At 40.5% G+C, this 72,089-nt stretch overlaps 2 protein-coding genes across 2 annotated transcripts; both read right to left on the bottom strand.

Annotated features, from left to right (window-relative positions):
• Positions 1 to 28,881: 28,881 nt before the first annotated feature.
• Positions 28,882 to 40,595, bottom strand: pnn (pinin, desmosome associated protein). Its single transcript, XM_060933782.1, has 9 exons — positions 40,425 to 40,595; positions 39,590 to 39,661; positions 38,524 to 38,592; positions 38,363 to 38,438; positions 32,533 to 32,627; positions 31,921 to 31,996; positions 31,556 to 31,711; positions 31,055 to 31,193; positions 28,882 to 30,670 (listed from the first exon to the last, which is right to left on the bottom strand). The coding sequence occupies exons 1-9, from the start codon at positions 40,535 to 40,537 to the stop codon at positions 29,505 to 29,507; spliced, it is 1,962 nt and encodes a 653-aa protein (XP_060789765.1). The 5' UTR covers positions 40,538 to 40,595; the 3' UTR covers positions 28,882 to 29,504.
• Positions 40,596 to 41,121: 526 nt separating this feature from the next.
• On the bottom strand, positions 41,122 to 53,969 carry gemin2 (gem (nuclear organelle) associated protein 2). Its single transcript, XM_060932963.1, has 10 exons — positions 53,688 to 53,969; positions 52,271 to 52,355; positions 52,095 to 52,184; positions 49,213 to 49,272; positions 47,282 to 47,395; positions 46,922 to 46,966; positions 46,690 to 46,758; positions 44,642 to 44,752; positions 44,460 to 44,518; positions 41,122 to 41,404 (listed from the first exon to the last, which is right to left on the bottom strand). The coding sequence occupies exons 1-10, from the start codon at positions 53,810 to 53,812 to the stop codon at positions 41,368 to 41,370; spliced, it is 795 nt and encodes a 264-aa protein (XP_060788946.1). The 5' UTR covers positions 53,813 to 53,969; the 3' UTR covers positions 41,122 to 41,367.
• Positions 53,970 to 72,089: the final 18,120 nt, after the last annotated feature.

Genomic DNA, 72,089 nt, shown 5'->3' on the forward strand with positions numbered 1-72,089 from the left:
CAAACGTGTTCTGTGTTGCAGCATTTTTTAATTTTTTTTTTACAAGCTGCAAAACTGAGCCAAAGCACAGAGCAGTAGAGCTGCAGAAATGCCATGTGGAGATTGTGGAGCTTTGGATAAATAAAAAGTCTGGATGTAACACACAAAACATTTCAACTAATTTAATTTAATCCTCTAATTATTTACTGAGCACAGACTCAGGTGATTTTTTTTGTGTGTGTGTGTGTGTGTGTGTGTGATTTCTACTCGCACTTGGTGAAGGTTTGTTTACCTTTGTTCCATTGTTGTATTTCTGACCAGTGAATGAAATGATTTGTTTAGTTAACATTTTGAAACCAAGCCAAATACCAAAAAGACCTATTCAGACTAACAGATTCACCATTTTAATGTCTGTTTATTTTGTCTGATTGGTAATTTGAATCCCTAATGGTTTTGATTTAATGTTTTTGGATTGTCAACTTTCTGTTTTGCATCAAAGGAAAAAAATATAACAGAAAAAGGTCCTCAGAGCAGCTATATGCATATCATTCACTGTAGAGACACATAAAGTGTGCCGTCAGTGCTCTAAAATCGGTTTGATTTTTTTTTCCAAGTGACAGCCAAAATCTAAACAAATCTGAGACAATGAAAACACATTTGACACTTGAGGAGTAAATCAAGCCCCTTAAACACATTAGAAACACTACAGGAATGTCATTCACAGCAGGAGTGTCGGTGTTCACTGCGAGCTCTATCCTCCGCCACCACAAACAATTACATTATTGATTTTTAGGAGACACTGATGCTCTGATTGTGCTGACTGCACTATTGTGCAATTCATTTCCAGGTTTATATCAAGTCTTTATGGCAGATATGTTGGATTTCTTTTCCAACTTCAACACCAGAACTGCACCAGTAAACACCTGCGTGTGATCTTTAATAAAAATGTCTGATTTAAGTTTTTTAATCATATATAATAACACAAGGCGGCACGGTGGTGTAGTGGTTAGCGCTGTCGCCTCACAGCAAGAAGGTCCGGGTTCGAGCCCCGTGGCCGGTGAGGGCCTTTCTGTGTGGAGTTTGCATGTTCTCCCCGTGTCCGCGTGGGTTTCCTCCGGGTGCTCCGGTTTCCCCCACAGTCCAAAGACATGCAGGTTAGGTTAACTGGTGACTCTAAATTGACCGTAGGTGTGAATGTGAGTGTGAATGGTTGTCTGTGTCTATGTGTCAGCCCTGTGATGACCTGGCGACTTGTCCAGGGTGTACCCTGCCTTTCGCCCGTAGTCAGCTGGGATAGGCTCCAGCTTGCCTGCGACCCTGTAGGACAGGATAAAGCGGCTAGAGATAATGAGATGAGAATATGGAGGTGATTATTGGAAATCGCGTGCACTAATTGGTCACGAGATTCCGACTGTTTCTCGATAATCACCTTGAGCGACTCGGCAAAATGGCGGCCAATCACTTCGTCACTGTAAGTGAGGAAGAATTACAAATTATGAAAGAAAATGCTGTTCCTAAAAGCACTAAAGATGCTACGAAGGTTTTTTTTTCCTAAAATTATTCAAAGGCAAGGTGGAATTGTGATTTATCTACTGCAGTGGTTCTCAAACTTTTTTCACCAAGTACCACCTCAGAAAATACTTGGCTCTCCAAGTACCACCATAATGACCGACATTAAAATACAGTAGCGTAGTAGGCCTAAGTATTCATTAAAAACAAGGCGGAGGTTTTATTTAACAAGTATATTTAATATTGTTGGCCACTGTAACATTACACACAGTACTTTGAACAGTAACACTGTGTTTAAATATAGGAAAATAAAACACTGTACTTAAATAATGAATCAAATAAATTGGCCAAATCTGCAACATCTGTAGTCTCATCAAGCTGTATGGTAAAATATCTACTGTTCTTAATGCGCTCAATCAGTGTCTTTTTAACATCGTCAGCCATGTCATTTATTCTCCTTGACACGGTGTCATTTGAAAGCGGCACCAAGTTTAACTCTCTGGCAGCTTTCTCTCCACACATGATACGTGTCATCTCTTTGGCTAATGGCAAACACAGCAGTTCCCCGATTGTGTGTGGCTTACCGGCTCTGGCGATCAGGAGGCTGGCACGATATGAAGCTTCCTGTGCTTTGGCTACGGGTGTACCATAGGACAGAATGGTGGACTTGGACTGCTTCAGTTCATCACGTTTTCGTCAAAAAAAAATCCATTGGTTTGTCCTTTAGTGCTGTGTGTTTGGTTGTAAGATGCCGTTTGAGATGCGACGGTTTCATGGACTCATTGCTCAGAACGTCCCCGCATACAACACACTGCGGCCTGGGCAGCTCCTCTGTCCCGCTCCAAATGAATCCCAGTTTTATGTATTTTTCGTCATACTTCCTCCTCACTGGTTTCTGCCGTTTGCTAGCAGTTCTGGGGTTGTTTTTGCCACTGTCGTTAGCATCTGCACTCGGCTCACACACGTCCTCTTCAGTTCTCCCTCTCTCCTGATCCACGCTCGCATTCGCGGATTTAAGCCACGACAGTAATTTTGTCCTACTCGTCATAATTAGTAAAGCCACCTCCACCTTTTCCCATCACAGCCTAGTCTACCAATGGCGGATAACCGTCTGTCAGCGGAACCAGCGGGAATGCATTGCGTACGTACGCTACGTATGGCTACCCAGAAGCACTTGCAAACTTTTTAAAATTATTAACTTAATTTGTATCTCCTTTCATTTTCTTGTCATCGGTTGATAAGATATTTTCATCCATTCGGATATTATGGATAGTATTTCACGTTTTATTTTATTTTTTTTAATTTTATTTATATTTAATTAAGTGATTCTTTGGCGTACCACTAGAATGGAGCCCGCGTACCACAGTTTGAGAATCACTGATCTACTGTATTTCAAAACAAAGTATTTTATGTGAGTTGATGTAGATAAGTGACACAAGTCTAAGTGCATTACATTTGCATGCCAATTTTGAAGATAAAAAAAATTTAATATGATTTTTTTAATAATCACCTGTGTATTTATACTAAAATGATTATCTGCCTCAGGTTCAGTGAATATCAGTGAATAATAACTTCAGCTTCATCTCAGTTATTATTCACCGATATTCACCTCACCTTCAGCAAATAATTGTTAAATAAATCATGAAAGAGTGTAACTTATATGAATTCATTATGAAAGCATCCTTTATCTTTTAAGTAGCATTCGAGCTGAATGCTAACACCGCCGCTCAGTAAATAAGGCATTCTCTCAGTCAGTGGGTGTAACCACAGTAACTTCTCCATATGGTGACATCAGTACAGACCTGGTGATTAGTCACACAGTCTAGATACCATAAACGCTGATAATTCAGCACAATTTAGGGTTGGGTGGTATTACGGTAAGAAGGTATCCCGAGGTATCCAAAAGTACCAACGGTATCGGTCTCATTACCGTCATTTTAAAAAAATATATAATATCTAAATAAATATGGAGTACATGAGGTCATAATATAAAATAATAAATTGAAGATCATCCCGAATAACTGTGTGATCGTATTTTCACTAATTCTATCAATTTCCTAAAGTTGTTCTCATCGCGTGCAGGGTTGTTTATGTCGTTACCATGGCAACCCTGCGTGACATTTGTAGTCTGACAGAAAGCTTCGCAAGAGACTGAGACCGCGGTTGAAAGATGGCAAGTCAAGATAACAAGTTAGTGGCAAAAAAAATACAACATCGGCAGTGTGGCAGTATTTTGGTTTCAAACCAAACGAAAAGGAAGAGCCAGCAATAATGTAAATGACCGCGCAAAATCGAAAAAAATCTAATATGTCCCCTAAGGCACACCATAGCCTGGGGTACTCCACTTCCACGAGATCTCTCCAATGAGTTGTGTTTTGAGTAGGTTACATGAGTAACAATAAGGTAAAATAATATAACGTATGACATTTGGGATGTGGGTAATAAACGTTTGAAATGTCATCTACTGAAGAAACGGAAGAAAACATCGTAGCGTAAACTGTTAGGTTTCTGGTGGGAATTAGCAATGCACTTGCTATCTTTGTTGGGTGTGTTAAACCGTATGGATTTAAGTGGAATAATTGTAAGGAGTTATGTGATCAAGACAACGTTTTAAGCAAGGTAAGGCCATTTGATTATTAATTTCCCCGCCATGGCATGACGTGGGCCCATATGATTTTGCCTTGTGCAGCTATCACGCATTTGAATTAGGTTCGCCTCATTTGCGCTGAAGAATATGGTTTATCGCGCAGTCTAAACGGACTTGGGTGTTGGTTGATTCTTTTTCTTTTCTTTTTTTTTATTTCCCATGCTTGAAAGGGTATGATCCTGGTCATCGTGTACTTTTTTTTGATGGAGTAGGTGAAATAGTGCTGCAAATGGCGTTTCAACGCAGACATGTGTAAACGACAGTTGAATGCTATTTTGAAGATGAAGGAAGAGTTGCGTGATGCTTTGAAATATCTCTTAATCCATTCATCAATGCACAAAATTCGCTTTGCTGCTTAATCCATACCACAATGCACACAATTCGCTATGCTGCTTTTAAATAGTACATTTGAGGCATAGGCGCACGTTACACAGTAGGCCGAAACAAAATATTATTTTTTTCTCGGTAATACCGTATACCCTGGGAAAACACAGAGACAGTTTAAAGGTATCAAAATTTGGATACCGCCCAACCCTAGCACAATTATGAAAATACTACAGCTTGTGTTGGTAAAATAACACCAAACTCTCACACTAACAAATTTTAAAGTTGTGTAAACTCCATGTTTAGAGGTGCAAACATGCCATTTCAGAAACGTAGGAGGTACGTAAATGCTGTCCATGTGCATTTCGCCTCCAGTACAGCCCTGCTTCCATGTTGTCAAGCTGACCTGGAAATACATTGAGCTAAATTAAAAACTGTACGAAAGCTTACATAACATTCATAGAATTTTATTTTGAGATCGGCCTCAAATAAACATGCATTAAATCAGGGCACAGTTTTCGCATAAGTGAGAGAAATCTGAAGAGAATACTTAGTGCAAGGGGACACCCTCATCACCAGTTTGCTGAACCGATCCGGGCGTACACTGACCTAAACAAACAACTTGACGAGATCTCACGAAACATAGGAAACCTTTTTTTTATTATTATTATTATTGGTGTATTTCACAATGCAGGAAAAAAGAAATCAAGTTCAACTTTGACTCGGACACGCCCTTAAGGACATCCATAAATATTGGCACCCCATTGGAATTTCGAACCCCACATTATAACAGCATGACTATTTGAAGTTTCCTTGAGCCTCAGTGAAAAATCAATATATTTTCACACCAATTAATGAGTGTCACACAATAATATTTCCTAAGTTTTGTATTTTATCTTTACTCTGTACAGTTATTTAATAAATATTACATAGTCATCTTAATATACAGGAGATTTTAATGTAACCCTGAGCTCTGGTGGATCTTTAAAGGCAAACAAAACCCAAAAATAAATTCTGTTTGCTGATCACGGCAAGTGCCCTGATGCACAATCCACTGCACAATTAAAAATAAACCTTTATAACAACAATTTATGGGGTGACATGGTGGTGTAGTGGTTAACACTGTAGCCTCACAGCAAGAAGGTCCTGGGTTCGAGCCCAGTGGCCGATGGGGGCCTTTCTGTGTGGAGTTTGCATGTTCTCCCCGTGTCTGTGTGGATTTCCTCCAGGTGCTCCGGTTTCCCCCACAGTCCAAAGACATGCAGGTTAGGCTAATTGGTGGCTCTAAATTGACCGTAGGTGTGAATGGTTGTTTGTATCTATGTGTTAGCCCTGCTAACCTGGTGGCTTGTCCAGGGTGTACCCGCCTCTCACCCATAGTCAGCTGGGATAGGCTCCAGCTTGCCTGCAACCCTGTAGAACAAGATAAGCGGCTACAGATAATGGATGGATAACAATTTATACATTTTAAAAGTTACGATATTGTTAAAAATAGGCTTACCTGGACACAGCCATTTGCACTGAAACCAGATATCCGCCTGCGATGTAATCGTTTCACTAGTACACCATTTGCTTACATTACACAGAGCCATCAAATAAGGGCTTCTAATTCTGAAAAAAGTCCCCAGCTGCCACTGTGCTCTGTGTGTGTGTGTGTGTGTGTGTGTGTGTGTGTGTGTGTGTGTGTGTGTGTGTGTGTGTGTTTTCACTGCCTCAGATGGGTTAAAAGCAAAGGATGAACTTCACTGTGCTGTAATGTATATGTGACAAATAAAGGCTTCTAATTCTAAAAATTGAATCAGAAATTTTCTGTAACCATGTGATTTTTACTGGCGACAAAATCCGTGAATCAACAGACTTCATTTTTATGATATTTAAGTCTCACTCGGCTAGATAACACATACGCAGTACTGACACAGATACCAGTAAACAATGGCGGTTGTCATAGCAATGTGATTCTTGCTGTCTTAAACAATTGCTTTTTCTCAGTGAATAAAAACAAACAAAAGCAGGTCACATAAAAATACAATCGGGCTTACTTTTACAGCCAAACGCTTGACACTCGGGCATTTTTAGGGTTGTTTACAACAATTTAGAAGCGATGTATCCACTAGATCTCAGCTTTTGTAAGTCCTATGGCGTATAAGTCATCATCATCATCATCATCATTTTTTCCCATTAGGTGCGTTTCCAGCCTTAGGGCACTTCTGTCTGGATAGAGTGGAAAATCTTGTGTCCGGCAGTCACATGAAGTCATCATCATTCTTCTAGCCTGTTGGATGTCTTTGCCCAATAGGGATTCTATCCTAGTCCATATTGTCCTCAATGTTCTATTATCAAACAGAATCTGTTTCTGAAGTGCACTGTTTTCCATTCTGCATATGTGTGCAATGTACTTGAGATGTTGTATGTAACAGAAGTCATGGATTGGGAGAGTGTGTTAGTTCACGTAGTCAGGTATTGGAGATCTTGAAGTTCCAGTCTATTTCTCCTTCCACCTGAATTCTTGGGTCAACATTCGATTTAATTTCTTTCCTACTTGGAGCATTACCTCCATGTATCATTTTCCCTAAGAAGCTATGCTATACTACCTCAATCTTCTTGAGTTCATTTTCAGACAATTCCCATGCATGTATGCTGTAAAAAAGGCGCAAGCGGAAACATGTAGTGAGAAATCTCACAATAGTTGTTAAACGTATCCACTGATCTGTTAGGATATGCTTTAACTCATTCCATTTCTGGTAAGCAACACCAATTCTAAAGTAAAGGAATTGTGAGGCATCATCAGAGATTGTGATGATATATCCAAGGTACTTAAAACTACGAATATTTTTCATCTTATTGTTTTCAATGGATAGTATAATTTGCTGGTCCTTGATTTCTTCCTCGGTGTTGAAAGCCATCATTTCAGTTTTATCAGAAGATATCTCCAGTGCAAAATGCATGAAAGTATTATCATAAATCTGTAGAATATTCTGGAGCTCATCAATAGATTCAGCAATTCTAGCTAGATCATCTGCATATAGCAATTCACTGATTCGGTTTTCACCAATTACCAGGGAGTTGCGAAGTTCTCTTGGGGATATGTCACGATCTCAGATTCTCTCGTGTAATTTGTACAAAGAGTGCGATATTTGAACCTCGGAGAGAGTAAGATGTCAGTGTCCAGGGACATTGCTTTTCTCTTAAAATAAAATATGTACACAGTATACAGGTACAAATATGAACAAATGAACACTCGAACATGTCTTGTGTGGATATTATCTGTCAGTATAAAGGAGTTTATTTTTTGGGTTTGGTTTGATTTTAAGGACAAACTGTTTAAGAGGCCCAGCTGACACATATTAGCTCACATCAACAGGAAGGCAGCTTGAACACACACACACACACACACACTCCGGCTGAGAGCTGAGAGCCAGCACTTTCATTAAGCCCTGCACGATCTCTCTGTCTTTGAAACTCATGGGAAAAAAAGTCTGGCTATTGATCTGAGCGCTGGACTTTTCTGCCTTAAATGAGGAAGGGAAAACGCTGACCACTGACAAGGGACGTCTGCACAAAATACATGGAAAATTAGGGACAGTGCCACATTAAAAAGTTCTCCAGGTATCGATTTGTTCTGCTCTCAGTGGTACGACTAAACAAGCCCACTTTCATAAAGTAAAAATAAAGGATCGTTTTATCATCTGCTAACAAACAGGTTCATTTTTCTCATTTTATATAACTGAAGAGCCTTCTCTTATATAGTCTCTGAGATTAACTCGCTGAATCCATACACTATCGATCTACTTGTTTATGAATATATAATGACGTGAAGAGGTTTTTTTTTTAAACACAGGAAGCACTAACTGTACTTCCACAACCAAAGGAGAGGCTGTGGACATGCAGAGAGAGCCACTGAGCCTTCAAGATTTTCGTTTGCATTACAGGATAAGGATGGATCTGTAAGAGCTTCACTCTGCTTGCTAGTTAGCATGGTAGCAAGCCAGCTAGCCATTATGACTCCGCAAAGCGTGTAAATTGAAGAGCAAGTCATTTCAGCAGCGTTGTTTTCATGGTTGAGGTTGTTCTCCAGTGGGGTTTTGTTACAACATCTCCCCATTTACCATTCCAAACTTTTCCTAGTGTTAAGTGAACATCCACAGGGGAGTTTTAAAGTGTCTCTGAATTGAAAATCAGTGTTTCAGAGCTGGTTGAACCTGCCTCTTAGTGTTATGGTCAACAATACGATAGTATATATGGGAAAAAAATGTAGAAAAAAAATAGTTTTCATGATATTCACATTTCAGTTTATACTTCACTTCCAGGAAAATGATTCAAATATTTGTATGACTCATCCTGTACTAATCTTGTGTTTGTCCAATTAAATTCATTTTTTTTTCCTTTGAAAGAGGTGGAGTTTTTTACCAACTGGAGCTGTTCTTTTACAGGAGCATCACTACCTCAAACTGATGGAGGACTCAATTCTGTGTTTATACACCATCTGTATCAGTAAGAGCCAGTAGTATAATTTTATCTACCACTCAGATGCGTTCTATGTCTCTTTATGACCATCAGTGCCGCTGACGCTTGACTTCGAGTCAGACAAGCCCGCCATAACTCCAAAAGACACAGCGTCTTGTCATGTATGATTAAAATTGTCATGGTTAAAGTAACAGGCATGAGTGAAGGTCTCGTCTCGTCTCGTCTTCTTCCGCTTTATCCGGGACCGGGTCGCGGAGGCAGCAGTCTAAGCATGGAAGCCCAAACTTCCCTTTCCCCAGATACCTCGGCCAGCTCCTCGGGAAGAACACCGAGGCATTCCCAGGCCAACCGAGAGACATAGTCCCTCCAGCGTGTCCTGGGTCTTCCCCGGGGCCTCCTCCTGGGGGGACATGCCTGGAACACCTCCCCAGGGAGGCGTCCAGGAGGCATCCGAAAAAGATGCCCGAGCCACCTCAGCTGATTCCTCTCGATGTGGAGGAGCAGCGGCTCTACTCCGAGCTCCTCCCAAGTGACTGTGCTTCTCACCCTATCTCTAAGGGAGCGCCCAGCCACCCTGCGAAGGAAACTCATTTCGGCCGCTTGTATCCGCGATCTTGCTCTTTCTGTCATTACCCAAAGCTCATGACCATAGGTGAGAGTCGGAACGTAGATCGACCGGTAAATTGAGAGCTTCGCCTTTTGGCTCAGCTCCTTCTTCACCACGACGGACCAGTAAAGCGACCGCATCACTGCGGAGGCTGCACCAATCCACCTGTCGATCTCACGCTCCATCCTTCCCTCACTCGTGAACAAGATCCCGAGATACTTAAACTCCTCCACTTGAGGCAGGACTTCTCCACCAACCTGGAGAGGGCAAGCCACCCTTTTCCGGTCGAGAACCATGGCCTCGGACTTGGAGGTGCTGATTCTCATCTCATGAGAATGAGTGAAGGTGGCGGTAAGAAATCCTCCACAGCTGTACAAACACTTGTTACAAAATTTTCATTGTTTCATATTTAGCTAGCTCACTAAGCTAGTCAGGTGTGTTCAGATTGGACAGGGGTGTGGCCTAGCATATTTTGAACAATATTAGCTGACTTTCAACATACCATGACTGATATTTCAAAAGGAAATACTGTAGGTCATCATATCGAAACAAATCAAGATGCTGCTTCATAAGGATTTTAAAGACCACTCTAGAAAAGAATCATTTGGCATGAGAGAGAAAGACAGCGAGCTGAAAACTCCCATCTCCCTCTGAGTGCTGTTTATCCAGAGCTCTTCCTGCAGAGAGGGTCGATAGGAGATCTTCATCATTCTGCTTCATCAAACACACAGCACTAATGAGGCAGAGAAAAGCTGACGGCTCACTTTGCACTCATACACACACACACACACACACACACAACGATCAAAAGTTTGGAATCAATGTTCTTGAAGATAAACTCCATGTTGTTGCAGAGCAATTTATGAAAATCATTTATGATGTTGCGCCGCGAGTTCACCAGTTTCACATCATCATTACCAAGAGACGATTCCACAACCAGAGAAAACAGTACGGTATCGAGAATGAGGATCTTTATAACAATCATATTCAAGCAAAGCTTTTAACTCTGGATTGTGATTGGTCAGAAGGTGCTGATTCATTTTCTTTAGTATAAATATGCAGGTGATTATAGAAAATTGCACACGCTAATTGGTTGAGAAATTCAGACTATTTCTCGATAATCACCTCGAGCGACTCGGCAAAATGGCGGCCAATCACTTCATCACCATAAGTGAGGAAGAATTACAAATTATGAAAGAAAATGCAGTTCCTAAAAGCACTGAAGATGCTACGAAGTTTGGTCTAAAACTATTCAAAGGTATGGTGGAATTGTGATTTATTTTATCGATTTCAAAATAAAGTATTTTATGTGACTCAGCAGAGATAAGTGAGACAAGTCTGTGTGCTGCTTTTGAAGTTTGAAATAAATGGTTTTTTTTAATATGATTTTTTACATTTTTTTAATAATCACCTGTGTATTTAAACTAAAACAATTATCCATCTCAGGCTCATTGAATATCGGTGTCTCAAAGTCTTGGTTATATCAAAGTCTCGGTTATTATTCACTGATATTCACTTCACCTTTGGCAAATAATTGTTAAATAACAGTAGCTCTGACAGTAGTTCTGACCGGTTTATATTACAGTTTTTCTCCATTGGTTTGGCTCATTTCTTGAAACAGAAATTACATTCTCAAAATAACATGGACAAACCTCCAAACCACTTGGCATTTGTTCACAACAGAATTGAATTTCTCATTCATTTCATCAAATTGCAAATGTCTTAGTACATGTCTCAATGTCTCAGTACATCTTTCCAAATGATTAAGTACAGGTAGCCTACAGTTAGCACAGTTAGCCTACATTTAGCACAATTTCCAAGTGAATAGATCTTGTTGATATAAACTGATGTTGGTTCTCAGTCTAATGGTTGTTCTCTCCGAAACATCTCATCTCATTATCTCTAGCCACTTTATCCTGTTCTACAGGGTCGCAGGCAAGCTGGAGCCTATCCCAGCTGACTACAGGCGAAAGGCGGGGTACACCCTGGACAAGTCGCCAGGTCATCACAGGGCTGACACATAGACACAGACAACTATTCACACTCACATTCACACCTACGGTCAATTTAGAGTCACCAGTTAACCTAACCTGCATGTCTTTGGACTGTGGGGGAAACCGGAGCACCCGGAGGAAACCCACGCGGACACGGGGAGAACATGCAAACTCCACACAGAAAGGCCCTCGTCGGCCACGGGGCTCGCATGGTGGTGTAGTGGTTAGCGCTGTCACCTTCTTGCTGTGAGGTGACAGCACTAACCACTACACCACCATGCCGCCCCTCTCCAAAACATGTCAGCATCATTTCATTGTATAAGTTATCACATGCACAATATTCTGTTCAATTGTCAAAATAAGTCAAGAACATAATACCATGAATACCATATATGAATCTCTTGGAACATTTGATAAATTGTATCTGTGAAGATACTCAGTCATCCAGGTACATAGTAATCTGTGGTTGGTAGAAGAGAGCAACTGGACTTGCTTGAAGATTCTTGAAGACGTTTCGCCTCTCATCCGAAAGGCCTCCTCAGTTCTGTCTGTCTAACAGGGAGTATCAAGTATTTATCCTCTCATGGATCATCATAGAATCCGAATCAGAATGCTGATGGCTGCAATGTAGGTGGCTGATAAAAGATGTCTTAGACACCCACCTCTGTTCAGTGATGGTCGTTCCAGGTTGACAAAAATGAGCGATCCTCTCTGGCTAAGATGTCTGCCAGTTTTCTGAAAGTCCTCTCATACTCCCGCACCAGTCGAAGGGATTTTTTTTTTTAAACTTTATTTATTGAGGGTGACATAAAATATCACATGATAATATACATATGGCCCTCAAACAAAATGAATAAGAAACAAAAAAAAGAAAGAAAACTATACGTAACTACATTTAAAATAAATAAAAAACTCACGCAAATTACAAAGATTGGTTGATACGAATGCTCTTTAGCATTCCTCTAAAAGTGCTAAGTGATGAACATTCCTTAAAAGTAGCTGGGAGACTGTTCCAGAGTTTTGCTGCGCTGAAAATTACTGAATTTTGCCCAAAGGTTTTTTTAACTTTAGGTAAAATTAAATTTTTGCTTGAGCTATTCCTTGTATTTCTACTGTGGACAGTTCTAAATTGAACAAATTTATCACTGATGTATGTTGGTAATAAACCATTGATAGCTTTGAAAACAATCTTCACTTTTGATCTAGCTACTCGTTCATCAAATGGAGTGAAGTTTAGATCCTCAAAAAGAGCCTTCAAAGGAGCGTCCCATGGTGCATCTGATATTATTCTGGCTGCTCTTTTTTGCAGACGAAGCATAGTACTAGTATGTGACGCGAAGCTGTCTCCCCATAAGCAAGACCCATAGTCCATTACTGGCTGAACTATACTATTATAATATGCTAGTCTTGCTTTCCGCGTTAGGTATTTCTTGGCGCGCATGAGAAGCCCAAGTCGCTTGTTAATTTTCTTGGAAGTTTTTTCTACGTGTGTCTTCCAGGACAGACAGTTGTCTAGATGAATTCCAAGTAACTTGTAACTGCTAACTGTTTCTATTTTCTTTCCCTCGAAAGAGATTTCAAAAATCTCATCAGATTTTTCCAAAGACTGAGAAAAGGAGGAGTAAGGGTGCGTGGTGGTGGAATAGGGGGAAGAGGCCGAGGAGCACGAAGACACCATGCTGTCCCGAATGAAATTCGGGCCACAATTATAGACCATGTTATCAACCATTGCCTCACAATGGTGGAGGCAGGTCGCCAAGTGCAGCCTAATGTGCCTCGGTCTACAGTCTCCTCCATCATCCAAACCTTTCGCAGGGAAAACAGGTATGTACTCAGTCAATGATGGAATTATATGTCGTATAGGACAGGACACTGTGCATAACGCAAGAAATGTATTTATTTACTCATTTACCTATTCATTTAGTGTGTGTGTGTGTGTGTGTGTGTGTGTGTGTGTGTGTGTGTGTGTTATAGGCCTACAATAATATCTTACCTCAATGGGATGTTATGATACTAAAAATGACAAGAAAAATATTGGAGAAAATAAACTATATAATTATTGATGATACAGTTTACAGTAGTATTCCAGTCACTGTGCAGTGATGCATTAGAATTGTGGTAAAGTTACTGTAAGTAAAACAACAATACAATTACATTGGTAACTCATTCTGTAAGAAATACATAAGGCATACATTACGAATGGTAATACAGTGTTGTCCTTTGAATTCTATGTCTAGGATTGGATGACAACCTCGCACGGGTGGCAGAGGAAAACTTCTCAGTGAACAACAAGAACAAGAGATCTGTAACATGGTGATGGCAAATAATGCCATCACATTGAGACAGATCTGCGCTGCAATCTGACAAGACAATGCCATATTCCAAAATGTCAACTCTATAAGCATCTCCACAATAGACCGGATATTGAACAAGCATCAGATGACCATGAAGCAACTTTACAGGGTACCATTTGAGAGGAACTCTGATAGAGTGAAAGAGCTACGGTACCAGTATGTACATGTAAGTCAGTTACTGGTTGTCTATCATTATAACCTTTTTACAATTAAGCAGTGGTTCCCAAACTTTTTTGGCTTCAGTACCCCCTTTACCTGATTTCTGAATCCAAGTATTTGCTTTATCTGACTTCAACATTTTGCCTAAAAACTGCAACAGCAAACTGTAGCTTACTGTATAATACAATTATCATTATAATCCTTATTTTGAAGAATGTAACATACGATAAGAAAAGGGGTCAAGGAGCTGCAATTAGTGCCTCCCAAGCAGATCTATCTAATACTGTGGGTTTTACTGTAACATTTCAGTAAGTCTAGTCATTGATGATTTCCCCCTCCCCTTTCTGTCAAATACCCCCTGTAGTACCTCTGCGTAGGCCTATCCCTAGGGGTACATGTACCCCAGGTTTGGAACCACTGGAGTAGTGGCCAGTAGTATATTGAACTTGTGGAGGAGAACATAGAACATTCCTATGTAATTGTCTGTTACTGTAGTGTATGACTCTTCTGTATGACTGATTTGATGGGTTTTTTTTTTACTCTATTGTAGAGAATAATGGCATTGGAAGAAAATGAGACCCCTCACATCCTCGTGTTTGTGGATGAAGCTGGCTTCAACCTGGCCAAGGGCCGAAGACGTGGCCGTAATATTATTGGCCACCGGGCCATGGTGGATGTCCCAGGCCAGCGAGGGGGCAATATAACTGTGTGCTGCCATTTCTGAGAATGGTGTGGTCACTCACATCCCCAGTCTTGGCCCATACAATACACAGAAGCGCCTCAGCTTCTTGGACCACCTTTATTCTGATTGGATCCCTGAAAATTAGAGCGGTCTCATAGGGCCTCACCTACCAAATTATGTCATTGTCACTATGTCAATGTGAATTTCCACCATGGCCCACTCATCAGGGCCTGGTTCACTACTCATCCAAGGATGGTCATGGTGTTCCTACCACCTTACTCTCCTTTCCTCAATCCTATTGAGGAGTTTTTCTCCACTTTGAGGTGGAGAGTGTATGAGCATCAGGCTCAAGATCAGAGTTCCCTGCTCCATGCAATGGATGCTGCATGTGAAGATATTACAGGAGATCAGTGTAGGGGATGATTGCGACATGCATGCCATTTCTTCCCTCGTTGTATCGCACGGGAGAATCTACGCTGTGATGTGGATGAGAATATGTGGCCAGACAGACAGCAGCGTGTGGATGGCCAGGAGGGTGAGGAGGATGGCCAGGAGGGGGAGGACGGTGGCCAGGAGAGGAAGGGTGAGGACAGCGACCAGTGAATGTGTTAGTTGTGAAACTCCAGCTTTATTTACAGCACTGTAGGCTTTTTGTTTGTGTTTATATTACAGTATATTATGCTGTATACATTTTCTTTTTACTCTGATGTATGGAAGTTACTTTATGTGTGTGAATAATAATGGTTACAATTTCCTTGGCAGTATGCGTGCAATGTGTAATGTCAAACCTTGGAGGCTACTCTTACCGTAAAATTCTTTTTTTTTTTTCAGTTTTATACACAACTGTATTCTGTTAGTGAGACAAAAAAACTAGTACAGTAACCATTGTCAATGAAGGACTGGGCTATGACTGAGAGGTGGATATGAGGGATATTTCAATGGTCCTCTGCCATAGTGACAAAACATCTAAACATTTTGACTTGCAGTGCTTACACAATGCCAAAGGGACGATGCATTTTGGGGGCACTGACTATTTATATGAGAAAGGAATTTAGTTTTGACACATGAGTGAACTGTTTTGGGAGAGATATGAGCTTTTGCACGTGAACCATGGTGTTGTGCTGAATCATCCAGGTTATTTTGGCAAACACACCAAGAGTGTTGAGAATGTCCGGTCTGTTTCAAGAAATGAGCCAAAGCAATTAAGAAGGATCTTTGCGATTTGGTGGCACTGACTCTTTATATGGGAAAGGAATTTAGTTTTGAAGCACGAGTGAACAGTTTTGGGAGAGATATGAGCTTTTGCAAGTGAGCTATGGTGTTGTGCTGAACTGTAAGACTGTTTTGCCAAATGATCTTAGAGTTTTGAGAATGTAATTTCTTTTTCAAGAAATGAGCCAAACCAATGGAGAAAAACTGTAATACGCTTGCTCTAATACATTGTTGTTTCTATAGTAACAGCTGATTCACAGGGACAGTGTACAGCAGACACTCCACGTAAATGGATTATAAACATCACTGATGTTATGAAGTTTTCTTAAAGTAATGAAACATTAAAGTTAGCATTAATGGAAGGAGTCTCCAGTGTCAGTGCTTTGTAGCACTCAGGTAAAACTGTAGCTTTAATTTTTCCGACATCTTCAGGACAGACAAGTTTATACTTTGCGGTTTCTTGGTAACATGACAAGTTGCAATTTTTATGAGCTTGAAAAGAGAGAAAAAGAGGGGTTGGTGAGGGACCAACTGTTTATAGCTGCTGTAACGTATGTAAGTGGCAACAGGAACTAACCATAAACATTTGAAAAGTATGTGCTGTTTTTCATCTCATTCTCATCTCATTAACTCTAGCTGCTTTATCCTGTTCTACAGGGTCGCAGGCAAGCTGGAGCCTATCCCAGCTGACTACGGGCGAAAGGCGGGGTACACCCTGGACAAGTCGCCAGGTCATCACAGGGCTGACACATAGACAACCATTCACACTCACACCTACGGTCAATTTAGAGCCACCAATTAGCCTAACCTGCATGTCTTTGGACTGTGGGGGAAACCGGAGCACCCGGAGGAAACCCACGTGGACAACATGCAAACTCCACACAGAAAGGCCCTCGCCGGCCACGGGGCTCGAACCCGGACCTTCTTGCTGTGAGCCGACAGCGCTAACCACTACACCACCGTGCCGCCGTGCTGTTTTTTAATAAATAAAATATTTTAATCATTGCCAAATTGCTGTGGTATAAGAGGAATAAAATGGTAACAATACAATAACTCCACTTCATCACACCACTTCATCAGTATTTTACTAGAACAGTAACCCCGCCTCTTTGTCCTGATTGGTTGGATGTCCATGGTCCACATGCTGTTGTTTTTCCTGTTTACAGTTTGAAGCAGCACAGCAAGCAGTTCCTCTTCTGAGCTGAAATCTTATTAAAGCTAACTGAATGTGAGGGGAAAACTTCAACACACATACTCTCTCTCTCTCTCTCTCTCTCTCTTTCTCTCTATGCTGCCCCCTGAAGTGAACACAGGGTGTGGTTTAGCAACCTGCCTGTGAGCATTTAAATTAAAACTGTGTCACAACAGTGTGAAAAAGTTGCCAGGCATATGTGATGAATATTTAGATAGTTTTCAGTTTCACACCACTAAACAACACTAAACAAGTTATATTTCCCTGAATAAGGAAGAATTGAAGACAGTATTGCATCAGTGTTTGGCACTGTGCGGCTGTGTATACTGTATACACACACCTGGGAAGAGTGTAAAAAAAAAAAAAACAATTACCAGAAATGAACTGCCGATAATAAGCCTCTACTCCATGTCTTCAAACGCTTTCCATACTTTTTTTTTTTTTTAATCTGAAGTTCATCAAATTACTTTTTGGGTCTCAGACCAATTGTACACTTTTACTAAAAGTGAACAATACCGAACACGTTTCTCCAGCAGGAAAATGAACATGCTCCAGTCAGTCTCATTTTATTCATTATCCACTTGTTAAGCTGTAACTTAAAGACCATATTTCTGGGGCTAAGCCTCGTCTTTTCAATATGCCACAGTGCTGTGTCTCTCATTGTTCGAATAGATAAGAGTCCCAAAACACTATCCCACTGCCATGAATAAAAACGTTTACTCACTTTTAGTACTTATAAAATATAATATATCTGAAAAGGAAGTTTAAAACAAAGAAGAAGGAGGTAAGAGAGTGGGACAAACAGTGGTGATCAGTGACTGGTCTTGGGACAGGACCATGGTTATCAGTGATTGGTCGTGGGACAGGACTGTGTTATCAGTGAGTGGTCGCAGGACAGGACCATGGTAATCAGTGACTCACATTGTTTGGTTGTTTGTGGATTGGTTATCAGTGATTGGTCTTGGGACAGGACCGTGTTATCAGTGATTGTTCTTGGGACAGGATCATGGTTATCAGTGATTGGTCATGGGACAGGACTGTGTTATCAGTGATTGGTCACGGGACAGGACCATGGTCATCAGTGATTGGTCGTGGGACAGGACCATGGTTATCAGTGATTGGTCGCAAACACAGGTCAGGCGTGACACTGTGAGACAAGCAAACCTGCTTTCTATACTTGTATAACAGTGGCTTGCAAGTGAGCTAGAGAAAAATTACTTTTAATGTCTCTGGCTGGAGAGCTGTATTGAGTTCAAGACAATCACTAATGTGCGCTGAAAAAGTTGCTAAATTTGTCACTAGGCTTTTTTTTTTAATTAAAGACACTAAATGGGTCTAAAAATTGCCAAATCTAGTAACAAAGTCTCTACATTTGGCCCCGGAAATGGCCAGTGATGTCAGACTTAAGAAGCAAATTTATGTTTCATAAAATTTAATTTAGAAATGATGCACAATATGACATCAACAGCAATAACTAATAATAAAAGAAAACAATTACAGCAATATTCTCTAATAAAAGTTATGTGAATTGTCACATCACCACAGCAAGCAGCGCCAGACTTCCAGGCTTCAGTTCCCATCAGCCACTTCACCCAGTCACCCAGCTTTTATTGTTGTGGATAAATTTCACCATATTTTTGCCAGGCGTTTAATCCATCCTCCTGTTTCTCGTTCATATTTCTCATGTTCACATTGTTTGGTTGTTCGTGTTTATATTAATAAAGGAATTTTGCGTTTGCATCCTGCCTCCAAATTGTTTATTGACATTAACATGGTCTGTCTCTCTCTCAAATGAACAAGATTCTGACATTTCCACTTAATATTTTCTGCCCGGGGTAAATTGTGGATATCTGAAACCATGGTCACTGAGTCAGCAGATACAGCAGTCTCACTGTATTTGGAATTAACAGATAATGTGTTTGAAATGGATACTGGTAGGTTTTGATTTGTCTGTATTGAAGAAAGTTTAATTGATAAAGTATGAGTGATCTAGAAATATAAGTCCTCTGCTGCTTAGGAGATTCTGCCTCACGGATCCAGGAGCGGCAGTCCCTGATGCAGGCACAGCTGCTCAGAGATGTTTCTCAGTTTATTGCAAGACAAACATGAGCACTGTATATATCCACATTCAAGAGTGTGGTGTAGCAATATGATTGGAAAATGTCATTTCAGGAAGTCAAGTTGGCTAAGTGTGATAGGATAGTCCTAAGAAAAACAGAAAACAGACGTGCAAGCAAGATAAGTTTCAAGGATTTAACTGAAACTAGCCAAAACAAGTTGCAAACATGCCAAACAAATATCTCTATCAGATACAAATACAGATATGAATAGAAGGCAAGGGTTTTTTGTTTTTGTTTTGTTTTTTAAGAACGCTCCAGGGTTATGAGTTCGATCATGAGCTGGGGTTACTGCCTTTCAGGAGGTTCATATGTTCGTCCTGTGTCTGTGTGGGGTTCCAATGGATTCTCCAGTTTCCTCTCCTCCTAAAACATGCTAAAAGTTGAACTGGCTATGCTAAACTGCATGTGGGTGGGGTGGGGGGGGTTACCTTGCGATGGACTCATGAGAATTCATCCAGATTGAATTCAATAGGCTCTGGACCAACCACCATTCAGATATAAAGCTTGCAGGACAAAGAAAGACCATGTACATCTCATGAGAGTGCGATGCCACGTGAAGTGTTTCCAGCATTCATTTATTCATCAGTCATAACTGCCTGGTCAGGGTTACAGAGGTTTACTAGCCTAGTAAACTAGACCCACCCGCCTAGCGGCCAAAAATATTTTTGCCTAGCGAGTGGGTCTAGCCTCGAAACCATATAAACAAAAACACCCCGGGCATCAAATCGTGCCCGCCAATCACAACGCAAGGTTTTTGTTTGGATTCTTTGGGCGGGCTTTTGCAGGAGTGATGACAAAGCTGCGTGACGCTGGAGAAAGCACACCAGGAAAAATGGCTATGGCTAGTGAACAGCGCGCGTTTGACTCCGCTTTGGAATCAGTTTTAGAAGAATTAGACTTGGAGTTTTCGTTGAAACATGAGCAGGAAGAGGCTCTCCGCTCATTCCTTTTCAAGAAGGACGTTTTCGCTGTTTTGCCGACCGGCTATGGCAAAAGTCTGATCTACCAGCTGGCTCCGCTCGTAGCCAAAAGGATGGGCTAGTTTGTGCAGTACGAAGAATTAATAAACAGCTTTGAAACATTACTTTTTGATTGTTTCTTATTTTCCTGTTATTTTAAATTTAAGGGAAATTATTTCACCAAACACCACTAAATAAAAACTCTCAAAAACAGTTTAGGGCGGCACGGTGGTGTAGTGGTTAGCACTGTCGCCTCACAGCAAGAAGGTCCTGGGTTCGAGCCCCGGGGCCGGCGAGGGCCTTTCTGTGTGGAGTTTGCATGTTCTCCCCACGTCCGCGTGGGTTTCCTCCGGGTGCTCCGGTTTCCCCCACAGTCCAAAGACATGCAGGTTAGGTTAACTGGTGACTCTAAATTGACCGTAGGTGTGAATGTGAGTGTGAATGGTTGTCTGTGTCTATGTGTCAGCCCTGTGATGACCTGGCGACTTGTCCAGGGTGTACCCCGCCTTTCGCCCGTAGTCAGCTGGGATAGGCTCCAGCTTGCCTGCGACCCTGTAGAAGGATAAAGCGGCTAGAGATGATGAGATGAAATGAAAAACAGTTTAAGCAAACACTTGAAAAAAAATGAGTTATGTGGTACAGACTCCAAACTTGTGGTCATTATCTCCAAACTTCTTAATATCTAGAACCTGTTTATTAATTAATACGCATTTTGAAAAATTATTTATTTCAAGGTCTCCCCCACTGCTTTCTGTCGCTCTGACTACGTCACAGTCACTGTTGCGCTGATTGGTCAGAGCGTTGGCCTATACGCACAGAGACAGTTTGAAAGACAGCGGGTTGTTCCTCCCACACCCGTCGGAAATGTCTACGGATCGAGGCCAGACTAAATATTCACATTTAGTCTGCCTTGCCAGGCTAGAGGTTTACAGTTTTTTTACTATCATTTTCACACTTGTCTCAATACCATGTTCACGTTTTCAAAACACTTAACACATTTGAAGAAGCCAAGCCAAGAAGCCTTTATTTGTCACACGTACACTCAAGCACAGACTTAAGCACACAGTGAAATTTAACCTCTGCATTTAACCCATCTGAAGCAGTGAACACACACATGCACACACAAGTGAGCAATGAGCACACACACATACCCAAAGCAGTAAGCAGCTACAGTATACTACAGCACCCAGGGAGCGGTTGGGGGTTAGTTGCCCTTGCTCAAGGACACTTCAGCCCAACCTCAGGCCAAGGCTGCCCCATGTTAGCCTAACCTGCATGTCTTTGGACTGTGGGGGAAATCATTCTGTCTGTCCATCTGTCTGTCACACTTTGAGGGGAACTACTTTGTGAACACCATAACTAGCAAAAGGAACAATGGTACAGCCTAGTGAGTGGTACCAATGGACTTGGGGAACATTGTAGTTGTGCACCTACAGTATATGAGACATTTGACCTTGACCCAATTATGGCCTTGTTTGAAGGTCACGAAAATCAACTTGACGGGTATTATTTTGTGAATACCATACTGTCAGAAGGAACGATGGTGAGTGATGGCAATGGACTCAGGAGACATCGTAGTTGTGCTGCAGAATAACCATTACTTGTTTTGACTGTCGTGTGTAACCTGCCCATATCGTTGCCCTGCGCAATGCGGCTCCTTGTTTTTCTTTCTTTTTCTGTCGCCTTTAACATGATTGATCTGTAGAGGTCAATGAGTGTAAAACAGTGCTGTTAATACAATAACTCCTGAGCCATTGTTCCAATTAACTTTAAATTTCCAGGAAAGATTCTTTCATGGAACCATAAACTCCCTACTGATTTGGGGTACTTATCAATCAGAACTGAATGATCTGTGATTTTCGCAAGTATCGTGCTCTGCACGACTTTTCATTTTTTTGTTCATTGTACTTTGAGGGACAAAGTAGTCTTATAGGAGAGAGCATGTGCTATAGGTATGGCAGCATGAGTCACTTTTGGGTTGAGTATGAAGTGTTTTGGTGGTTTCAATGCATTTTGCACTAAAAGTTAACTGATGTGCTCCGGTGCGTGTTTGTAAAGCACACTGTGTGAAGAGTTTTGAAAAAGTGGACATGGTATTGAGACAGCCGTGAAAATGATTGTTAAAAAAAATTTAAATTACACTAGTATAAACTAGTTTGTTTATATTTTGGGAAATGGAACCAACTGAATGACTTTAAGGCATGTACAAAGAAAAAAACATATGAGCAGGATTATAAAAACACATCGCTTGTTGAGAGTGATTATTAACTAGAGTGATGTAGCTGAGGTTTAGGCCACACCCACTTCAGGTATAAATCTGAATATAGATACATATTTATTCAGCACTATAGCATTCTGAAATGGACAGTTTAGAATTTACAACCCAACTCTGTCGTACTGTAATGATTCAGAACTTATCAGTTTTCCTTTTAATGATTCAGACTTCTGTAATTTTACAATGCAAAAAAAAAAAAAACCAGCCTATTCTCAAAAATGTAAAAGATTCTCTTCTAAATGTCTATTACAGAGACCATGTTCTAGTCAATTTTCAGTTCACAGAAACAAGCCGAAAACATAATCCATCCATCCATTATCCATAGCCGCTTATCCTGTGCAGGGTCGCAGGCCCCAGCTGACTATGGGCGAGAGGCGGGGTACACCCTGGACAAGTTGCCAGGTCATCACAGGGCTGACACATAGACACAACCAACCATTCACACTCACATTCACACCTACGGTCAATTTAGAGTCACCAGTTAACCTAACCTGCATGTCTTTGGACTGTGGGGGAAACCGGAGCACCCGGAGGAAACCCACACGGACACAGGGAGAACATGCAAACTCCGCACAGAAAGGCCCTCGCCGGCTAGCCTGGGCCCACCCATCCTAAGCGTGATGCAACATGAGGGCCTGTTGCGAGCTTAGTCTGGCCAGGCAAGCTATCTACAGCTCTTCCAAGCTCCCGAAAAATCGGGAACCAATCAACTTTGAGCATCTCCAACGGCCCTGGGTAGAGGCGTGTTCAAGGCAGTGACGTAGTAGAACTGCGACCGGAAGCCATAGATTGTTTACAGAATCTATGCCGGAAGCGCTTCATTCACTAGAAACATTACGAACATGGAGCAAGTTCTCATTGAAAACGGAGCAAAGAGCAGCCCTGGAGGTATTTATTGAAAGGAAGGACGTTTTCGCCTTGCTCCCGACCGGCTTCGGTAAGAGTTTAATCTACCAGTTAGCCCCATCGCGTCGCATACGTCAGAGGAAAGAGTGATGTGATTGGTTTAAGCTTCGTCACAGCCTTTTCTGGCTTCGACCAGTAGCAAACTGAGGCATTTCAGGGAGGCGGGTCAACCACAGGCTCTGGGAAACGGTTGGGCTTAATATCTTGGCCAGACCAATAGCTCATAGAGCTTTGCAGTCGCTTTAGCCAGGCTACTCGCCGGCCACTGGGCTCGAACCCAGAACCTTCTTGCTGTGAGGCGACAGTGCTAACCACTACACCACCATGCTGCCTCTACTGGAAATATTAGTGGAGACAAACTTGAAACTTAGAGGGTTTATATGGTGAAATGCATGAACCAATCAGAATTCATTATACTTAATAAATTGTATCAAACTTTGTTAGAACACTAAAAAATGGATGCTTTGCACTTTTGGAGTCATGCAAACTCCACACAGAAAGGCCCTCATCAGCCACTGGGCTCGAACCCAGAACCTTCTTGCTGTGAAGCGACAGTGCTAACCACTATACCACCATGCAGCCCCGAAAGCATAATATTTTCAGTAAATATGAAGCAGGAACATGAAGTCAATGGCGTTCGATTTCCTCAGTCTCACATATTCTGGCACACACCCACCATCCAGAACATTCCTGAGCACAGAACCTGCCTTTAGGGCTTCAATTCAATCAGCACTGTTTATTCAGATCATCACTCACATGAGGATAAGGCAGGTTGTATATTTTTAATAAATCATAGAGTGGTATTGCTATGACTCTTATAGTCAGGGTCAGTGGGACACAACACCGCCGAATCATAATCATTTTCAGCTGCAGCTCTACTGCCACCATATGGACAACAATAGAACTTTATCAACGGAAAATAACCAGAAAATAAATTATCCGACAAATTCAAGGACTTCCGTTCATCTCATTTTACACTTGTGTTAAGCTTTTTTTTTTTGCTACGGTGTAATATGAGGATGCATTTTTCCCTTAACATTTATCAGTATGTATCAACAGTTCTACAAAGCTCTCCTAATCATGTGACATGGGACTGGAACAGAAGAAATAACAGCAAAACTATTAACAGCATACAGTGAGGGGAAGAGCACACAATTCCACAATTCATGACACACATCGAGACCTGCTACCTGACAACACAAGCTAGTTATATATTTGCTTATGTGAGTCAGGATATCTGGGCGGCACGGTGGTGTAGTGGTTAGCGCTGTCGCCTCACAATAAGAAGGTCCGGGTTCGAGCCCCGGGGCCGGCGAGGGCCTTTCTGTGTGGAGTTTGCATGTTCTCCCCGTGTGTTTCCTCCGGGTGCTCCGGTTTCCCCCAAAGACATGCAGGTTAGGTTAACTGGTGGCTCTAAATTGACCGTAGGTGTGAATGGTTGTCTGTGTCTATGTGTCAGCCCTGTGATGACCTGGTGACTTGTCCAGGGTGTACCCCGCCTTTCGCCCGTAGTCAGCTGGGATAGGCTCCAGCTTGCCTGCGACCCTGTAGAAGGATAAAGCGGCTAGAGATAATGAGATGAGAATTAAAAATCACATTAAAAAAATGACTTCAAACTTGAAAAGCAGCATGCAAATGTAATAACGGTGTGGTGCAGACTTGTCACTTATCTACACCAAGTCACATAAAATACTTTGTTTTGAAATCAAAGTCCTTCCCACACCATTCATGCCACGTTTGGCGGCGCCGATCTCTGTTTCTTAGCCTTCGGCCTCTCGCCTATATTACATAGTTAGGGTTATAGTGGGGGCTAGTCCTCTGGTAACCGCGAGAGTTTGACTCCCCACTCGCATCTGTATTGGTGCCTTGCCAGATGGCACCATTTTTATGATGGTCTTTGTTATGACTCGACCATGAGTAGAACTCACAATCTCCCGATCGAGAGGTGGACACGCTAACCACTAGGCCACTCAACAGTTTTGAAATAGATAAAATAAATCACAATTCCACCTTACCCTGCGATGATTTGCCAACTTGTCCAGGGTGTACCCCGCCTCTCGCTATAGTCAGCTGGGATAGGCTCCAGCTTTCCTGTGAGCCTGCACAGGATAAGCAGTTATGGATGGATGGATAATTCCAACTTACCTTTGAATAATTTTAGACCAAATTTCAAAGCATCTTTAGTCGCCTATTACATAGCTAGGGTTACAGTGGGGGGCGAGTCCTCTGGTAACCGTGAAAGTTTGACTCCCCACTAGCATCTGTATTGCAGCGTGTCTTGCCAGATGGCAGTAGGTACCATTTTTATGATGGTCTTTGGTATGACCCAACTGTGAACTCATAATCTCCCAATCAAGAGGCAGACACGCTAACCACTAGGCCAACTCACAGTACATAAGCGTACTTTAGGTGTTATTATTGGTCTTCAGTCCATTCTTAGACTATTGCTGGGTTTCACATGACGTCACATCCACCTCATTAGTTCTTCAAAACTTTAGCTGGTGGTCTACCAAAGCTCAGTTGACAAAACATTTGTACGGAGAAGATGCATTGCTCGCATGAAAAATGCCTTACGCTTGCGTTGTTTTAGGTTGTCTGAATCGATCAACCTATGAAACTGATAAAAGTTTCTTCAGGGTTCCCTGTGAACTAATAAAAAAGGGTGAACGAACACAGGATTTCACAAAAAGACGTCGAGAAAGGTGGCTTTTGAACCTCTCACTGAAATCGAAAGGAGCAGAGTCGAAGCATGCTCGAGTTTGCAGTGATCACTTTATGAAAGCAGAGAGGGATATGCAAACCTATGGCCTTAGTGTTTTCCAAGTATTTTTCTAGCTGTGTCGTTATTTTACGGTACTTTTTTTTTAGTCACAAAGCACTAAAGTCCCCAGCTGTTTCTTTGTTTACTCCTCACAAAGGCCATATGCATGAAGGTCGCAACAAAATTCTTGCCAAGCCATACAGTTACAATGCGCCCTTATCACTTCGACGCCTTGTTTAACTAAGATCCAGGTCTTTAAAGGGGTTTCTGATGATCTTTGCGAATGATTTACCTGAGAGATAAGAGCCAATACAAGTGAGAATCAAGCAAACCGTTGTTTGTTTACACTTCAACTCGCAGTGCTTCGTTGTAAAGACGTGAATGAAAAGCTTAAAAAAAAACATACTTACACGGGCAAAAACAATACAGGATTCATTCAGCAGCAACTTGATACCGAGGTCCTTTACCCAGCCACATACAAAAAGGTTGTAAGCCTCCATACCCTTCCACACTTTCATCTGTTTTGCGGTGTAGAAGGATGTCTGCAACACCAGATAGTTCGAGATGTCGGGGAACTCGACTGAAGGGTAGTTTTCGAGATCGTATGACAAATCTTTCTTTCTCAGACTGTAGGGGTCGATTCCATTGCACATAGCAATCTTCTGAATATATCTAAAGCCAGCAGTGGCTTCTAGATTACGAGCGTACTCTGATAAGTTATCGCTAGTTGTTTGTACTACAGCAGCTGTTTAGACCACCAGCTACTTCACTTCCAGTAAAACCACTAAGAAAAGTCATATGACTGAAACCCAGCAATACAGAAGATTTTAGGTGTTATTACACGCACACCAGCCACTTTAATAGGAACTTGTTCTTGATTCTAAGATTCCTGTTCTTGGCTGGCAGGAGTGGAACCCAATGCGATGATCTGCTGTTGCATACTGAGATGCTTTTCTGCTCACCACAGTTGTAAAGAGTGCTTATATGAGTTGCTCTATCCTTCCTGGCAGCTCGAACCAATCTGGCCATTTTCCTCTGACCTCTCTTATCAACAAGGCGTTTGTTTCCACCCACAGAACTGTCACTCAGTGTTTTTTGTTTTTCGCTCCATTCTGCGTGAACTCTAGCGACTGTTGTGTGTGAAAACGCCAGATCAGCAGTTTCTGAAACACTCAAACCAGTCCATCTGGCTCAAACCAACACCCATACCACAGTGAAAGTCACAGAGATCACAATTTTTCCCATTCTGATGTTCGAAGTGAACATTAACTAAAGCTCTTGATTTCTATCTGCATGATTTTATGCATTGTGCTGCTGTCAAGGGATCGGCTGATTAGAGAACTGCATAAAACAGCAGGTGTATGGGTGTACCTAATAGAGTGGCCAATGATCCAATAGGTCTTTAGTGCATTTTTTTTTTAACCTTTTAATTGTACTTTTGGTGTTAGGCTTTGTGCACATTATTAGGGGCCAATAGACTGGCAGCTTAAAGGAACAGTCCACCGTACTTCCATAATGAAATATGTTCTTCTCTGAATTGAGACGAGCTGATCCGTACCTCTCCGAGCTTTGCGCGACCTCCCAGTCAGTCAGACGCGCTGTCACTCCTGTTAGCAATGTAGCTAGGCTCAGCATGGCCAATGGTATTTTTTGGGGCTGTAGTTAGATGCGACCAAACTCTTCCGCGTTTTTCCTGTTTACATAGGTTTATATGACCAGTGATATGAAACAAAGTTCAGTTACACAAATTGAAACGTGGCGATTTTCTATGCTATGGAAAGTCCGCACTATAATGACAGGCGTACTAACACCTTCTGCGTGCTTCGACAGCGCATTGATACCTTCACTCCTGTTTTCCCCCTCTCCCCCGCCCCCCTGACTAGACTGTGTTCCAAGGAGTGCAGGCTACTTGTCTTGGTGGTCACGTTGGTTGTATTGACGGAAGTTGGGGGGGGCAGGGGAGAGAAAAAAAAAAAAAACAGGAGTGAAGGTATCAATGCGCTGCCGAAGCGCGCAGAAGGTGTTAGTACGCCTGTCATTATAGTGCTGACTTTCCATAGCATAGAAAATCGCCACGTTTCAATTTGTGTAACTGAACTTTGTTTCATGTCACTGGTCATATAAACCTATGTAAACAGGGAAAACGTGGAAGAGTTTGGTCGCATCTAACTACAGCCCCAAAAAATACCATTGGCCATACTGAGCCTAGCTACATTGCTAACAGGAGTGACAGCGCGTCTGACTGCGTCTGACTAACTGGGAGGTCGTGCAAAGCTCGGAGAGGTACGGAGCAGCTCGTCTCAATTCAGAGAAGAACATATTTCATTATGGAAGTACGGTGGACTGTTCCTTTAAGACTGTTACAAGACGTTATTGTTTTCTAGACCCTATAGTATATTAAAGGTGTCGTGTAGGTTTTAGAGATCACATTAGTGCATATTAAAAGCACTGAGAAGGATAAATATAAACTTAGATTATAATTTCAGAAACGTGGATTTTATTACATGGGACAATTTCACATTTTAAATCAATCATAAACCTAGTTCTGTCTAAAACACTTCTGATGTAAAAGAGGTGACTTTGGAGAAAAATTTGTTAATTATCTTCAAAATTTGAGTAATATAGTAAAATGTACTCTGCACGTGTGAGCAAATGTTATTAAATAAAATAATTTAGGACAGCGCTCATTCATGTGTCACAGTAGCAAAATATCAAGAGAAATAAAGACAATCAAGGGTTTTTCGTTTTGCTTGTTTTTTTTTTTTGCATTTTATTCAACTCCCCCTCCCCTCCAACATATTATGCTTGATTTATACAAAAGGTCAGCAGCTTTCTCCAAAAAAAAAAATCAGGGATGTTGCGCTTCACTCGGCACAATGGACGCCTGACATTTACAGAGAAACTGAAAACAGACATCTGCACTGCACAAGTAGCCAAAACAAGATCACTACTCTACCATATGACTGACATGACAACCAACAATACGGAGGTCAAAAATGCTCATGTTCAGTACGGGAAACGCATCATGGACGATTCTTCCAATGTCTAGGAGTCAGATATTAGATAATGGGACAATTTAGAACAAGTGTTAACAGGAGATTTAAAAAAAAAATAAAAATAAATCACCGTGTATAAAAGCTAAAAATTAAGAGAAGCAAGCACAGGAAGTGAGATGAATGTAAGGTCATTATCCCCCCCCAAAAAAGAAGCCACACACACACACACCCAACCCCGGCCAGGTGCGTGATCTTACTTTAAAAAGAGTAGGAAGTTATCTTAAGGCAAGTTCACCTCCTCACCATAGACAGAATTCTCAGACTCGTCTTTTTTTTTTTTTAATACAAAAGATGTTACTTTTCTTCAGCGCCTTTTCTCTTTTCGGTCCGATTTTCGGTCCCGCTCGCTGCGTGATGACCGTTTTCCCGACCTGCTTCCATCCGAGCCCGTTCGCTTCCTGTCCTTTTCTTTGGACCTCTCTTTCCTTTCTCTGTGCCCGCCACTGCTTTTACTAGTCTTCTGACTCCTGTCGCTCTTCCTCCGTTCTGAATTCCTCCTGCGGCGCTCTCTGCTGCGGCTGCGTGAACGAGAGCTCGACGACGATGAAGACGAGGCCGATGAAGAGCTGCTGGAGCTGCTGGAGGATGAGCTTGAGCCGCTGGACGAGGAGCTGGACGAGGAGCTTGAGGAGGAACTGCTGCTACTCTTCTGGCTTCTGCTCTGCGACGTCCTTGTTTTAGCTCGACCTCGTGCCTCGTCCACTTCCTCCTCGGCATTCTTTGTTTCTCGAGTCTCCATGACTACTTCCTGTGGCTGCTTTGAGTCTTCTTCTGGTTGTTCAGTGTGTGTTTGGGGCTCCAGAGCACCCCCTGGCTCCGTGCTGTCTTTAGTTGTAGGTTGTGAGAAAACTTCAACAGGAGGGTCTTTAGATTCATCGACTTGAACGTCTGTGTTGTTTTCAGGGGTTTTCAGGGACTCCGCATCATCTTCCTGATGGCTCTCCTTCTCTTGCTCCTTCTCTTTCTCTTCCTCCCTGTCTTTACCTATCCCTTCTACCTCTGGACTCTTTTCCTGCTCTTCTTGCTGCTGCTGCTGCTCTACCTTCAAATCCCTCACTACCACATCAACCTCCATATTCTCCTCTACCTCTCCATCCTCCACTGCTGCCTTTCCTCCCTCTTCCTCATCTCTCTCATCCTTCTCGCCCTTCCTCTCATCTTTCTCCCTCACTTCCTCCTCCTTCTGTTCCTGCTCTCGCTCTCCCTCCCCCTCTCCCTCCCTGACCTCTGAACTCTCTTCCCTCTCTTCCATTTCCTCCTCTGCTTCCTCCTCGTCCTCCTCCTCCATCTCCACATCATGTCGTTTACCTGTCAACCTTTCCTTCTGCTTACCCTCCTCTTCATCTTCTTTCTTCCGCCCTTCAGTGTTCTCCGTTTCCTTTTTGCCAGCACGCTGAGACTGACGCCTCGGCCGAGCCTCCATCTTGTTCAGGTGCTCGGCAAATGCTTCGCGCCTCTCATCAAACATGGCTGCAAAATCAAATAAACAGTAAAACACCAAACAAACTGCAATTCAGACTAATTTCTCCCAAATCTGAATTTCCTTCTCATTACATCCATGTTTAGAAGCTCTAAAACATAAAGCTTAGAACAAACGCAGTCATCTAAAAGGATCTGAATCAAGAAAAACCTTTACATATGATGAGGGCAAATGCTGTTAAACGTGTTCCTGGAATTTCATCCAATCATGTAGAGAACGCTCAGCTTAAATGTGTTTTTAAAATAGGATGAAATATTAAACATAGCTTGTAATGAGAGATGCTTATCTTCACTAAACTAACTTTGTCCCCACAGTTTTCACATTTAGATTCACCAACTCTTTCAGCTTAGGTCATGAAGTACAGGACACTTTACCGTTCATTTTTTTCTGAGACTCATCCAGGAGCTTCTGCGTGGCTGAACACATGCGACCCGGCAGGTAGAGGAGTGGAGGCTTGGTCTTTGTCCGAATGAACTTGATAATCTTGGCGTTGTGGGCGTTCCACTCCTCTTGCTGGGGGGAGATGAATAAATAAATGCATAGAAGTATGTAGTGCTTTATTTATTTAAGGTGTTCATAAATAAATAAATAAATAAAAGTAAGGCAACTCTGAATTTAAATGCTACAGCCAAAGCATATGACAGGCTATGAGTGCATTTTTTTATTATCATCATTTAGCGGTTCAGATTTACATGAAGTACCATCTGTGTTCAAGCATATTGTTTTAATCCTGATTAATCCATTAAAACATTGTCGCTATAAATCAAACAGAAGTCACCAGTGGCAATGGGACACCACACTAAGCCATGAACATGACAGGAGTGTTTATGAAATGATAATTGAGCTAAACAAAGATGGATAAAGAGGAAGATTACCAGTTGAGCCAGCTCCACTTTATGCTCCAGAAGCCTGAGCTCTGTCTGCTTGGCTCGTCTCTCCTCAAATAGCTCGCGTCTCTCACTCTCTACTTTCTTACGCTCTTGTTCTGCTTGTACTTCCAGCTTCTGCTCAATTTCCTGCCGTCTTTTTAGCTGAAAACAGAGTTTCAAAAAAAAAAAATGATGTTTTCTCGTCCTCATTCAAAGCCATTTTGATTGGACATTATAGCTGAGCTGCAGTCGCAAACTGTACTGAACTAGTTTTCAGAACAAGTGCAATTCAGAAGAGGTAAAAGGAACCATTAAAAAAATAAATAAATAAAAACACGTACACTGATCAAAAATTAATACACTTAAAATACCTTCTCTGTGGACACGGTTGACTCCTGCTTAAATTTCTGTAATGTTCCCATCAACAAACCAAACATGCGGCGATTTCTGCAGGCAAACCAGTAAAGTGGGTTAAATTCAACTTCATTAAAAACACCACAGTGTGGTGTGACAGAGAATTTTATATTATTTTCTTATACATGTGCATGCATTGTAAATGAAATCAGATTTAAAAAAAAGTGACTATATAAAAGGAGGGTGAAAAAAATAAACTGCCATTTTGTATAAACCTGCACTTCCTCTTGTTTTTTTTTTTTACATTCATGAAATGACAGTCTTTAGCGTGCACTGGAATAACATTATTATTTACACTTCATATCGAACATGTAATTATTTTAAGGTGTACTTTTTTTTTTTTTTGCTTTCTCCAACACTACATGTCTGCTTGTGTTAAAATGTAAAAACTATAACTCAGCACTTCTCTTTAAATTTAATAGTTGGGTTTTGTTTTTTTTTAAGCATAGCATCCTGTGTAGATGAATCAAGAGCAATGTGCAAAATGGAGTCTTATTTCTAAAAATAAAAAACACACATCATACCGACTTGTGAAGAAAATTAACTCGGAGGAAAAACAAGCCTGATACCTTTGTTTCCCTTTCTCATCCATGGTCTGATCTTGAATAAGATCTCGACGTGTGCGCTCCTTGGAGGTAGCGACTACTGATGACTGCAACGCTGGCTGCACAGAGACATGAAAGCAGTGTTCATTTGCAGATTTATTTTTTCTCAGATTCATACACTTGCATTGTGAAGAGCACCATTCCTACACACTTGCTATTTGGTAGGCATGTAATGATTCACCCAGTATATTTTTGGAAAAAAATTAAATGAAAACTATTACCAAAAAAAAGCAATATTTCTTTATTCTTTATCAACATAAATATTCCTTTTGTTAAATTAAAAGAAAGTTTGTTTCTTAACTCATTCCTTACGAAATACCGTATTTTTCGGACTATAAGTCGCACTTTTTTTCATGGTTCGGCTGGCCATGCGACGTATATATGTTTTTTTTTTTCACCGCGGAATAACTGGAGCTGATGCTGAGTCTGACGACAGCCACGCAGAAGAAGAGGAAACGGCGCTTCATCTGCCGCTGGAGGCAGAGCTGTTCAGAAGCGACACCGAGGATGAGGAATTCAATGGATTTGCTGATTTGGAGTGAAATCATCAGCTTGATAAACTTGATTGACCTGTGTTTTATTATTAATGATAGGTCTATAGTTATTTAAATAAGTTATGTAGTGATTTTAGGCAGTGCTTAATTTGTGAAGTGGGAGGTCCCAGAACGCAGGAGGTGGGTGGGTCCGGCGACTCAAAAAAAAAAAAAAGGCGAGGGATGGTTTACTATAACTTTACACACATGCGCTTATTGTGTGTGTAAAATAATAATAATAATAATAATAATAAGACATTATGATCTTAGAAAACGCTTTAGTGACAAACAGTTACAGACAGTAATATGTCGTGATATTATATTATAAAATATTAATTTTTATTAGTCTATATATTAAATTATATATTACATTTATCTTCTAAAATAACAGACTGTACTCATCACAACCGGTTTATTTCACCATTGGAGATCAGATCACACAAGACATGAGTTAAATGACTCATTTTAAGGATTTAAGTAGGGGATTTAAAAGCGGTTGTTGTTTTTTTTTTTTTTTTCACTAGACGGTTGTTTTTACTACCGTACCTGTCTTTGGAGATGATATACCTATAGCCTACTTGACCTCTGATTTGATGAAATAAAATTCGACAGAAATGAAGAATGACACTCCTCGATGATGACTACAGCTTTAATAACAAAGATGAAAGAGCCACGGGGCGATAATAAGCCCTACCGGTAAAAATATTCTAAACGCAAACTGATTAATGCATCAGTAATAGGCTACTAATATTAGTTATAATAATAATAATATAGGCTATTAGTAATAACGATAGTGATAGTATTAAAGACAGTAGTAGATATTTAAAATAATCAGACTAGGCTACTTACAGGGCAAAGGGCGCGTTATCACTGCTCAGCTGTTCGTTTATTAAATAAACAATGCAGTCGCGCAGTAACCACACACCGCTTATCAGATAGAATCACAGATTCTATGGATAGAATAACCCTTCAAAAAAGTGCGACTTATAGTCTGGTGCGACGTATATATGTTTTTTTCGTCTTCATAATGCATTTTTTGGCTGATGCGACTTAAACTCCGGAGCGACGTATAGTCCGGAAAATACGGCACTTTAATTTTTTTCAGTCACGTTTTGACGGAATACTTTTTGTGAAAATCACGAATTTAATAGGTACATTCAGTTAAATGTCTACCTCCATAAATTATTTTAGAGGTAGAAAAGTATACATTTACCGAGTCCTTGAAACCTATCCTTTCTAAATATGGAATTATTTTTGTATAATTATGAAGTACATAGGTTTCACAAGCATCAGTCATAATATTATATTATCTCGTCTTCTTCCGCTTATCCGGGACCGGGTCGCGGAGGCAGCAGTCTAAGCATGGAAGCCCAAACTTCCCTTTCCCCAGACACCTCGGCCAGCTCCTCGGGAAGAACACCGAGGTGTTCCCAGGCCAGCCGAGAGACATAGTGTAATATAATATTACACACTAGGGCTGCAACTAACGATTATTTTGATAATCGATTAATCTATCGATTATTTTTTCGATTAATCGATTATTAATCGGATAAAAAGGAAAAAAAGCAAAATTTGATTTCCAGCATTTTATTTAATTAACCAAACTGTCTTTGTTCAAAAGTTGTTTCCAACTCATGAAAAAATTAAATGTATGCTACATTGAGTACAAAAAAAAATAAAAATTTTGTAGCAGCTGAATTAATGTAAAGAAAATAAAATCACATAAAACATAAAATCTTTTTTTATATAGTGCAACCACCATTTCTTTATATTGTTTTGTCAAACAAAATCCTATTGAAGTCTTGAATTTTAAGATGGTGAACAGTTTAAATAACTGTAATGAAAAACAAATGAACATTGGGTAATGCTGTCATGTGCTGACAATAATCGGGAAGCTGCGCACATTTGTGCAGCCTGAGCGGCAGGACTGCGCAAATGTGCACAGCTTCCCGATTTAAACTGTTTTTTCCTCATCCTTATACTTCCTGTTTCATGGACTGTAACGGATTTGCTTATTTAGTAATTTTAATACAGAATTTACTTTGAAATTATAATCAGACACTCCAACGTGCTTCCTCTTCAGGTGCTCATTCAGCGATGTTGTGCTTCCGTGCCACGCGAGATCAGCTCTGCACATTTTGCACCTAACGCTGTTCTTTGAAGGCGTTAATGTAAAGTGCTCCCATACTTTTGATGACTTGGGTCGGACATTTTTCTCTCTACTAACGTTAGCCTCCTCCGCCATTTTTCAAACGCTTCTTCCAGGTGAGCTACACAAAGCACGGCATTGGTTCGCTTCTCCTGCTTCTTCTTTTACGGCGGTCGGTATCCAGCTTAATGGTGCTTTACTGCCCCCACATTAGGGAGTAGCAACTGCACTTATGTGTATGATAATGTAGACCCAACTAATCGACTATTAAATTAGTTGCCAACTATTTTAATAATCGATTTTAATCGATTTAATCGATTAGTTGTTGCAGCCCTATTACACACAGTGTAATATTATATTATAATACTATAATAATATTATAGCAGTCTATCCCTGCTACAATAAACCTTCCCTACGCGGGTTTCCTGCTAATTATAATATCCGAATGTGGTCTATGTGCAGTCCTCTACAGCTCTGATTGGTCAAATTCACGTGTACTGCTTTATTATGGGAGTTTCCGAGGGAATTCCGTATGACGTCACCAAAGCTGATAGTACCGGCTTTCCGTAGGGAATGGGAAAATTCGCCGAGCTGCTGTCAGCGGCTTGCCATAGAGAATGAGTTAATAACCAACAGTTATTTGCCCACATTTGTAAAAGATGAAATAAAAGACTGTTAACTAAAATATTCATTTTATTAAAAATGAAGACTAATAGATCTTTTCTTAAAACATTTATGAATATTTTACAACCTACCAATTTTCTTCTCTTTTGCTTTCCTCAGTAAACAGCTACAATTTCTTATTAAAACTCTCTGTACAGTCAGTCAATCTCAACAGCTCTCTCATTTTAGATCTGTTTGTGGGTGTGAGCACATCAGAGGGACAGCACGTGGAGAGCTTGGGAATGAAGCTAAGAGAGATGAGACTGAGATGGTATGGGCACATTCTGAGAAGACAACGTTGAGGATGGAGCTGCCAGGCACACGAAAACGAGGAAAGCCAAAGAGGAGATACATGGATGTGGTGAGAGAGGACATGAAAGTGGCGGGTGTGGTGGAGAGGGATGCGGAAGACAGGGAGCAATGGAGACAGAGGATCCACTGTGGCGACCCCTAATCGGGAGCAGCCAAAAGAAGTGTGCGCGCGCGTGTGTGATGGCATGAAAACAGAGCTGTTACTTCGCCTACAGCGAAGTCACGTGTATTCCCACTATTGTATGTTATTGTACCCTCTGCTGTCCAAATAATGCAATTACAGCTGGGAAAAAACACCCCTATAATAATCACGATCCTGGTTTGTTTGTTTTTTATATAATTTCATCGATTCAAACAGTCAAATTCGTATGGTTATTTTTGCACATCATTACATGCCTAATTTGTAGGTGTAAATACTTGCAAGGTCAGGACTGTCATGTATTCCTATTGCTTTGGGGGCATTCTAATTTAAAGGGATCCTCCAGTGGATTTATTCTCAAACTTATTTTATGTAAAAGTAGTCACAGATCTCAAAAATCAAACTTCCATTTTCAGAGACCAAATAGTGTTTGAGTAAAATGGATTTTCTTTAAAAATGCCAGATGGGCTTCCTGCAGTGGTAATGTAGGCAATGACATGTGGTCACTTGGAGCAACTCAGCTGTTTATATTCTCTGTTTGCATCGTAGTTTTGCTAGTTTTACAAGTATTTTTTCCTGAATTTACCAGTTTTTAAATAAGTATGCCTCATTGTGCAGCATATAAATGCCACAATGATGCTAAAACGAAAAACACAAGCCGGAACTAGACTGCATTTCCACAGAGAAAATGCAAAGTGTGCTTGCTCAGCTGTGGCAGAGGGTCACCGACAGAAAATGGATCAGACACAAGACCTCACGCTGCAAAATCTTTTTTTACATAATCTACAGGAAGTGTGTGTGGCAAAGTGTGTATGGCTGCGTGCTCTAAAAATCTTGGTTTGAAATGGCTCAATTCACAGCACATGACATGACACTTCACGCTCTAGATCTTTTTTTTTTACATGATCTACAGCAGGGGTGTCAAACCTGATCCATAAAGGGCCGTGTGGCTGCAGGTTTTCATTCCAGCCATGCAGCAGCACCCTGATTTGGCTTATTCAATCAACTGACACACCCACCCTTTAATCAAGGGTGGGTGTGGCTGCAAGTATTTGACTGTGTGAAGACAGTTCAGTTGATTGAATGAGCCAAGTCAGGTGTGCTGCTGCATGGCTGGAATGAAAACCTGCAGCCACAAGGCCCTTTATGGATCAGGTTTGACACCCCTGATCTACAGCATCCTGAACCACTGTAGTACGCTTGTATACAGCTTTTGAACAGACGCGCCTGTTTTCTTGTTCTCCTGTCATTTTTCCCCATAGAGAATGAATGGGCCTCACTAATCGAATCGTCCTGCTGGGACATACATCATCGGAGACCCATCAAACTTCAGGTCAGGCCAACTCCCCCCGACACATCGGTTCTGACTTGCACTCGTCTTTTCCTTTCTTTTCACTGATCCCCCCCCATTCACTTCCATTCATTTTTCCCCCCATTCAAATGAATGGAGTTTTGGGAGAGAAACTTGGTGTCATGTCATGCTGAGCACTTTGCGCTTTAAAATCTCTGTTTTAAACCATACCCCACACACACACACACACACTGTTAATCTACCCAGCACCAGCTGTAGTTCCTGTTAAAAATTTAAAGCACAAAGTGTCATGTCACGCTGCAAGTTGAGCCATTTTAAACAGATTTGAATGCACCGCGGCCACACACTACACACTTTCTATAAATCATGTAAAAAAAAAAATTATAAAAATTTTTGAAATCTGTGATGACTTACTTAAAATAAGTTTGAGAATAAATCTATTGGAGGATCCCTGATGATTGACAGTGTTGTGTGTTTAAATGGGGTGGAGCTCGTCACTAAATGTCACAAGCAGCACAGAATGACAAAACATTCCAGTCTAGTTTTGCTTTTAGCAAGAAACAAGTTGGAGATTTGACTGGAAGTCTGAGAGTGGCTTGATGCAAAAAGCTTCCTCCTGATAAGTATTGTTAGTCTTTCACCGGATAATAAAGGTCTTCTTATCTTAAAAAGGTCTGTTCCCTCACTTTTTTGACATCGTCCTCATCCTCAGCGTCGCTGTCATGCCGTGAATCTCTCCTGGCTCGCTGATCCCCCGCCAGCCTGTGGACGGGAAAAAATACGTTAAACATTACAATTGACCTGAATTCATAACTATTTTGGTTTATTCACTGTCTGGTTTGTCTACCTCAAGAGTGCCCCTTCAATATCCCTCTGTTTGGCTGGGGGTCCTCCACCGCTATCGGAGAGTCCACGCCTTCATACAAGAACATTATGTCAAACTCTTCAAACCTTTCAATTATACTGCATAATTTCAACACTCATTTAGAAAGAAATTAAGACCCCGTTTACACGTAGCCGGGTATCTATAAAAACAGATATTTATTTATGCGGTTGCACCCATCATTTACACGTAAACGGAGGTTTGAGTCACATACCCCTTTTCCACCAAATCAGTTCCAAGGCTGGTGCTGGTTCACAACTCGTTCAACTTGCGAGCCAGCTGAGAACCAGTTTGCTTTTCCATCACTCGGGGTGCTAAGGGGAGCCACATCATTACGTCGCTGTATACATCAGTTACGTCACTGCGTTTGCATAAACCTTGGTGCGAACATCAAACCAACAACACGGAGAAGAAGCAGCAGCAGCAACAACAATAATAATGGATGACTTCACGTTTGTACAGCTGCTGCTTCTCATTGCTTAAAAATGGCGACCTTTCGCGGTCTTGCTATTGTTGTTGGTCTTAACAACTCCACCCCCCGCTGACGTAAGCGGTTCTTTCCTCTGGCCCAGCAGAGAGTTGGTGCTAGCCTGGAACCGGTTTTTCTGGCCCCAGAGCCAGTTTTTTGTCAGTGGAAACAGAAAACCCGGTTCCAAACTAAACACTGGCCCCGAACCAGCCCTGGAACTGCTTTGGTGGAAAAGGGGCAACTGAAAACGGCTGCTTTTGAAAACTCCGGGCAAAGAGGAGATTTGTGAAAACTCTGTTTTCATGCCCGCGTGTAAATAGTGGAAAACGTAGTTTTCTCTGTGTTATGGGGAAAACGGAGTTTTAGCATTGTGATCTGACGGTCCCTCCTCATTGGCTTTTTCAGATCTCTGGTTGGCTTTCTATTTGTTTCACATGTTTTTGACAGCCTTCCCTGGCTCTTTCTGAGCATTGTGTAAATGGAATTATTTTCTAGTACGGGAAGGAAAAGATGCCTGTTTTCATAAATACCCGGCTACGTGTAAACGAAGTATAAATGTACCTCAGTATGTTGATTCCTCTGCCCCTACCTCCACCTGGGCCTGTGATGGAAAGCCGCCTAGTCTGACCCGGCCTGCCAATGAAATCATGATCTGAATTAAACCATGCTCAAAATACTTTTGACAGGAGGCTTAGCATTTACTAAAATAAATTAAAAAGATGCTCAAAAAGGAAAACAAATATTTAAATTCACGACAAAACATTTGTTTCTGATTTAATTATCGTCTATTGCCCCATTTAATGTACATGTTTGCAGATGAACTAAGTGTACAAAGATAAGCACATCATATAGCTGATAAATCCTTATGTTGTAAAAAGGTTGCGTCTTGAATGGAGCTCTACAAGTGTCCACTACATAGGGTACAAACTAAAAGGCCTCGAACTAGTGCACTTTGTACAATAACCGCCCATTGAGGCGCGATTTTCTGCTAGTCAGATTACTTGCTTATTAACACATTCATTTCTTAGCATTCTGGTGACTCGAGTGTGTGGGGGGGTTTTTTTAAATCTTTTTTTTTTTGCCTTTTTTTTTTAACTTGCAAGAGCACGCTAGCTTCGCTAATACAGCTAACATACAGCATGGTTTAACTAGCATTTAATTAGCATAGCTAGCAAGCTAAAGCTTGAGAAAAAAAATCGAAGGAATTAAAAATTACTCTAAATAAAAGTGTGAAATTGAAGAGAGAGTATGGTTTTGTCTTAAAGGAGTCCCATTTCGGCGTTAAGAGAAACGCTGCAGTAACATTAGCATGCTAGCCTTACTAGGTTAGTAAGCTAACACTCAGCTAAAGGTCCTACAATCTAAACCACATCCAGTTAAAGTTTGCTCTGCATACCGTAACTCATTCGGGTCCCTGCCGGTTAACTTCTTTATATTCTCGTCCACATTCTTCAAACTCTCCTTCGCTTTTTCAAGCTGGTCTTGTAAAGCTCGCACAGCCACCGCCATGGTGCTACTCAGCTACCCTTCTGCTAACACGCAAACTCCGCTGCTAAAGCATGGGTGTGAGCAGTAAGTGGAAAGCGAGCTGTGTGATAGACAGAGGCCTCAGCCAATGAGAAGCGAAAAGAACCAACAATCTTGTTGACTGACAGAAAAACTAACCAATAGAACTTTTAGTTAAAAGTTGATGGGTGGGTCAAACGGGCGCCGTTTCTGCTTAACGACCAGTAATGGAGGAAGTGAAATACTATTTTTTTATTTTTATTAATAATAAGAGGAAGAATGATCAAAGTATGTATGACAACAAATTATAATCGACCAAAAAAATCTACAGATTACTTATTGAATCATTATAAATCTATAATTATTACAGGAAATTACAAAAAAGAGAACCACTAATAATTAATAGTATTATTATACTAATAAACTGCGCGTGTACATTAACATGTTAAAAATTATGCAACAGTGTGTAATTCTGTTTCATATTTTATGTATAAACACAAATCAGTCAATATGAAATGAATGATATGGAGTTTGAACATTAAACAAAAATAGTACGAGAGAAAAAGAAAATAAATCTGACTCTAAAGTGTTAATGTAAGACATTTATTTCCATACAATTTTTTTTAACCTTTATACATTGATCAAGTAATCACAGTCATCATTTTGAATGAAAGCCAGAATACTGGCAAAAAAAAAAAAAAGTGAGACTGAAGGTTGGATGTCAGAAACTATTCTGAATTTCTTTTTTCCACCCTCCACACAAGCAAATACAAAAGTGAACAAAACAAAAAAAGTTGCGTCCAGAAGCTCGGGCATCATCTTCAGCTCTGTCTTCACTCTTTGTCAGCCAAATCATTTTGTTCAAAATACCTTTAAAATAAAATAAAAAAACAAGAACAACAAACAAAACAATGTATATTTGTACATACAACATCCAGAAAATACAAACAGTGATGAGTCATGTGCCAATAATCAGTTATATACACTGTATGATTATATCTTATATAGTCTGATACTGAGAATATTGTTATTAGAAGGGAAGAACGTTTGTGTTCCTGAGACAAATCCTTAACTGTGAGATAAGAATCTCATCTCATCTCATTATCTCTAGCCGCTTTATCCTGTCCTACAGGGTCGCAGGCAAGCTGGAGCCTATCCCAGCTGACTACGGGCGAAAGGCGGGGTACACCCTGGACAAGTCGCCAGGTCATCACAGGGCTGACACATAGACACAGACAACCATTCACACTCACATTCACACCTACGCTAAGGCTACGTTTACATTAGACCGTATCTGTCTCGTTTTCTTCACGGATGCACTGTCCGTTTACATTAAACCGCCTGGAAACGCCGGGAAACGGGAATCCGCCAGCGTCCACGTATTCAATCCAGATCGTGTCAGCTCCGGTGCTGTGTAAACATTGAGAATACGCGGATACGCTGTGCTGAGCTCTAGCTGGTGTCTCATTGGACAACGTCACTGTGACATCCACCTTCCTGATTCGCTGGCGTTGGTCATGTGACACGACTGCTGAAAAACGGCGCGGACTTCCGCCTTGTATCACCTTTCATTAAAAAGAGTATAAAAGTATGAAAATACTGCAAATACTGATGCAAATACTGCCCATTGTGTAGTTATGATTGTCTTTAGGCTTGCCATCCTTCCACTTGCAAGTGGTAAGTGATATGCGCTGAGATCACACACACAGCGGCTCAGTCCCGAATCACAGCTTGTGCACTTCATTCGCGCGCTGTGTGAGCTGCGCAGGGCCGGAGTGCGCACCCTCCAGAGGGCACTCGCTGTTCAGGGCGGAGTGATTTGGAGCGCAGGATGCCTGCGGAGCCGGCCCGAGCGTATCCGTGTATTGGCATTGCTGTGTGCACGCAAATCGTGTATTGGTGTTGCTGTGTGCACGCTAATAGTTTTAAAAACGTTAATCTGATGATCCGCTGATACGGTCTAATGTAAACATGGGCTTAGAGTCACCAGTTATGTCTTTGGACTGTGGGGGAAACCGGAGCACCCGGAGGAAACCCACACGGACACGGAGAGAACATGCAAACTCCGCACAGAAAGGCCCTCGCCGGCCACGGGGCTCGAACCCGGACCTTCTTGCTGTAAGGCGACAGTGCTAACCACTACACCACCGTGCCGCCAGAATGAATTTGAAAAAGAGATTTCTTTTCCAAGTGTAAGAGCAACTCAAATGATTTAATACAGCGCCCTCCACAATTATTGGCACCCCGGTTAAGATGTGTTAAAAGCCTTAAAATAAATTCAATTTTTATTGCAGAAGCATAATCTCACACTGAAAATTGTAGAAAAATGTAACCCTTAACTCAAGTGAAATTAAAAAAAAATCCCTGACTAAGAAATAATTATTTTTCATAAAATCACCTGTTCCACAATTATTGGCGCCCATAACAATTCCTAGAAAATACAGTAAATGTAATTGAAGCGTTTGTCATTTCTACTGTAGTTTATAAAGTTGATCAGACTATCTAGGAACCTTTAATTAGTAATTCATCACATCCTGTTTCCCTGAGGTATAAGTATGATGTGACACAGAGGCCTATTTCTCTTATCCACTCGTCAACATGGGAAAGACAAGAGAGCACACCATTCAAGTAAGGCAGATGTGTGTCGACCTTCATAAGTCAGGCAATGGCTACAATAGCTACTCGCCTACACCTGCCCATATCTACAGTCAGAGGAATCATCAAGAAGTTTAAAACAACTGGAACAGTGGCAAACAAGCCTGGATGAGGATGCAAGTTTATCTTGCCACCACGCACAGTGAGGAGGATGGTAAGAGGAGTAAAAAGTTCTCCAAAGTTCACTGTTAGAGAATCGCATCAAAGAGTAGCATCTTGGGGTCACAGAGTCTCCAAAACAACCATCAGGCGCTATCTACATGCCAACAAGCTGTTTGGGAGGCATGCACGGAAAAAGCTTTTTCTCACTTACAAGCATAAACGTAAACGTCTGGAGTTCGCTAAGCGGAACTGGGACTTCAACTGGGACTGTGTGCTTTGGTCAGATGAGACCAAGATAGAGCTTTTTGGCAACAAACACTAATACATCACAAAAGATGAGTATGCGGAAAAGCACCTCATGCCCACTGTGAAGTATGGGGGAGGATCGGTGATGCTGTGGGCCTGTTTCTCTTCCAAAGGCCCCGGGAACCTTATTAGGGTGCATGGCATCATGAACTCTTTGAAATACCTGGACATTTTAAATCAAAATCTGGTGGCCTCTGCCCGAAAGCTGAAGATGGGTCGTCACTGGGTCTTTCTGCAAGATAATGACCCTAAACATGTGGCCAAATCTACACAAAAATGGCTCACCAGCCACAAAATCAAGCTCCTCCCATGGCCATCTCAGTCCCCAGACCTCAACCTAATTGAAAACCTGTGGGGTGAGCTGAAGAGTAGTGCGCATAAGAGAGGACCCAGGACTCTGGATGATTTAGAGAGATTGTGCAAAGAGGAATGGTCAAAGATCCCTCTCTCTGTATTCTCCCATTTTGTGAAATGTTACAGGAGAATATTAAGTGCTGTCTTGTTGGCAAAAGGGAGTTGTACAAAGTATTAACATCAGGGGTGCCAATAATTGTGGCACACATGATTTCATGTAAAAGAATTATTTCTTAATGTGGGATTTTTTTTCCCCACTGAATAAATGGTTGGATTTTTCTCTTTTTTTGCATTGTTGTCCTATATTATTTTAAAAAAAAAATGAATTTATTAGAAGCCTAAGAACATAACGAGGGGTGCCAATAATTGTGGAGGGCGCTGTAGATAAGTTACACAAAACCTATTTGGGTATATTGTTGATAAGGTTCTTATGGCTTTATTCTGGGTAATTATGATATGATTGTGTCCCGGGGTAGGCGCCTAGCTGTGATGTTAGCATGTTAGTTACCTTGCTACAATACAGATCATCAGGTTCAGCGGTGATAAACGCTCATCATCTTTATTCTCCTGGAACAGAAGACGCAAAGATTTTATTTATTTCCTCTCTATAAATGAAGTGTACAAGGAAACACACACACACCATGTATAGAGGACTATTTAGCGTGCATGTGTGTGTGTGTGTGTGTGTACCAGGTGAGCCCGCACTACAGAGCATCTCCTCGCCAGCTGTCTGATGAGCGAATGTGCTTCAGGGAGTAGAGGTTTTTCAAGACACGCCAGTAAAGCATAAAGCCATCTTCCCTGTGAATACACACGTGCACGCACACACACACCTAATATTATCATCCAGCCTAATTTAAAGGACATGGGACATGAAACATAAATGCACGCTATATCAGTTTCTTTCCATTAAAAATATGAAATAATTGCATCAACAAATACAAAATTATCTATTAAATTCAGCAAAATCGTTATATTCGTGATGATTATATGGCATTTCTGCTCGAGCTCCGATATGCATATTTTACAACCGGAAGAGCCGCTGTCACGTGATCATACGTCACAAAAACTTTCGGGTACAGCACAAGCGGGTAGATGAATATGGAGAAGTGTGAATCGTGATGATGACGAATGTGACAAAATAGTTTTTGTGTCTTGGATGACAAGAAAATTGTTTCGTTTTTAGAGTGTTTAACGTACATTGAACATCATGGTGTATTGCGACCTCCCAGTCAGTCAGACGCGCTGCCACTCCTGTTAGCAATGTAGCTAGGCTCAGTATGGCCAATGGTATTTTTTGGGGCTGTAGTTAGATGCGACCAAACTCTTCCACGTTTTTCCTGTTTACATAGGTTTATATGACCAGTGACATGAAACAAAGTTCAGTTACACAAATTGAAACGTGGCGATTTTCTATGCTATGGAAAGTCGGCACTATAATGACAGGCGTACTAACACCTTCTGCGCGCTTCGGCAGCGCATTGATACCTTCACTCGGAGTTGTACCATTATTTTTTAGACAGGGCGGACGGACCAGGGCATTCGCCCGCCTGGCTGTGCCCGACGAGGAGCGCTCTCGGCCGGCTTGGGAGGCAGACGGCAGCCCCTCCTGGAAGTGTGGTTTTACCATGGGCCTCATGCGGAAAAATGCCGAGGTGCATTCGCTAAGCGACTGAAAGCCGAGGTAAGGATTAGTATTATAATTTTGGGTGTATCAATTATTGATTATCATAATCCTGACTCGTTTCGCCATTTTGAATGTTTTCATCTCGGACTCTGGAAGCATTGTATCTCAATCAATCTCGAAAAATATCAGCAAAAAAAAAAACTAGCTTGCAACAGACTTTAGCTAGATCTATGATGAACTTTCAATGTATGATACAAAAATAACACTTCTTTCAACAGATCATTAGCCTTTGAGCAGAATTGTTTTTAACTTACCAGGATGTGTTATCTAGCCGACCGCTTTCAGTTTCATGGGGATTGAATGAACTCTCACCCTCAGAATCATCTGACCCGTCAGAGTAAAGACAAGATCCATGTTCATGTGAATTTCCAGCTATCGGTTCGAATTGATAGGGTCTAACTTCACATCTCTGTGAAACATCGGGAATGTCACTGTCGATGGTGTCCATTTCGGTAACCTGTTTACATTAGATTCCCAAGCGCTGGCTCCTTGGAAAGTTTTTGTGACATCACGGGTCACGTGACCACCTAGCTCATTAACGAATCATTGTTTTACGCTGATGTATAAAAAAGTTGAATAATGTGATGATTTTCACATTTTTGACGCCCTGCAGTGATTTAGATGGCATTTCTTATGTCCTTTATACATAATTATACCCAGAAAAAAATCCATGTCCCATATCCTTTAAACACTACTCAACAAAAAAAAACAAAAAACTATAATTTACTAAAACTGGCTATACGATATACAGCAATATACAAAGATAAACATTTCCTGTACTGCAAATATATTGACTAAAGTTTATTTTTGTACCGAGTTTATTACTCACTAAAGTTTATTTTTCCCCGAGATGAGGTTAATTTATCTAACACTAAAATCCAGAAAACAAAACCATGTTTAAGATTGTCAACTTTTCCCTTGATGCCTACAAAAGTCTCATCTTCATCCGAATCATTCTTCAAAATAAACTTTTCACAAACAAGCCGAAATAAAATTGCGTGTAAAATATACTGTGATATAAAAATGTCATTTGTGACGCATGTTTACAAACCAGCTGTGGAACAAAGTTGTTCTCTTCAAACCAACTGACGAGGTACTCGAGCACGAACGATACGGTGGACTGAGGAACAGAGCAGAACGACACCAAATGATTCATCATTCAAACAAATCAAATCAGACATTAATAATCCAACAGCACTGCACTCAGGCTCAGGTATACACATCATTACAGATTTTACACGGCTCAGAGTAAGACGATTGTTAAGGACTTGTGTTCAGGTTACCTGATTGAGTTTGCTGACGATGCTGAGGAACGGAGGGAAGCCGAGCTGAGGGAGCGAACGGAAAGAATCAGTGACGAATTTCTCTTCCTTGTTCATGATAGACTGATACGACACATCGCAAACATGATTTATAACCAATTCAAATAAAGTCGCATTTGTCTAATATTTGACGCCGAGATTATTATAACACAAATATTCAAAGTATTAAAAGTATTTCTAGACGGTTTTAATAATTTCAAGCTTTTAACTGTATCTGTTGCAGAAAGTTTTTTCTTATATTGATTAGTTTGGCTATAAAGCATTACATACATATACAAACTCATATCTAACTGCAGTGTGTGTGTGTGTGTGCTCTCACACCTTCACATAATCGAGTCCCGGACTCTGTGTGTCTCCTTCACATTGCGTAACATTCAGATAAATATTTACACCCAAACAAAATCTCTTCCATCCGTCTTCATCATCTGCTTTGGGCTGGAGACAGAAAAAAAATTGGTGTTTTTTTAGTTCCAGGTTATTTTGTGAATGTTTGTTTAGCAGGCTGTGCAGGTGAGGGGATGAACAAATAAAAGTTTTGGTTCCCAATGGTTGCTATAGTGATGGAAACATCTACTTGGATCTTTCATCTAGACTTGAGGTATCTTCATTATTATTACTACTACATCTTATATGTATACTATTTATTATTTTATTCATTTATCAACGATATTTAAACAGGTGGGCGGCACGGTGGTGTAGTGGTTAGCGCTGTCGCCTCACAGCAAGAAGGTCCTGGGTTCGAGCCCCAGGGCCGGCGAGGGCCTTTCTGTGCGGAGTTTGCATGTTCTCCCCGTGTCCGCGTGGGTTTCCTCCGGGTGCTCCGGTTTCCCCCACAGTCCAAAGACATGCAGGTTAGGTTAACTGGTGACTCTAAATTGAGCGTAGGTGTGAATGTGAGTGTGAATGGTTGTCTGTGTCTATGTGTCAGCCCTGTGATGACCTGGCGACTTGTCCAGGGTGTACCCCGCCTTTCGCCCGTAGTCAGCTGGGATAGGCTCCAGCTTGCCTGCGACCCTGTAGAAGGATAAAGCGGCTACAGATAATGAGATGAGATGAGATTTAAACAGGTACTCCAATTCAGCTAAGGCTGGTTTAAAAGGAGGCTTGTAATATAACTATACAAACACCTAAAAAAAGGTATAGAAATATGTGAATATCCACCCATCCATTATCTCTAGCCGCTTTATCCTTCTACAGGGTCGCAGGCAAGCTGGAGCCTATCCCAGCTGACTACGGGCGAAAGGCGGGGTACACCCTGGACAAGTCGCCAGGTCATCGCAGGGCTGACACATAGACACAGACAACCATTCACACTCACATTCACACCTACGCTCAATTTAGAGTCACCAGTTAACCTAACCTGCATGTCTTTGGACTGTGGGGGAAACCGGAGCACCCGGAGGAAACCCACGCGGACACAGGGAGAACATGCAAACTCCACACAGAAAGGCCCTCGCCGGCCACGGGGCTCGAACCCGGACCTTCTTGCTATGAGTACACATGTATACAAACTAACTACACAAATGAAGTCTGAGACTTTTCTTGAATTTAGGGAATGATGCTTCCTTTCTCAAACTACTTGGAAGTTTGTTCCACACTTTAGCCCCATTTAAGCAAAAAGAACTCTGATACTTAATTTTAGCACGGGGCAAGCGGAGATCTTTATTTCGAGTATTGTGTGCGTAGAAATCACACGAGTAGCAAAAGTCATGTAAAAAACAAGCAGGCACAAGGCCATTTAGGCACTTGAAAATTTGTAGGCGAATTTGATATTTCCTGCGAGATTCTAAAGATGGCCAACTGAGAACGCGACTGATTTCATGCTGTTGGATTTTGCAATCCTCGAGAATACTGACTGCACACCTTTGAAGTTTTACCAAAGTCGTGATTGGTTTTTCCACAACCAGTCCAGACAGCTGAATAGTACAGTAATCAAACAGGACATGCATCATGGCGTTCGATAAAGTGATACAAGCCTCACGAGGGATGATCTCACTGGCTTTCTGTAACATGCCCAACTGAGATGAGATTTTGCCAGAAATGTGGTCAGTATGGTCATTCCAAGAGAGGGTTGGATCAAGCATAGCACCAAGATACTTGAACTGGTAAACTGTACTTAAGGTCTTATTGCGTGCTGTAACACAAAAATCGGTAACTACAGTATGTATTCTGATAAAGCAAGTCTGTGGTTAAAGCAGAGTGTGTATGTATTTATTTATTTATTTATATCCACTACACATTTCATTTCTCACCATGATAACGTTGTCATCCAGAAACTGGGCTTTCCAATGCTGCCGGTGTTTGGAGACGCTCTGAAACAGAAAAAAAAAAAAAAACCTGAGGTCAAATTGGTGGAGAAAAATCAGGAGCAACGCTGGTGTGATGACATGGAGTTACTGTTACCACACCTAACTTACTTAGACTACGTTCAGACTGCACCCTGAAACGACCCATATCCGATTTTTTTGCCCATATGCGACCTGTATCCGATTTGTTATTGACAATCTGAACGACACAGATCCGATTTTTTCACATGCGACCCAGGCCGCTTGGATATGTGGTCCTAATTCCGATGCATATCCGTTATTTTCACATGCGACTGCAGTCTGACCGGACAGGTCGCATTCATGCGACCTACACATCATCAACAAGAGACAAACGTCACTATTCTGCGTTGGCTAATCCCGCCTCTTTGGTGGAAAACAACAACATTTGTACAGTTTTCAGAATTTAAATAGACTTTTATAGAATTGATCAAGCTAATGGTGGATTTGGTAGGGACCTGGATGTTGATCTGTTAGCCTGATTAAATAAAACAGTTTCTATAACTGATTTATAACTTAAACCATCCTGTATTACAAGATTATAAGATTGTTCTGGAAATTTCCAGTAATTTGACACCTTCGGTCTCATTAGTCTGCTGCCCACATTAATCAGATTATTGTGTGAGTTCCGCCACCACCACAAAAACCACATCGCCAGGTCTCGCCTCATCTCCATAGCAAACTGCACTGGTGTTTCTGCACCTTGAGCCAGCGCTGAGAGAAGTTGCAGAATTCAGCTGGCATTAAACAATCTAAATAAATATTTATAAAAATATAGAAAAAGTTTATTAATATGACGAAATAAATATGTGCAAATTATTAAGCCTGAATTAAGAGTTTGGTAATACAGCGGCCGTATCCCAAATGACTGCCTACTGAAGCTCGAGTGCACTATATAGAGTTTAAAAATCCATTACTTCCTAGTAACATGTAGTGCACTTATACAGAAATTAGAGAGACATTTAGGAGTCAACCCTCGTTACCAGGCTACACATTTTCATTTCAGTTCAGAAACAAAAACACACACGAGATCTCACACTTTAACACTAACCAGATAATTAAACAAACAAAAAATCATTAAACATGAAGAGTGCGCTTTTTTTTTTTGTTTACGTATTACGTACATGTGCTTATTACATGTCAATTTGCGCATGCGGGACACTTTTGGGTCGTTTTCCGTTCATATTGCACTACGTTCACACTGCAGGCTTTAGTGACTCAAATCTGATTTTTTCGCCCATATGTGACCTGTATCCGATCTTTTATTGACAATATGAATGACACAGATCCGATTTTTTCAAATCCGACCCAGGCCGTTTGGATATGTGGTCCTAATTCCGATTCCTATCCGATCTTTTCATATGCGACTTCAGTCTGAACCGCCAGGTCGCATTCATCCGACTTACACGTCATCAACAAGCCGCAAACGTCACTATTCTGCGCTGAAGTAGGCGGCGGGTCTCTCAAAAAAAGTTACAACAACATGGCTTTGATGTTCCTTTGAACGGAGGTTGCAGTCACTACCCCGCAGAACGCCTGAGCCAAAACCCTTGCCCTCTTCCTTCTCAACCTCCTCCTTAACATCAGGCTATTGTGCATGTTCTGGCTCCATCGCAACAACAACTGCATCATCGCCAGGTACTCCATGCTGGCTACTGTCATACACAGGAAACTTTAGGTTACTTCCGTAAACACTGGCCATGCTCACTGCATGTGACGTCGTCGTATCCTGCAATGCGCATGCGGAACACTTTTAGGTCGCTTTTCGTTCATACTGAGGATCACATACAAGTCGCATATATTTGTTAATGTGAACGACCTCACAAAAAAATCGGATTTCACAAAAAAATCGGAATTGAGCATTAAGCCTTGCAGTGTGAACGTAGTGTAGGAGATCGCATACAAGTCTCATATAATTGGTAATGTGAACGGCCTAACAAAAAAATCGGATTTCACAACAAATCGGATATGGGTCGTTTCAGGTTGCAGTCTGAACGTAGTGTTATTTTCCTGCAACAGCACGTCACCAAACATCTGCCAACAGTTATGATTTTTATTTATTAATGAACAACAGATACTTTTGATTGATTTATAGTTACATTTAATATTGTGGACTGTTTGTAAAACAAGTTAGTTCCTGTTCTCACTTATGTTATAGCAGCTTTTAAGAGGACTGTTTTTAACAGGACATAACGGCTTCGTTCTCTCGCCAGTCGCTCTTTTCAATAAAGTTTTATCTAATCTAATCTTTTCTCTCTCTTATTTTGTTAAGACCAAAACAAAACAAAAAAAACACAGCTTGTCAGGTTACTGACAAACTGCAAAGAAGCATAAACTCATCTGTCCTGAAGATGTCAGAGAAGCTACAACTTCACGTCTGACTGATACAAAGTGCTGACACTGGAGACTCCTTCCATAAATGTTACATAAACACGTCTCTCCTTAGAGGAAATTTCACCATGCCAATGATTACACACTGAAAGATAACACACTGTTACTACAGAAATTATTATATGTTAGAACGAGGGCATTAATATGAACCTGTGGGTTGCAGCTACACCACAAACGTCAGAGCTGCTGTTATTTAACAATTATTTGCTGAAGGTGAGGTGACTGTTGGTGAATAATAATCGAGACAAAGTCGAGGTTATTATTCACCGAGCCTGAAGTGGATAATTGACTTTTAGTATAAATACACAGGTGATTATTTAAAATAAAATCATATTTTTAACAAAATCATTTATTCCCAACTTCAAAGCCAGTATGTAAAAATACCGCTTTGGAAGTTCAAGAAGGTGAAAATGACAGACCTGTCGGATTTGAGAGAAGTTGCTGACTTGTTGCTGTTGCCATTGCAGGCTGGGAGAGAAACCCTGCGGTGCAGCAGGACACTCCGACACCTGCACCAACACACACACGGACTGTTTTTGATGTTCTAAATCAATTAGCATATTGAAACACTGCACTGTTTCACTATTACACTTACAGAAACATTTACAGATTGGTTTTTCTTCAGTTTCCTCGGATCGATCTGAGCCACGACGACATCCGGGCAAAGCGATGCTTCCCGTCTGTAATGACAATCATTATTCTATCATTGTCTAAAGAGAATTAACCCATGAACTGTACATTCATAATTATATGTTAATGTTCGTGGTTAGAATTTAGGAATTAGGGTTTAGTCAGGAAGACCCAAGTCAATACAAAGCAATAGTATCAGGTCTGATTATGCAATGGACATTTTTCAACTTAAATGGTCGTAATGTTCTTATAATCAATATAAAATATAGCGGATGAATAGTTTAAGTTGAACAAAGCATGAAGTCTACAAATAACAGAGATGCCGTGATACATTTTTTATTATTATTTTTAAAGCTAGACGGCCTTCCGATTTCATAAAATTGGTGAAATTTAGTTCCCTCTGAAATTTGGTCCATGTGATACATGCTTATTTCTGTAATATCTATATATATTTAAAAAAAAAAAAAACAGCCATTCTGTGGCTGGGAAGTTATTTAATTTGAGAGGATACCCGAGCAAATAGTGTGCATGAAATCGCTCGCTTCGAGCAGTCAAGCAGGCAGAGGAAGTCTGTGTGCGCATGCGCAGGTTTACCTTCTTCTTCCTTTGGGTTTTACGGCAGCTGGCATTCACAGTGTTGCATTACCACCATCTACAGGTTTACCTTGACCGTGCACTGACAGTTCCATCATTCTGTCGCTAAACGAACAGCTGATCACACCGAGGTGCTCGCTGACCGCCGATATTTATTAGTTTGGTCCTGCATTTCCTTTCCTTCACAACATAACGTCTTTTCATCTCGCTTTCCGTTACTGTAGTCGATCTTTCACGTTTCATTCGCACACTCACGTCCACCATTTTTCTCTCCTGTTTCAAATTTGTATCCCACAATGCCTTGCGCAAACAGGGAAATCCCATCACGTAGCATCTTGAATTGGGTCATGGTGAAGCAGGAAAAAAAATGGCGAAGAATTTACAGCCACGTGGTCCTCAATTCATTACTTGTTCTATTTATATATTTAAAAAATAAAAAAACAATAAAATTGGAAATCTGTGATTCGAATTCAGTAGCTTTCGGTCCACTAAACAAAAGTAACTGGGTGTCAGGGAAAATTCTTTTTATGACCTACACTTGAAAAATCTGAAAGGCAGTCTACCTTTAATTTTACAATAAAAAATAAAAATAGAGTCCATTAATACAATCGAAACAAAAAAACGTAACATTTCAACCAGGAAGATTTTCAACTCAACACGTTAAAATAACCACACAAATCGATAGTTTTAACAGCTTTCTGATTTTGAGATACCGTGATACAGTGAACACCGTGATACCGGTTTATTGCGTCATCGTATCGCTCCACCTGTGAAAGCGGCACACTTACTGAACCTGTCTGAGATACTCCTTCGGGTTTCTCGGTGGTTCGTTCACATTATATTCTTCATCTGCTCCATCGCATGGCTCCACGGGTAAAAGTCTGGGCATTAACTCCTCCACATCTGATTTCATGGCTAAATTTTAATTAAACTATATAAAGACACGGCTTACTTTTTATTTATTTAACTCGCATCGTTGTATAAATTAGCTTTCTTGTCCCTGCGTTTCAAACGATACAATCTGAATCCCAAATGCATGTTCACTTCCTATATGAGTGAACTACACAGGGCGTGAAATAACGCCCTTCTACACTCTTCTTAGTGCACTTTATTTAAGATAGCCAGCCGTTTGACACTAGCAATGACGCTCATAAAATGCGACTGTTACTGGGGCGCTTCTTCTTCGTGTTTTTTTTCCTCAGTGACTTTCCAAACCCGATATCGCTACAGCGCCCTCTAGTGTTCATAGCACAGCATAACAACTGTTTATAGACAAACTTTATTAGTCTTTTTCATATTTTATTTATATATATATATATATATATATATATATATATATATATATATATATATATATATATATATATATAATACACATGGGGGATTTGAATGTAAAGGAATTAATGTATTAAAATATTCTAATACCGTGTTAAAGCTAATCATAAGACCTTTATTGTAGTTTCTCTGGCCAGCAGGCATTAGCATTATCTAGTATTTCTTCACACTGTTAGCTGTGTAGCTAGAATTTGCCAATATTTTAGCAAGCTAGCTGAAGGAAGACATCCTGAAGTAAAAAAATAATAATAAGGATTTTTAAAAATAATTATCATTTATATGTAATTTATATACAAAACAAAAAGTACACCCATTGTTGCTTCACTGGCTAGCACACATATTAGCATTTAAAAATTGTTTTTGCTAGCATTTTTGCTAGCTTTATCGAATTAGCAAGCATTCTTAGCAAGCTAGCTGAGGAAGAAATCCTGAAGTAATAAAATAACAATAACAGTAATAATAATAAAAGCTTGAAAATCTATAAAGTTTCTAATTAATCTATAATCCATATCCAACACGCAAAGACGTTCTTGAGGTAAAAACAAATGACATGAAATTCTACAAAGATAAAAACTCAGTTTATGGAAATGTACAGCAGCTCTACAGAGTTGAATTAAATGTTATTTTATCCAATAAAGTTGTATAAAATCCACAACTGCTACCTTACCACCTTACATTAAACATAACTTTATTGCTTTAGTAAGTTTAAATTTAGAACTGAAGCTTAATTTATTTATTTTTAGTAGTGCTGTCAAGCGATTAAAATATTTAATCGCGATTAATGTCGCGACTGTCATAGTTAACTCGCGATTAATCGCAATTTAATCGCACATTTTTGTCACATGAAAAACCATTGTAATTCTCTTATCAGCATAAAAATGTGAATGGGCTTGCTTTGTACCAATGTTTTTTTTATTGCAAAGCATAACATGTCTCGACACAGCCACTGCAAACTGAAACCTAAGCCGAGCACCAGGGCTAGCAAAAGAACCATGAGTGAAGTGATCTACTGCTTGAGTTAGTTTACAATTCTAATCAGAGAGACAGGTTACACAGTGACGGTAGGCTTGACATGCTTGATTATAATATAAAGTACACTATTATATTAACTTTAAGTTGTTCGTTGATAAATATTGCATTGAATCTGATCTTTACTGTTTCAGCTCACTTAACACATTTTGTACTTTTACACTTTCTGCCTGTTGATGCGTCGCGCTGTCCAATCAGAGGCGGCCAAATTTGCATATTACAGGAAGGATTTCTGGGATAGCATTGAGTTTACAGTTCAGAGGGATCTGGCTTCTTTAGACGCTGTCTTCTTAAAACTGAATAAATATTTAAAAAGAGCCAAATGAGCCAGTCTTTTGAACGGCTCTTTTCAAAGAACGGATCACAAAGATGCGGATCCCATCAAAGAGCCATAAATCCCATCTCTACTAGCGCGCCCTGCCCGCGCTGGTTCTTTGGGGAGGGCAGAGGACTCTGGCTGTGCGGGGCGTGGCATTACAGTCTAGCTGCTATCGTTTTTCTAAGCAAAGTCTCTGTTCCAAGTTCCTGGCAGTTTCAAAAGCTTATGAAAAACCTACATCATGTCACAGAGCGTTAATCTCGCGATAAAAAAATTATCGCCGTTAAAATTGAGTCAAATTAACGCGTTAATAACGCGACATTTTTGACAGCACTAATTTTTAGATTAGCCCAGTAGTGTAATACACAACATGTAAACATGGAATGATTAGAAATAATCTGAAATATCAATTATATTCTGGAAATAATCACATTTTGAAAGTAACTTGGGTGTTTGTTTGTTTGTGTGCTATAACAAGATACATTGATTGTCCTAGTTTAATATTCTGCACATATTCTTGTTTTATATTGCATATTCATGATCATGGGTGGCACGGTGGTGTAGTGGTTAGCGCTGTCGCCTCACAGCAAGAAGGTCCTGGGTTCGAACCCCGGGTCCGGCGAGGGCCTTTCTGTGTGGAGTTTGCATGTTCTCCCCGTGTCCGCGTGGGTTTCCTCCGGGTGCTCCGGTTTCCCCCACACAGTCCAAAGACATGCAGGTTAGGTTAACTGGTGACTCTAAATTGACCGTAGGTGTGAGTGTGAATGGTTGTCTGTGTCTATGTGTCAGCCCTGTGATGACCTGGCAACTTGTCCAGGGTGTACCCCGCCTTTCGCCCGTAGTCAGCTGGGATAGGCTCCAGCTTGCCTGCGACCCTGTAGAAGGATAAAGCGGCTAGAGATAATGAGATGAGATGAGATATTCATGATCATTTCATGTCTGAATGTTAGAATTGTATAGTAATGTAATTTAAACTAGTAATTTATACTAGTTTATTGTTATTTTACAGTAATTTAATGTAATTATACAGTAAATTATTAAAATGTGATAGTAAACTAACAGGTTGTTTGTGATGTAAATCATTTGCTCAAGTTCTGCTGGTGATTTTTCCGACCACTTTCTCAAAACTTCCTAAAAGCTCTTTAGACTTTTGATTAGTGATTTGATTCAGTCAGCAAAACCTATGAACCAAGGTACACACACACACACACACACACACACACACACACACACACACACTTCTGTAGACATTAAATAAAAGTATAATCAGCTTTTTACTGTTTCTTTTAATACTGTATTGATAAAGAATCTACTGTGTGCTGTAGAGATGTTTTCATGTTGTGATGTGATGTTCAAATCGGATCACTCAGCTGTAATTAAAAATCAATGAAAATCAAAGATTTACAGAATATTTCAGCATTCTGTATATTTCACAAACTGCATTTGTAACATGCTTTACATATGTTGAGGTTTATTACAAAAAATTCGACTTAGAGTTTGCTTAATTAAAATCTAATTGAACTAAAATTAATTTTAATTTATAATTTAAATTTGATTCAACTGACAAAAAAGGTTTGTAAAGTGCTGCTCTGTTTACTGACACTGAACAGCATCAAGTCTGATTTTTATGACAATATTTAAAAATACTTTTAAAATTTGAGTGGCTGCAGTGAGACACAGGGACGAGCGGGGTCGTAGTCAGTGTCCTGTGTGCTCTCACTTCCTGCAGGAACGTGTCAAACCTGTGTTAATGATTGACTCTCTGTAACCTCTGATCCACTCTCAGACTCAGCAACGTCATCAATCACTGCTCCTGATACTGATTGTACCGGTTTGTACTTTTCTTTTCTTTCTTTTTTCTATTTTTTGGAAATGAAGGCATGTAGACCGAGCTGCTGATCTGAAACTAATGTGAACCTTCCAGCACCATGGCTGCTGTACATGTCTTTATTTTAGTGCAGTTTATTCTCAGCTTGGTGCTGAAGAGTTCAGGATTAATGTCTGATTATAAAATGTGTGGAGATGACGCATGCGCACGTAAGTTGTTATTATTATTATTATTATTATTATTATTATTGCTAATAATTCACTCAGACACTGAGAAATAGATGTGCTAGTTAGTGAGAAACTACTGTGCTGAGTCGAGATTCTGGTCTACTGTTTAATTCCTGATTATTTTTAATAATGACGCTGTGATGATATGTTGTTATGGCTGTAGTTATACTGTAATAAATTAATCTGAAATATTTCTGATTAATGTTCTGTTTTATGATTAATCTTTTATTGTGCAGTTATAATCCTCATTAAGAGCTTTTAGAGGTTTAATTCAGTTTATTTTCCTGTCCATGTTAAAGGCCAGATGTGCCGTGTTCAGGCGGTCAGAGATCATCATGCTCAGGACTGCAGGTTTCTCAGCTTTAAAAAAGGCGACATGATCGACGTTTATCACAAACTCGCACGGAAAAGGAGCGACCTGTGGGCTGGAAGTGTGAGAATACTTACTCGTTTATTACTCATGGTCTTTCTTTCATGAGCAGAAAAAGTAAAATTGAGGATTTATTTTAGTTTATTGTTAATTATTACATAGACTGCATTAGGATGAGTGGGCAAGGATTGTGAGATTATTCACAATGTTTTGTTTGTTTGTTACTGCTAGCGTTAACTTTTATGGTTTAGGATTATAATCTAGATTTATGCTGGGTTTTTTTCTTAAATTAATTGTAAACATGGTGCATTTGTACATCATTAGCATTTAGAGTTTCGAATGTAGACTTTGTGCTAAGTGCTCAGGAGTATTGTTGAAATTGACAATTTGTTTAGGATTAGCGTTAAGGTTAAAGATTATGGTTAGCATTTAGAATCACTGATTAACATTTAGGATTAAAGTTAGTGTTTATCATTTAACCTTTTATGATATAAAATTAGTATTTAGGATTTAGAGATTTTAGACATTTAGAGTTAGCATAGCCTACGGTATGTGTTGTGAGGATAGGTGTAATTTCCCCCTCTTCCTGCTGTTTCAGGTGGTTTTGGGGGACTGAAGCATAAATATGTATGATTTGTCCCTTTTTTTCAGACAGATAAGCAGTTTGGTTATTTTCCCAAAGATGCTGTGAAAATTGATGAAGTTTTTGTTGATGAGGAAAAGGAAATTGAGATGAGTACTCAGGTACGGTTTATACAAGACAACACAACAGGAACAATAAGATCTTATACTGTTCTGTTTGCTGCCACAGTGTTGTGACTCACATGTAAATATTTCCTTCTCAGAAAACAGACTTCTTCTGTATGGATGCATTCGGGACAATAATCACAAGCAACAAAGAATTAGAAGATTATGAGTTCGGAGATCAAACTGCCCAGTCTGAAGAATTAGGTAACAGTGATTTTGATGATCAAGTCTCCAAAGCATCTGAAACAAATGACAATGTCGAAACAAGGCACGTTGATAACAATAATAAAGACAGAGGGAAACCACAACACATTGAATCTTCCTGGATCGGATCTGCTGTTAGCGGATGGTTTGCTAATAATGCTGATGAAGCAGGAAATGGAAATAAAGAGCAGGAGAGCTTTAAGAGCAGAAAACTGGCCTTGGACTTGGAACAACTGAACGATGAGGAGAGACAAACTGAAATTCTCGACTGGATTGGAGATGGACTGACCAACACTTTTGGATTTGGGGAAAATGAGTTACAGGCTAACTCCAAGGATAAAACAGAGAACAATGAAGATTTGGCCAATGAGCAGTCCAGTTACTTGCTGAGAAATGGAATAAGAAATATTTTAGGTTTTGGAGAAGGGAACACACCACCTTCTGAAAGCAAGAAACCAAGTCAGGATGAAAATATGCAAAATCGAAGGGAACAGCAGGAAGCAATGAATCTTAAACTGGAACACTCAGCTGAGACAATTAGTGAAAACGAGAAAATTGGTGACAAAAAAGATGCAGGATGGTACGACAAGGTCTATAACAGAATCACAAACTTTTACGGAGATCCTGCTGATAAAAGTGAAGAGGGTAAAGATGAAGGAAAAGAGAGTTTGAGCGATCAAAGCGTGGATGGAAATAAAGTCACGATTTCCAAGGATGAAAAAAATCCAGAACCAAGATCAGAATCGTTCCTGATTCAGGACCCACAAAGTGACAGAAATACAGCAAACCAAGAGGAGAAACAGGAAGTGACAAGCCAGGATCACTCAGATGAAACCAGTCAGCTTGGTGAAGGATGGTACGGAAGCATGTATAACAGAATTACAGGGTTGTATGGAGACACTTCTGATGGAAATGATGCTCCAGATAAGAGTGATGTTATTGAAAACAGTAGAGAAGATCTTCAAGTAACATCTGGAACCGCAGACGTGCAGTCAAGCCAAGATGAGAAACTGGAAAACAGTGCTCACACTGCTGAGAAAATGAATGAGAACAATAATGCAGGGTGGTACGACAGTGTCTATAGCAGAATTAACAACGTGTATGGAGATACATCTGACAAAATTGATGTTCCTGATGCCATGAAAGATGATAAGAGCCAAACACAGAGTGAAATCACCAAAGACTCATCGTCACCATCAGTATTTTCTATGAATGGCCTGTCATCAGTGATTAACAGCCTGAGATCGCCTTCTAAAGGAGCAGAAAGTGATGATGAAACCAAACTGAGGGAATCTGTCACATCAGAGCTGAGTCTGGTACAGTCTCATGTCTCCACTGATCAAAGTGACACCATGACATTAAGGAGTGACAATGATGACACTGAGGGTTTTGGTCTGCCTGAAAAAGAAAACACTGACCAAAGCCAAGATACATCACAGTCCATGTTTTCCATTAATCCCCTATCAACGATGATTGATGGCCTAAAAGCGCCCTTTAAGCCCAACAATGCTGGAGATAAAGAAGAAAGTGATGGAGAAAAGACTCCAGATACAGGTAAGGAGGGACAGAGCAATAATGATGATGAAAGCAATAATGATGATGAGCTTAGTGTTAAATCAATGGATATGATTAACGAAATATCAACTCAGAGAGCTGCTTTGGGTAGCGAAGAAGAAGAAGAAGAAGAAAAAGAAGAAGAAGAACTTGCACAGGAATTAAACTTCACTGAGGTCCAAATAAATACTGTAGAAAGTTCATTATACTATAATAAGCAGGATATGAGTGGTGAAAGTGAAAATATATCCACAGATATTAGTATAAGTTCAAATGATATGCATGCAAATATAGATGAGTTCAGTAATCAATCAGACTCAGGTTCAGTTTGTCTGTCCACTGGCCACAGTAAGAACATGGGGTCAGTGCTTAGTATTGAGGAGAGTGAGACACTAACAAAGGAACAAGGCTGGAATGAGTTAGCCAAAGACATTTCAGACACATCAAAAAGCCATGAAGGTAACGCAAATACAAATGACACTAATAAAAGCATTCCTGAGAAAGCTCAATTTAAAGATATTCCTGGTGAGGAAGACCTACAGTCTGAGAGTGAAACAAGGTTAGATTCAGGTCTTCAGGATAGGTCAGATGTTACAGAGAACAACTCTGAGACTGTAGATGAATCTAATGAAGTTCAGGATGAAGGTGAAGCAGCAGACGTGTTACCTGAGACAGAAGAGGGAGGTATGAAGGTGAGAAGTAGTGAGGGGATGCAAACCATCCATACAGAGTCTAATGATGAGAAACACAGTGTAGATGATATGCAGATGGAGTCTGGTGGAGAAAAGGAAAGTGGTGATGCTACTCAAAAAAAGTATGGTGGAGAAAACAAAAGTGTGAACATTACCCTAATGGAGTATGATAAAGAAAGAGAAGGTGGTGGCATTATTGAAATGGAGTCTGGTGGAGGAAAAGAAGGTGGAGTTACACAAGTGGAGTATTCTGGAGGAGAAGAAGATGTAAATGTTGCTCAAATGGAATCTGCTGGAGAAAAAGAAAGTATAGACATTACTGAAGTAGAGTATGCAAGAAGCAAAACCATAGTAGACACTGGTGGAGACAACGAAAGTGGTGAGGCTACTCAAGTGGAGTATATTGAAGGACAAGAAGGTGTGGACACTACTCAAATTGAGTCTGATGAAGAAAAAGAAAGTGTAAATTTCATTCAAATGGAGTATGGTGGGGAAAAAGAAGGTGATATTACTCAAGTGACATCTGATGGAGAAAAAGAGGGCATCAGCTTTACTCAGAAGGAGTCTGGTGGAGAAAAACAAGACATGGATGCTACTCAAATAGAAACTGATGGAGAAAGGGAAAGTTTAAAGTTTACTCAAATGGAGTCTGGTGGAGAAAAGGAAAGTGATGATGCTACTCAAAAGTATGGTGGAGAAAACAAAAGTGTGAACATTACTCTAATGGAGTATGATAAAGAAAGAGAAGGTGGTGGCATTATTGAAATGGAGTCTGGTGGAGGAAAAGAAGGTGGAGTTACACAAGTGGAGTATTCTGGAGGAGAAGAAGATGTAAATGTTGCTCAAATGGAATCTGCTGGAGAAAAAGAAAGTATAGACATTACTGAAGTAGAGTATGCAAGAAGCAAAACCGTAGTAGACACTGGTGGAGACAACGAAAGTGGTGAGGCTACTCAAGTGGAGTATATTGAAGGACAAGAAGGTGTGGACACTACTCAAATTGAGTCTGATGAAGAAAAAGAAAGTGTAAATTTCATTCAAATGGAGTATAGTGGGGGAAAAGAAGGTGATATTACTCAAGTGACATCTGATGGAGAAAAAGAGGGCATCAGCTTTACTCAGAAGGAGTCTGGTGGAGAAAAACAAGACATGGATGCTACTCAAATAGAAACTGATGGAGAAAGGGAAAGTTTAAAGTTTACTCAAATGGAGTCTGGTGGAGAAAAGGAAAGTGGTGATGCTACTCAAAAAAAGTATGGTGGAGAAAACAAAAGTTTGAACATTACCCTAATGGAGTATGATAAAGAAAGAGAAGGTGGTGGCATTATTGAAATGGAGTCTGGTGGAGGAAAAGAAGGTGGACTTACACAAGTGGACTATTCTGGAGGAGAAGAAGATGTAAATGTTGCTCAAATGGAATCTGCTGGAGAAAAAGAAAGTATAGACATTACTGAAGTAGAGTATGCAAGAAGCAAAACCGTAGTAGACACTGGTGGAGACAACAAAAGTGGTGAGGCTACTCAAGTGGAGTATATTGAAGGACAAGAAGGTGTGGACACTACTCAAATTGAGTCTGATGAAGAAAAAGAAAGTGTAAATTTCATTCAAATGGAGTATGGTGGGGGAAAAGAAGGTGATATTACTCAAGTGACATCTGATGAAGAAAAAGAGGGCATCAGCTTTACTCAGAAGGAGTCTGGTGGAGAAAAACAAGACATGGATGCTACTCAAATTGAAACTGATGGAGAAAGGGAAAGTTTAAAGTTTACTCAAATGGAGTCTGGTGGAGAAAAGGAAAGTGATGATGCTACTCAAAAGTATGGCGGAGAAAACAAAAGTGTGAACATTACTCTAATGGAGTATGATAAAGAAAGAGAAGGTGGTGGCATTATTGAAATGGAGTCTGGTGGAGGAAAAGAAGGTGGAGTTACACAAGTGGAGTATTCTGGAGGAGAAGAAGATGTAAATGTTGCTCAAATGGAATCTGCTGGGGAAAAAGAAAGTATAGACATTACTGAAGTAGAGTATGCAAGAAGCAAAACCGTAGTAGACACTGGTGGAGACAACAAAAGTGGTGAGGCTACTCAAGTGGAGTATATTGAAGGACAAGAAGGTGTGGACACTACTCAAATTGAGTCTGATGAAGAAAAAGAAAGTGTAAATTTCATTCAAATGGAGTATAGTGGGGGAAAAGAAGGTGATATTACTCAAGTGACATCTGATGGAGAAAAAGAGGGCATCAGCTTTACTCAGAAGGAGTCTGGTGGAGAAAAACAAGACATGGATGCTACTCAAATAGAAACTGATGGAGAAAGGGAAAGTTTAAAGTTTACTCAAATGGAGTCTGGTGGAGAAAAGGAAAGTGGTGATGCTACTCAAAAAAAGTATGGCGGAGAAAACAAAAGTTTGAACATTACCCTAATGGAGTATGATAAAGAAAGAGAAGGTGGTGGCATTATTGAAATGGAGTCTGGTGGAGGAAAAGAAGGTGGAGTTACACAAGTGGAGTATTCTGGAGGAGAAGAAGATGTAAATGTTGCTCAAATGGAATCTGCTGGAGAAAAAGAAAGTATAGACATTACTGAAGTAGAGTATGCAAGAAGCAAAACCGTAGTAGACACTGGTGAAGACAACAAAAGTGGTGAGGCTACTCGAGTGGAGTATATTGAAGGACAAGAAGGTGTGGACACTACTCAAATTGAGTCTGATGAAGAAAAAGAAAGTGTAAATTTCATTCAAATGGAGTATGGTGGGGGAAAAGAAGGTGATATTACTCAAGTGACATCTGATGAAGAAAAAGAGGGCATCAGCTTTACTCAGAAGGAGTCTGGTGGAGAAAAACAAGACATGGATGCTACTCAAATTGAAACTGATGGAGAAAGGGAAAGTTTAAAGTTTACTCAAATGGAGTCTGGTGGAGAAAAAGAAAGTGGCGATGCTACTCAAATAGAGTATGGCGGAGAAAACAAAAGTGTGAACATTACCCTAATGGAGTATGATAAAGAAAGAGAAGGTGTTGACGTTATTGAAATGGAGCTTCATGGAAAAAAAGATGTTGATGTTCCTCAAATGGAGTCTGGTGGAGGAAAAGAAGGTGGACTTACACAAGTGGAGTATTCTGGAGGACAAGAAGATGTAGATATTGCTCAAATGGAATCTGGTGGAGAAAAAGAAAGTATAGACATTACTGAAGTAGAGTATGCAAGAAGCAAAACCGTAGTAGACACTGGTGGAGACAACAAAAGTGGTGAGGCTACTCAAGTGGAGTATATTGAAAGACAAGAAGGTGTGGACACTACTCAAATTGAGTCTGATGGAGAAAAAGAAAGTGTAAATATTATACAAATGGAGTATGGTGGGGAAAAAGAAGGTGATATTGCTCAAGTGACATCTGATGGAGAAAAAAAGGGCATCACCTTTACTCAAAAGGATTCTGGTGGAGAAGAAGGTGTAGACATCGTTCAAAAAGAACAGCTGAGTTCACACATTGCTCATGAAAATGAAACCACTCACAGCATCTCTGAAACCAACCACAACCCGGAGATTGATCTTGATTACTCCAAAGAGTCTGAGAAATATGAAAGTGCTGCTGTAAAGCAGGCTGAAATCACGCCAAAGAACGTACGAGAAAAAAGTCCAGTAACAGACAGCTCTGAAATTTCCAGGACGTCTGATGGAGATCAAAACAATCGTGTCAGTATGTATCCCAGCTTCCTAGCTCATCTGAGTGAGGAGGATATGCAGGCTCTTCAGAAGTTCTTCAGTGGAGAAATGTTATCATGGCTGGATTTCATCATAGGACACTCTGAATATATTAACAATAAAGAGCTTGCTGAGCTTTGTGACTTTGAACAAACACTGGAACGTCTTCTGAAAACCAGAAGTCAAGAATTCCAGCCATCGCGACAAACCATACATGCTGTCTTAGCAATGCTAAGAAAGAAGTTTATATGCATGATAGCTGATGGCAGTGTAGATAAAAACCCAGGTATATGTGTATATATATTCTTTAATCTTCTTTCATTATTTGTCTCCTTGGGCATCAATATGAGATAAGTTCCACTTAGGAACCTTTTCTTCACACTGACCTAAATACAGTTATTGATTTCTTCTCATTGTTATAAGTCTAGTACAACCCCAATTCCAAAAAAGTTGGGACAAAGTACAAATTGTAAATAAAAATGGAATGCAATGATGTGGAAGTTTCAAAATTCCATATTTTATTCAGAATAGACCATAGATGACATATCAAATGTTTAAACTGAGAAAATGTATCAATTAAAGAGAAAAATTAGGTGATTTTAAATTTCATGACAACAACACATCTCAAAAAAGTTGGGACAAGGCCATGTTTACCACTGTGAGACATCCCCTTTTCTCTTTACAGCAATCTGTAAACGTCTGGGGACTGAGGAGACAAGTTGCTCAAGTTTAGGGATAGGAATGTTAACCCATTCTTGTCTAATGTAGGATTCTAGTTGCTCAACTGTCTTAGGTCTTTTTTGTCGTATCTTCCGTTTTATGATGCACCAAATGTTTTCTATGGGTGAAAGATCTGGACTGCAGGCTGGCCAGTTCAGTACCCGGACCCTTCTTCTACGCAGCCATGATGCTGTAACTGATGCAGTATGTGGTTTGGCATTGTCATGTTGGAAAATGCAAGGTCTTCCCTGAAAGAGACGTCGTCTGGATGGGAGCATATGTTACCCTAGAACCTGGATATACCTTTCAGCATTGATGGTGTCTTTCCAGATGTGTAAGCTGCCCATGCCACACGCACTAATGCAACCCCATACCATCAGAGATGCAGGCTTCTGAGCTGAGCGCTGATAACAACTTGGGTCGTCCTTCTCCTCTTTAGTCCGAATGACACGGCGTCCCTGATTTCCATAAAGAACTTCAAATTTTGATTCATCTGACCACAGAACAGTTTTCCACTTTGCCACAGTCCATTTTAAATGAGCCTTGGCCCAGAGAAGACGTCTGTGCTTCTGGATCATGTTCAGATACGGCTTCTTCTTTGAACTATAGAGTTTTAGCTAGCAACAGCGGATGGCACAGTGAATTGTGTTCACAGATAATGTTCTCTGGAAATATTCCTGAGCCCATTTTGTGATTTCCAATACAGAAGCATGCCTGTATGTGATGCAGTGCCGTCTAAGGGCCCGAAGATCACGGGCACCCAGTATGTTTTTCCGGCCTTGACCCTTACGCACAGAGATTCTTCCAGATTCTCTGAATCTTTTGATGATATTATGCACTGTAGATGATGATATGTTCAAACTCTTTGCAATTTTACACTGTCGAACTCCTTTCTGATATTGCTCCACTATTTGTCGGCGCAGAATTAGGGGGATTGGTGATTCTCTTCCCATCTTTACTTCTGAGAGCCGCTGCCACTCCAAGATGCTCTTTTTATACCTAGTCATGTTAATGACCTATTGCCAGTTGACCTAATGAGTTGCAATTTGGTCCTCCAGCTGTTCTGTTTTTGTACCTTTAACTTTTCCAGCCTCTTATTGCCCCTGTCCCAACTTTTTTGAGATGTGTTGTTGTCATGAAATTTCAAATGAGCCAATATTTGGCATGAAATTTCAAAATGTCTCACTTCTGACATTTGATATGTTGTCTATGTTCTATTGTGAATACAATATCAGTTTTTGAGATTTGTAAATTATTGCATTCCGTTTTTATTTACAATTTGTACTTTGTCCCAACTTTTTTGGAATCGGGGTTGTAGTAGTGGGTCAAGTTCCATAATCTTGGGAGCATTTCTTCACTTAGTAGAACTGATGAAGTACCTCATATGAGCAGAGAAACATCCTCAAGCGCCCAAGCATCTGATGAGTCACTGCTACTAGACATTTAAAAATGAGCTTGAAAAATCTTTCACGCTTTCATGTATCTCTCCCAACAGATCTGAGTCAGACTGAGTGTATCAGTGAACCATGTGTGAGTACAACCAAGAACACACCAATCTCTGAGCAAGACATGGGAAAGGACAACAGCATGGACAACAGCTCCAGTATAAATTACTTGGACAGCTTAATCAGTAAATCACTCTCTAACGACCAAGAAGTCGTCACTGACAACACTCGAATGTTAGATGATGGAGACACACTCAAGTCTGACCAGAAAACTGCTCCTCAGCTAGACACTAATATTATCACTGAAGAGTTTCTGGAACCGGAAGAATCCCAAAACGGTAAGTATTTCGTAATTACACCACAGTGCTGCTGAATTCTGGATTGTGATTCGTTACAAGGTGTTGGTTACAAGGGTGGCACAGTGGTGTAGTGGTTAGCACTCTCACCTCACAGCAAGAAGGTTCTGGGTTTGAGCCCAGCGGCCGGCGGGGGCCTTTCTGTGTGGAGTTTGTATGTTCTCCCTGTGTCTGTGTGGGTTTCCTCCGGGTCCCCCACAGTTCAAAGACATGCGATTAGGTTAATATGGGGCAGCCTTGGGCTGCGGTTGGGCTGAAGTGCCCTTGAGCAAGGCACCTAACCCCCAACTGCTCCCCGGGTGCTGTAGCAAAGCTGCCCACTGCTCTGGGTGTGTGTGTATGTGTGTGTTCACTGCTTCAGATGGGTTAAATGCAGAGAGGCTTAAGTGTACATGTGCTAAATAAAGTTGTTGTTGTTGATTAATTCTCTATAACAGCAGCTCTAACAGTAAATCACAGGTTTATATTAATGCTCTCGTTCTAATTATTATTACGTTATTGTTTCTATAGCAACAGCTCAGTCACAGGGACGTGTACAGTGGATGATCTACTCATAAAAAATAAATAATAAATAAGAATAATAAGAAAAAATAATAATATTTTTATTATTGGTCTTGTGGAAACTCTCACAAGCAAGAATAATTCAAAGTCAAAGAGTTTGCAGAAAAGTTTAGACTTTTAAGTCAATTAACAAAAGCTGAGTCAGTCTCAGTCTACAGAGTGATCTGACTCCAAAAGTGCAAAGCATCCATTTTTTAGTGTTCTAACATAAAGTTTGATACAATTTACTAAGTATAATGAATTCTGATTGGTTCAAGCATTTCAAGTTTGTCTCCACTAATATTTCCAGTAGAGGCGACATGGTGGTGTAGTGGTTAGCACTGTTGCCTCACAGCAAGAAGGTTCTGGGTTCGAGCCCCGTGGCTGATGGGGGCCTTTCTGCGTGGAGTTTGCATGCTCTCCCCGTGTCCGCGTGGGTTTCCTCCGGGTGCTCTGGTTTCCCCCACAGTCCAAAGACATGCAGGTTAGGCTAATTGGTGGCTCTAAATTGACTGTAGGTGTGAATGTGAGTGTGAATGGTTGGTTTTCTCTGTGTGTCAGCCCTGCGATGACCTGGCGACTTGTCCAGGGTGTACCCCGCCTTTCGCCCGTATTCAGCTGGGATAGACTCCAGCTCACCCGCGACCCTGCACAGGATAAGCAGTTACTGATAATGGATGGATGGAATATTTCCAGTGTGGCACTAATGTCATTTTAAAAAAAAAAAAAAAAGATACATTCAGGTCTCGCTCTACCAATATTTCCAAGGCCACACTGAGCTAGCTAAAAAAATAATAATTTAAACAAGACTTTATTCTGATTTTATACATGATTCAAAGTTCTAGAACCAATCTATTTGTAATTTCTTTTTAAGCAGAATCAACTTCATTTACTCTTTACTGAAAATCAACATAATTGGCTTTGAATCAAAATACAATCAACATAAAACAAGTCACTGTATGTGTGATTACATCAAGGTATGTGTGTTTGTGGTCACATATGCATAAACTCAGCACACTGGATGATCCAATGATAAAAAAAGTAATGTAATAGAATGCATGAGGATAAAACAAATGATGAAGTAAAAAGATGAAATTAGAAAAGTACACAAATGTAGAATACAATGAAATATATTAAAAATAGATTGCAGTTAATAAGTATGAAAATGATATAATATGAATAATTGTTTAAAAGATTCATCTCATCTCATTATCTCTAGCCGCTTTATCCTGTTCTCCAGGGTCGCAGGCAAGCTGGAGCCTATCCCAGCTGACTACGGGTGAAAGGCGGGGTACACCCTGGACAAGTCGCCAGGTCATCACAGGGCTGACACATAGACACAGACAACCATTCACACTCACATTCACACCTACGGTCAGTTTAGAGTCACCAGTTAACCTAACCTGCATGTCTTTGGACTGTGGGGGAAACCGGAGCACCCGAGGAAACCCACGCGGACACGGGGAGAACATGCAAACTCCACACAGAAAGGCCGTCGCCGGCCATGGGGTTCGAACCCGGACCTTCTTGCTGTGAGGCGACAGCGCTAACCACTACACCACCGTGCCGCCCTGTTTAAAAGATTATGTAATAAAATAAATTCGTAAAATGTGTTAAATGGATCGTCACAGGAATGTTAGTATGATACTAATGCAAGAAATTAAACTGACAACAAAAGAGCTGAATAAATTTAACCCTTAAACCTTTAACCCTTGACATATTGACTTGATAAATGAAAATACAGTTTTCGTGATAAAAATCATATGTATCATACAGTTCAAGTTCAAAGTGTTTATTGTCATATGCACAGTAAGGACATGTCCTCTTGCTTAATGAAATTCTTAGTTTGCTGCCCACCATGAATGCCAATTACAAATAAATAAATAGGCGGAAGAAGTAATACAAAGTAAAGGCAATATAGTGCAAAATTAAAAGCAAAAGCAACAACAACAAAAAACACCCAGTATAGTACAAAATAAAGGTAAATGTAGTGCAAAATAGGTACTGTAATACAAAAACAAGGCAATGATCAGACGTAGTAGAAGGGCAGTAATGTGTGAATGTGCAAGCAATGTAACCAGATGTAAACAGTCAAGGACACAGCAGCAAAATGGCAATAATGTGCAAAGAAATATAAACAGCAGGGGCGTAGCTGGGGGGGGGGTCCTGGGGTGCCCGTGACCCCCCCCTTTGTCAGACCATACATTTTTTCAGTAGCCACATAAGAATATTAGAAAAGCGCCCACTGTAATTTTTCTAACATTTTTTTAAACTAGATCGTCACCTCAGCCTCATTAGGGTTTCTATAACCTTGTATGGACTTCCTGTGGTTTGGCCGCAAAAAAAAAAACAGTTCTGCGCAAGCGCAACACGATCACACTAGAAAGCATGGTCAAGCTGCCAGTGTAGCTGCAGTCTTTTTAGTTGCAAATTACGAGTATTTCCTCTTGTGTTAATACAATCCCGATTCCAAAAAAGTTGGGACAAAGTACAAATTGTAAATAAAAACGGAATGCAATAATTTACAAATCTCAAAAACTGATATTGTATTCACAATAGAACATAGACAACATATCAAATGTTGAAAGTGAGACATTTTGAAATTTCATGCCAAATATTGGCTCATTTGAAATTTCATGACAGCAACACATCTCAAAAAAGTTGGGACAGGGGCTATAAGAGGCTGAAAAAGTTAAAGGTACAAAAAAGGAACAGCTGGAGGACCAAATTGCAACTCATTAGGTCAATTGGCAATAGGTCATTAACATGACTGGGTATAAAAAGAGCATCTTGGAGTGGCAGCGGCTCTCAGAAGTAAAGATGGGAAGAAGATCACCAATCCCCCTAATTCTGCGCCCACAAATAGTGGAGCAATATCAGAAAGGAGTTCGACAGTGTAAAATTGCAAAGAGTTTGAACATATCATCATCCACAGTGCATAATGTCATCAAAAGATTCAGAGAATCTGGAAGAATCTCTGTGCGTAAGGGTCAAGGCTGGAAAACCATACTGGGTGCCCGTGATCTTCGGGCCCTTAGATGGCACTGGATCACATACAGGCATGCTTCTGTATTGGAAATCACAAAATGGGCTCAGGAATATTTCCAGAGAACATTATCTGTGAACACAATTCACCGTGCCATCCGCCGTTGCTAGCTAAAACTCTATAGTTCAAAGAAGAAGCCGTATCTGAACATGATCCAGAAGCACAGACGTCTTCTCTGGGCCAAGGCTCATTTAAAATGGACTGTGGCAAAGTGGAAAACTGTTCTGTGGTCAGACGAATCAAAATTTGAAGTTCTTTATGGAAATCAGGGACGCCGTGTCATTCGGACTAAAGAGGAGAAGGACGACCCAAGTTGTTATCAGCGCTCAGTTCAGAAGCCTGCATCTCTGATGGTATGGGGTTGCATTAGTGCGTGTGGCATGGGCAGCTTACACATCTGGAAAGACACCATCAATGCTGAAAGGTATATCCAGGTTCTAGAGCAACATATGCTCCCATCCAGACGACGTCTCTTTCAGGGAAGACCTTGCATTTTCCAACATGACAATGCCAAACCACATACTGCATCAGTTACAGCATCATGGCTGCATAGAAGAAGGGTCCGGGTACTGAACTGGCCAGCCTGCAGTCCAGATATTTCACCCATAGAAAACATTTGGCGCATCATAAAACGGAAGATACGACAAAAAAGACCGAAGACAGTTGAGCAACTAGAATCCTACATTAGACAAGAATGGGTTAACATTCCTATCCCTAAACTTGAGCAACTTGTCTCCTCAGTCCCCAGACGTTTACAGACTGTTGTAAAGAGAAAAGGGGATGTCTCACAGTGGTAAACATGGCCTTGTCCCAACTTTTTTGAGATGTGTTGTTGTCATGAAATTTAAAATCACCTAATTTTTCTCTTTAAATGATACATTTTCTCAGTTTAAACATTTGATATGTCATCTACAGTGGTGCTTGAAAGTTTGTGAACCCTTTAGAATTTTCTATATTTCTGCATAAGTATGACCGAAAACATCATCAGATTTTCACGCAAGTCCTAAAAGTAGACAAAGAGAACCCAGTTAAACAAATGAGACAAAAATATTATCCTTGGTCATTTATTTATTGAG

This window comes from Neoarius graeffei, chromosome 11, assembly GCF_027579695.1.
Source record: "Neoarius graeffei isolate fNeoGra1 chromosome 11, fNeoGra1.pri, whole genome shotgun sequence".
In the NCBI taxonomy this organism is placed as follows: domain Eukaryota; kingdom Metazoa; phylum Chordata; class Actinopteri; order Siluriformes; family Ariidae; genus Neoarius; species Neoarius graeffei.

Excerpts from the sequence above, each read along its gene's own strand:
- pnn (XM_060933782.1), bottom strand. The coding sequence starts at position 40,537 with ATGGCGGTGGCTGTGCGAGCTTTACAAGACCAGCTTGAAAAAGCGAAG. Across the intron at positions 39,662-40,424 it reads AGGGACCCGAATGAGTTACG|GCCGGGTCAGACTAGGCGGC; the intron begins GTATGCAGAGCA and ends TTTCATTGGCAG. Across the intron at positions 38,439-38,523 it reads ATTGAAGGGGCACTCTTGAG|GCTGGCGGGGGATCAGCGAG; the intron begins GTAGACAAACCA and ends TCCCGTCCACAG.
- gemin2 (XM_060932963.1), bottom strand. The coding sequence starts at position 53,812 with ATGAAATCAGATGTGGAGGAGTTAATGCCCAGACTTTTACCCGTGGAG. Across the intron at positions 49,273-52,094 it reads ACTTCTCTCAAATCCGACAG|AGCGTCTCCAAACACCGGCA; the intron begins GTCTGTCATTTT and ends TTTCTGTTTCAG. Across the intron at positions 44,519-44,641 it reads CTGTAGTGCGGGCTCACCTG|GAGAATAAAGATGATGAGCG; the intron begins GTACACACACAC and ends CTTCTGTTCCAG.